Source organism: Rhamphochromis sp. 'chilingali', assembly GCF_963969265.1.
Source record: "Rhamphochromis sp. 'chilingali' genome assembly, chromosome: 1".
NCBI lineage: Eukaryota > Metazoa > Chordata > Actinopteri > Cichliformes > Cichlidae > Rhamphochromis > Rhamphochromis sp. 'chilingali'.
Window position 1 is genome coordinate 66,368,251 of NC_137929.1, and position 60,948 is coordinate 66,429,198.

Sequence of the window (60,948 nt, forward strand, 5' to 3'; positions counted from 1 at the left end):
AACAAAAGAACTTTGTGAAGGCAGACTGCAGCCCCATGTGTGGAGAGCATCAGAGGCAGCAAAGCTGATGGACTTTGGTGATCCAGAGCCAAGCCATCTACCAAATTTGACAACTCTGCGCAAAGCCAAACACGAACAAAATCAACTAGAAGTTGCTCATAAAAACCCAATACTGTCTCTCCACTCATTAAAATACAGTTCCCCTCACAGTGGAAGCATTTGGGACATTGGATTAGACAAGTTCTTCTGTCACTACTGGAGTCACACTCAAATGCTGATGTACAAGACTGAAAAGCACCCCATAGTCGCCCTTGATGCGACTGGCTCAGTTGTAAAAAAGCTTCTCAGGCCTAATGTTTTGTCTGGAAATATCTTCCTGTATCAAGGTGTGTTAACAGGAAGGGACAACTTTCACGTTCCAGTGGTGCAAATGTTGTCAGAGAGACATGATGTCCAGGCAATCACAAGATGGTTATCGGAATGGATTCGTGCTGGAGCACCAATCCCAAAGGAGGCCATCTGTGATTTCTCCTTAGCTTTACTTGGTGCTTTAGTTAAGGCTTTAACACATCATTCAGATTTGAAGAGTTACATTAATGAATGCTTTGGTGTCTTGCTTCGGAAAAAATCCTACAAACTACCACCATGTTTCATCAGAGTGGATGTGGCACACTTAATCAAAATGATTTGCCAGTGGGACTGTTTGAGAAAAAAGCCTCATCGGGTGAGGGATTTCTACGTGCGATCAATGGCACAACTTGTCAAGTCCCAATCCTTGGAAGAAGCAAAGGTCCTAATACACAGCATTGCTATTGTGGCATTAAGTGAGACAGAAGGCTGTGACAGTTTTGGAAACCCCATTATGTCAGAAGTGTCCAAATCAAATCTGAAAAGAAAGATTGCAGATGAGACTATGTCTGTTTCTGATGACAAGGAAGAAGAAGACATTAGATTGGATCCATGCACAGAAATAAACACTGACTTAAGGCAGTGGGTGGCAGATATTTGTGAGGGGAGCAGGTGCCATGCTGAAGATCATGGTGATCAAGACAATATGCACTATCTACCTGAGCTCGTCCCACACCTAATTAGATTGGGAGGATACCTACCACTCTGGACTGGAGTAATGGTTCCCCTATTTCAGAGCGAAAAGCTCACTGCAACTTCAGCTAATGTTGAAGCAGAGTTCAAGAACATTAAACATGGTCTGTTCAAGCATGAAAATCTCCCTATAAGGATAGATAAATTCATTGCACGTCATCTTGGTTTTATTGAAGGGAACATGCGGATCTGTTCTGCAAAACAAATACGAAAAGAAGCAGAGGTTGCCAGACAGGATGGTACAGTGAAGCGTCAGGATCCACACAAAGCCTTTGTGGAGCAGGAAGTGGATGATAACCCCTCTCAGGAGCCCGAAATTGACACAGACATGGACATTGAAGAAACAGCAGCTTTGGGAAACTGGAGAGGCCTTGCAGTTCCACCAAAGAAGAGGAAATTGACCTCATACCGCTCCCCTTGTCCTGAATGGCTCCACTCAGATCCAGCTGTGAAAAAGAAAAAAGTAAAGCTAGGGCTGTTAAAAAATGGAAATAATCAACAACCAGTAAAACTTGGCAAAGGACAATACTGTGTCATGAACACCTGTGCCTTTGATGCCTTCTGTCAAAGTCTGTGCTGCGCTTACTGTGACAGTCGTACTGCTCAAAAAATGTTGAATAGTTCAGAGGAGAACAAAGTATTCCAGCTTGTGAAATCCCTTGCTTCAAAGGGTGTCACTCAACATGCCTATTCATTGAGGGCAGAGGTGCTGAGCTCAATATTCTGCCCTGTTCAGTTGAAGACTGGTGTTCATCGTGTTGATGCACAGTGCCATGTGTCCACAGTAATTCAAAAAACAATGATGGAAAATCCAAGTGTTCACTTCACAAGACAGTGTTCCTCCCAGTACTGCAAACTTTACACAACGAACACAAGGCAAATACCTTTTGTTTCCATTGATCTGTCAGTCCTCTCAGCTTCTGGCATAGCTCACCTTCAGTCTGCTGTTGAACAAGGGCTCAACCTTCCAGCATCGCCATGCCTAAGACCAATCGAAAGTCCTGATGCATCTCCAACAGCATTTAAAACAGATTCATCAGGAAAGCAACTTTGCATAGGGACTGTTTGTCACAGTTTCACCCTGAGAGAGCTTGTATGACACAGACCTTGGAAAATGCTCTACAGAAACTCTGGAGCACAGTTTTCACAGTCCAAAAAGGTTTTTGCTTACTGAATTCCCATCCACTCTGCTACTTCAAGGAGAGAAATTCACACTGAAAGCAGTCATTACATTTCAGGAGGGCCCAACACCAGAAACACTCGGGCATTATATGACATTCTGTAACAGGAACCCGTACATCTGGGAGATGTATGATGACCTAAGAAAGGATGTAACCATAGCATCTGAAAACACCAGCGTATGTCCGCACGCTGTGCTCTACACAAAGGAATGATGGCAATTGTGTATTTGCTTTTTGGAACCCCGTTGACTCGGTCACGGAGTTGTGTGTTGTGTCATTGTAGTGCAGGCTGGAGTATTCACGTGTACCTCTAGCCTTGCCATGTAAATAATTGTAAATAAGTTAACAAGTGGCGGTCACTTTTTGTTCCTTTGCTGTATAACTTTCACTGTCGCAGCCTAGTAGGCGTGAGAAGCCGTTTTCTTTTGTTGAACAAGTTTTCTCCTGTTTTTCGTTAGATAGTTAGGTAAGTGACTTGTCTTTTGTTTTGGCTTCTTTTTATTTTGGTGTAGGGAGGAGTAGGGATTGCTTTATAGGGAGTTTTGTTTATTGTTTTGGCATTGCTCACTGCCGATGAAAATAAATGGCTGCTTAAATACTTGAAAAAGGTGTCGTTGTTGGGGTTTGTGCGTGGGTGGGAAGTGAGTGGGGCAAACTATTTGTTACGTATTTACTTGCCGGGACCAGAACGTAACATATTGTGTATTTGCTGGTAACAAAAAGCATTTTGTTACCAGCAAATAAAGTTTTTTCTCCAACCGAATGCATTAATTATTTTAAATGCTATATTTAACATAGTTTATAAATAAGTTATAGCAGTTTGATTACTAGGTTTAAGAGTGTGATCATAAGAAAAAAATATCCAATGCTGGTTAATATCTCTCAATTTCTTTACAGTAAAGAAAGTGGCTGGTTGAGCTTTAGAAACTTTTGGTAATATCTTTAAAATGAAAGCGGCACAAACGACAATTTCAAACCAGCACAAACGTAGCACAAACGTTTGACACCAGTTTTGTTTGATTCCATTAATGTAGGGGGGCTGGTTGACCTCTGATGACCTCTAGAAATTTTCTTGAATATCTTTAAAATGATAGCAGTACAAACGAAAGTTTTTGCAGCACAAACCAGCACAAACGTAGCACAAACGTTTGACATCAATTTTGTTTGATTTGGGTAATGTGGGGGGGCTGGTTGACCTCTGATGACCTATGGAAATTTTTATTAATATCTTTAAAATGATAGCAGCACAAACGAAATTTTTTGCAGCACAAACGTTTGATACCACTTTTGTTGGATTTGAAGAAGGTGGGGGGGCCAACTTCACTCACATGATAGAAACTACAGACAAAGACAAAGTACTGAGCACAGAGGACAAAGACATAAAGGAACAGGGACCACAGATGGAGACCACGGTTAAAGAAAAAAAATGATTTGAGAGAAGAAGGAACAACTGAAAACAAAGACACAGTTAGAGTAAAAGAAGATGGCCCTGGGACTAGCTATGAGTCTCCAGTGGCACACCCAAAAAAGAGGAAAAGGTCTCTAATGACGAAAAGCTCTTTGGCGAAGTGTGATGAAAGCAAAGAAACAAGGCAAAAGGGCAACAAGCAAGAAAGAAAAAGACCAAAGAGCCTGACTGCAAGACAGCTGTTAAGTCCAAAGATGCTCAGAAGTCACAAGACTAAAGAGGCACCTAAAGATACCAGCAAAAGACAAAAAGCCATACAAAGAGTCAGAGGAAAAGATAAGAAAAACATTTTTGTTTGTTGTTGATTTTACTCTGATCTTCTGACAGTTTGTCTTACTACATTTTGAAAACTTTGTTATCATGTGAGGTTTTGGTTACTTATTTTACACAGTTGCTCTGAGGGTTTTTTTTTTCTAGATTTTACTCACTTTTGCATATGAGAGTCTTCTTTTTTGTTAAGGTAAGTTATTGTTTTTATTTCTTACTTTTAAAATAAAACTTGTTAAAAACGGACAAATGCTGATATATATAAGTTGTTGAAAACAAATGCCAAATGCAATAATAAAAATCTTTCAGATATTAAAAAAAAAAAAAAAAGCATTTACATTTGTAGGAGGGGCTCCCCCTCTAGAAATGACTCGTGTGAGAAGGCTGTGAAGACGGTTCAAGAAGGCAGATGGGTTTTCTCCGCTGTTTTGATTCGAGCCAAGAAAGGCAGTGTAAAGCTCTTCACCGTCCTCAACAACTCCAAAGGCTGAATCAAGCTGAGTGACATAAGTGCTTGGTGTCGCAGTGACCCCCAGAGGCTTTACAATTTCAGATGCAGGGCTAAGTAAGCTCTCAAGTATCTTCCTCACTTTGAGGGCATCAGTCAGAAAAGGGTCACCGAGTAGAAGATCGACTTGGGTACGCCATATCTCATAGTCGACTTCACTGTTGGGCCGTGGGAGTCGGCCTGAGAAGGTACGTATCTTAGCATGAGCAAGGGGTGCGTGACTTGGCTCATTACGAATAACATGTTCAACCACTACTTTCTGAATATGCGAAGGGTTGTAGATGCTCTCGTCCACATGTACTGGACCAGCAAAAGTGTCAGTATGTGGGCTGAAAGCACTTGTGGGTTCTACGGGTTCACTTGAATCAGTATTGGGAATGATGTCAGCTGTCGTATTAACGTTATGGTCAACGGGTGACTGTGTCTCAGTCTGGGGGGTAGAGCTGGCCTGCAACTCGCCTTGGAAAATACTGAGGAAGCCTGCCCTCCCACTGCCCCCCATAAACTCAAGTTCCTTCAGGTATCTATGGGCCACTTCTTTGCCCATTTCTTCTTGGGTGGTATCTCTGACGGTTTTGGAAACCCATTTCACTGTAGGGTCTACAGGGCTGACAACTTCCCCTAAGGTGGAAGGGTCTATCTTTAAGATAGACTGTTCAGACTCATACACTATAAGTGTTCTGCCTTCGGGCTGATGTGGCTCATCGGGGACCCTGACAATGTTAGAGATCTTACCATTGACTTCAAAAACATTAGTTATATCATGTTCACTACGATGTCTTTCAATACCTGTAATAAGCAGGGTTTTCTGGCTATCAACTCTAAAGCATTCACAAAGGTCAAGTGCCAATTTTCGAAAATAAACGTATCACTCAGTGTGTCATATGAGTTGGAGGTAAAACCACTATGCCAATCTCCTGGCTGGCTCGCCACTAGTTGTCACCCTTTTTAACTGAGTAGTCCAAAATCAGTCAAATCCACAGTAATCTGTCATACAAAGTCAAGGAAAAAAAACAATATTTGAGGATCTACTCTTGTTGGGTTCAGTTAGGATCGTAAGGAGACTGGCAGTGGTAACTCAACTTAAAGAAGGAATATCCCTCCACTCAGAATGAGACACTGACAACAACTTAAAGGGAGAAAAGTGATTTGAGTGTATTCAACATTTAAATGGTCCAAATCATAGACATGAACAAAACATTTAAATCATTTCAAACATGTAAATCTCAACAATGTACAACATATCATTTAAAGTGTAAATAAATGTATCAGGTAGGCTGTCCATTTCAGTTCAGTGCACTTAGTATTCAGTGTTCTTAGTAAGTGTTAATTGTCTTTAGTCACTGGTTTGCTTTTTTGTGCATCAGTTTTTTGTGTTAAGTGGAATCAGATCTGACCCAAAAAAAAAGAAAAAAGTAACAACATAAAGTGTCCTGAGATCTCAGAAAAAAACGTTAATCCAAAAAAATTGCAAATCGTTATATCCTACTACCCTCAAAGGAAACAGGTGGCCTTCAGATTGAGAACGTCCTTTCTAGGGACCTCCAGTGGCATCCAGTCCTTAGATGGTACCGCTCGGTCCTTGCAGCAGATTTCTACCACATAAAAAAAAAACCAGCCTGCACACAACGTGCAGTGCAATCACTCACTTGTAAAATAAAACATGTGTTTCTCTAGTGTTATCCCTTTTTGTTCCTCACACATCACACATCTATACAGTTCTTATTGGCCAATAACAATTTATCAACAACAAAATACATTTCACTGCAAATCATGAAGCATGAAAAGTGTCTCCGTGGTGCGTTAAGCTAAAACTTCACATGTACGCGCATTAGCCCAGGGAGCACATGTGGGTACGCTAGCATACTTTCCACGGCTAACACAGCTAAGCAATCGTTAGCAAGTTCTAAGACAAACATCACATTTCCGACAAGCACAGTATCCTGACTGGTTTTATGCTCAGAAACTGGACTATGAATCACAACTGAAACTGCAACTGTGAGACTCACCAGGATATTCTTCATAGAAAACATTAATTCCTTAGCGCAACACGTTACAGGACTGAATATCCACACAGCTTTGCGCATCTAGCTCCGTGCAGGCGGATGCAGTGAAAGAAAGTCACCACGCACGCGCTATGGTGCATTCACGGTACATGGGAAAACTCAGCATTTAACAAAACAGTAACACTTCAATTTAGAATAAAAACAGAATACAATTGAATACAATAAAATAACCATGGGTTACAGATACATATAGTCATCTTTTCTCTTTTACCATGTCTCTCTAATATTTGTATCTGTACCATGCTGCTGAGTGACTGCTGCTCGTCAAACACATTTCATTGCAATGTTGACCCTGTGCTAACTTGCATATGACAAATAAAACTGAAAACTGTGTGCTGAACTGCAGCATTCAATATTTAATATTTACTGTTATTTACACTTAACTAGATTAATGCGATGGTGTTGTGTTTATTATGTTGCTCTCTTTTTTTGCTTGTTTTCTTTGTTTTTTTTTCTTTTTTTCTCTCAACAGGCGATCCGGGAGATTTTTTCTTTTTAAGTGTCCTTTCTTACTGCCCCTCTTCCCCTCTGTTTTTCTTTTCTTTCATCTTTCTCTCTCCCTTTTCTTATCCTCCAGCCATGTCTTTCCCATCTGTAACAACTGAAAATAAAATAAAATGCTGGAAAGGATACTCCATCTGTTAGTCGAACCTCGGATACAGGAGGAACAATGCAGTTTGGCATGGAGGAGATTGGGTCTTTGCAGTTGCATCACTTGGACACTGGAATAACTTACCAATTGATAGGAGGTAAACGGATTCCGCACAAAGACGTAAACACAAAGCGCGATTTGACGCATCAAAATCGGAGATATCGGCATTCTGTAAACTTTCAGCCCCGACAGCGTGTCTGTGTACATGCTGTCGGGGCTGAAAGTTGACAGCTCACAGATCCTGAGCTGCAGGTTTTTTCACTCTAACCAAAATTTAGAAGATCAAAGCTACGCTTCACATTTGATAAACATCGTCATTAATTCCTTCTTGCCTTTGCTGTCCAGAAGGGGAGAGGCGAGTAAGGATTACTGGGTATAAAAGTTTTATGTAGAAGAAATCAGCTGTTATTCTATTTGTCTTCTGAGAGTTGAACAGTTCAGAAGATTGGCTTAAAGAAGTTCACATTTGGGAATTCCAGCAGAGATGGGATCAACACAGAGAGTGATAAACTGCTGCCTAAACCGTGGACTTTGTGGACTGTGGACAAATTGATTACTTATTTTTTTGCTTTTTCCTCTGCTCCATTTTTGTCTTATTTTATTATAAAGTTAAAGAGCATTTGGATCACTATTGTTGTCCTGCTCGAGTATAACTCTCAGGAATTTTCAATGTTTTGTGGGTTATAACTTTGAGAAGATTTCCACTGTAATCCACTGGGGACTTAATTTCCAAGGGATGCTGCTTTTCTATTGGATCTTTTTTTATTATACGAAACAACCTGGATGTGCTCCTTCTCTTCTCCAGTCTCTCTCCTCTCAAGGATCATAAAAAAAATCAGCGTTAGTTTAGAGTAGTTTAATTAGATAGCGTAATAAAAGAAAAATCTAGATGAACTACTATTTCATAACCATTTTATTAGCCCATGTTATTAGTTAATAAACTACAATGACTCATCCAGCCTGAAAAGGTTTATTTTATTTTGTTTTCCTCTAACACACGAGCAAATTTTACAGCAAGTGCAGCAGTAAATGTACTGATGGTACATTTACTGCACTTGTACACCTAGGAATTCCCATTCACTACAAAATGCGGTAAAGTCGCTTTTTTTTTCTTGTTTTAATTTTTTAACCTTTGTACATGTTCATGAAATGATGATAATCTACAGATAAGTGTGTAAAGCTTAGTCATTTGAGCTCACTGATTCAAAAATGTTTGTCCTAGAGTCCTACTGTCAAATCATCAAGTGTATAAAGGCTTTCTTAAACATCATCAACCTTTTATGGAGACTTTTTGTACATCTTCATTTATGCTGTTTTTGTTCACCGTGTTCTGATCTTAAACCGGTTTATCCAGCGGATAAAAATAGTGTCATGTTCTGGATGAATCACAGCAATTTTCCACAGTCCCTGCTCTCATCCTCTAGGCAGAGTCATCATCAATCCTAGGACTAATGAAGCCGGTTGTATTTAAGACCAGCCTTCGCCAGAATGTCTGCTAACCTACTGGTTCTCAATTGACTCTGTCTAAGACTTCATAGTTCATGTTCAGTCATCCTAGGCTCATTCTTAGCTTTTGAACCTGTAAATATTACTATCACAACATGACTGTAAATAACACTGTTGTTCACTTCATTCTTAGCAGAGACATGAAAATTAAAAGAAAGCTGTTTTCTTGTTACACAATGGTGTAGTGGCGGCACTCCGTCTCTATTTCACTCTTCTGTACCGCCGTTAGGAGTCAGTCCGGCAACATGCATTGAAACGCGAGCTAGTCCAAGCATCCTTCTTGCAAACAATATGTTTATTGACACTTTTAGTTTACATGGCAAGACTCGGTCAAAAAACTGTGTTGCTTCCAGCTTATCCGACTCCCCAACTACGCAATAACAGTGTGCCGGAAGCCCAAAATACTAAAAAGCACATTAGAATGTTGCACTTCTATATTCTATACATTTAACAAACAGTATTTTAAAATCAACTAGAATTATATTCTTAACATCAAACATATATATTTCTCCTCTAATCATTTTACCAGTACCAATAAAATTAACCTTTAATTGGCTCTTACATCATCCGGCCCCTAATTGGTTAGGTGAGAGAACTAAACAATTACTAACTTACACATTAATCATTAAGAGCCAACCTAATTGTAATGTCCATGAACAAACATTCTTTCTCTTCATCGCTCGGATGAAGCCTCCTCCAGAAGACACAACTTGTTAACAGGTCTTTCCAGGATGTTGCTTTTAGTTTTTACTTTCAATCTTCGGACTGTTCCACTTGAGTCTGGCAACGTCTCAACCACTCTCCCCATGAGCCAGGAGTTGCGTGGAGAAGAACTGTCCACCAGCAGCACAAGATCTCCGACCACGAAGTTTCTTCTTGGTTTCAGCCACTTCTGGCGCTCTTGCAGAAGTGGAAGATATTCACGAGTCCATCTGGTCCAAAACAAATCTGCTAGATACTGAACCTGTCTCCATCTTCTTCTGGCGTATGCATCATTTTTGTTGAAGACACCTGGAGGCATGAGGGGCTGTGACTTAAGCAGCAACAGATGGCTCGGCGTTAAAGCTTCAACGTCATTTATGTCATCTGAGACGCTTGTGAGAGGTCTGCCATTAATGATGCTTTCAATCTCACACAGTATCGTATGAAGACAATCTTCATTTGGCACTTGTTCCTTCAAGAGAGAGCTGAGAATTCGACACACTGTTCGAATTTGTCTCTCCCAAACTCCACCTTGATGTGAAGCAGCCGGGCTGTTAAAAATCCACTTTATACCTTTTGGTTGTAGGACTCTTTCTATTTTGTCGTTATCCAGTCTTTGAATGGCTTCCCTCAACTCCCTTTCCGCTGCCACAAAGTTTGTGCCATTATCTGACCTCATGATAGTAAATTGACCTCTTCTGCAGATGAAACGTCGAATCGCGTTGATACAGGAGTCTGTGTCAAGACTGTCTGCAACTTCAATATGCACAGCTCTGAGAGTGAGGCAGGTAAACATGACACCATATCTTTTGACAGTACCCCGGCCCCGCTTGACATCAAATGGGCCAAAGTAGTCGACACCAGTGTTTGTAAACGGAGGTTTGTCTGGTAGAAGACTGTCTTCAGGTAAGTCTGCCATCTTCTGCTCACCAACCCTTCCAGAAATCCTACGGCAAGTTTGACATTTGTTGATTATCTTTCTAATTGCCGAATTGGCTTGAGGAATCCAATATCTGCATCGCAATTGCGCCAGCACATAATTGCGACCGCAGTGACCAGTTCGTTGATGGATGTCTCTCAAAATGATTTCAGAGATTTTGCTGTGTTTAGAAAGAATTGCTGGTTGTTTAGCATTTTCTGGCAAGAGTGATTTATTGAGTCTGCCGCCAACTCTCAGCATCCCATCTCGAAGAACTGGGTCTAATTTGAACAGCTGGCTGCTACAACTGAGCTGTCCTCCCTCCTGTAGGATTTTGATCTCCTCTCCATGATGTTGTTTCTGGCTGAAACGAACAATTATTGATTTGGCAGCTTCAAGATCCTCCAAAGCAAGCGCTTTCTTTCCCATTGCAGATTTAAATGTCCTCATGTGCACTTGCAACTTTAACCTTTGCTTTTCGGGATCATTTTCATTTTTCTGGACTATTTTTGAGTACTGTTTTCTTTCTTCTTTTAACATCCGCAGCACCTTCCTTAGCTTCATTATCCAGGCTACTGCTCTTTTCAGTTTATTCCAGTCTGAATAGTAGTCTATCACACGTTTCATTGGTTCCATGCCTTCCTCAACTGTCAGTATATTAACCGTTGCTGAAGTCTTGACTTCTGGATCATTTTGAAGGTTTTCCTTCTTTCTCACTGGCTGTTCTGGCCATTCGTTTTCGTCTAGAAGATAGTTCGGCCCGTGAATCCATGAACCTCCTTCCAACAGATCTTTTGCCTTTAAGCCTCTGCTTGCTTGATCTGCAGGATTGTCTGCCGATGTCACATACTTCCATTGTGATGGCCTGGTTGCTTCTCGAATCAGTGAAACTCTATTTGCAACAAATGTTTTGAAGCGAGATGTTTCGCTATCAATGTATCTAAGCACAGTTGTGCTGTCCGTCCAGAAGACTGATTGTTGCAGAGGAACTTGAAGTTCTTGTCGCAGTAATCTGTCCATCCTCACTGAAATCACTGCTGCAGTCAGCTCAAGCCTAGGAATTGTGACTTGCTTGAGCGGAGAAACTCTGGATTTCCCAATGAGAAAGGCACAATGTCTCTTGCCTCGTCTATTTTCCATCAACAGGTAAGAGACAGTTCCATATGCATAATCTGAAGCATCGGAAAAATGGTGCAACTGCGCAACAACAGTGCATCCGAAACCTGTAGGCTTTAGGCATCTACTCACATGGAAGTTGGAGAGGAGTACAATGTCTTCTTTCCATTTTTTCCAAATTTTTGCATGCTTTTCATTGATCTCCTTGTCCCAACCATGCTGCTCTTTACAGAGATCTTTCAACAAAAGCTTTGCAGGTAAGATGACTGGTGCTAGAAAGCCAAGAGGGTCATAAATTGAATTAATGACTGACAAAATGCCTCTTCTGGTCATTGGCTTGTCTTGCAACCTTATAGTGTAAGTGAAGGTATCTGTTTCTGTGTTCCACTGTACACCTAGAGTTCTCTCAACTGGCAAAGTGTCATGCCTAAGATCCAGATCTTTCACCTCGTTGGCTCTGTGTTCTTCAGGAATTGACATCAACACTTTCCTACTGTTACTTGTCCGTTTTGTTAATGTAAACCCTCCACTGGTACACAGAGCACGGAGATCACTGACTAACTTCACTGCAGCCTTTTCAGTAGCTACACTTTTAAGACAGTCATCTACGTAGAAGTTGCACAGGACTGTCTGAACAGCTTCTGGAGATGCTTCTTCCTTGTGATCTTCTGCCGTTCTTCTTAGCGCATATGAGGCGACACTTGGTGAGGAAGTTGCTCCAAAGAGGTGCACCATCATCCTATATTCCTTCATGGGCTCATCCAGCTTGCCATCTGGCCACCAGAGAAAACGAAGAAGATCAGCATCTCTTTCTGGTACATTGACTTGGTAAAACATTGATTCAATGTCTGCTATCAGCGCTACTAGCTCTTCGCGGAATCTTAAAAGAACACCCACCAGTGTGTTAGTCAGATCCGGTCCCTGCAGTAACTCCTTGTTTAGAGACATATCCTGGTATGAAGCCGTACAGTCGAACACGACCCGCAACTTTCTCTTCTTCGGGTGATACACCCCATGGTGTGGTATATAGAACACTCTGTTGTCGTCACGGCTCAACTGGTGGTCTGGCACTGGAACTGCATAGCCCTTGGTGATGATGTTTTCCATGAAGCACTTATAATCTTCAAAAAACTGAGGATTCTTCTTAAACTTCCTGAACAAATATGCTATCCGCTGCTCCGCAACACAATGGTTGTTTGGCATTTGAAGATTCTCATTCTTAAGTGGCAATCCAATGTTATAGTGTCCATTTTCGAAGGTCGTTGTCTTTTCTACTGCTCGTAGAAACTGTTTGTCTTCTTGTGACATTTCCTCTTTGTCATCATAATTACGTTCTGAAAAATCAATGTTATACTGTTGGACCAGTAGCTTCTCAACTTCCACTAAGGAGATTCGGCTCACTGAGAAATGTGGTTCTTTGTTTTCTGAGTCATTTAGTTCTTTTCTTATAGGTCCATTCACAACCCAACCAATGGTGGTCTTCACTGCATAAGGACCTCCATTATGTCCATTAATGACACGCCATGGCTCCATTGCTTTTGCACAGTTGGCTCCTATAAGCAGGTCTACATTAGCCTCTATCTCTGGTAGCCTCACTTCATGTAGATAAGGCCACTTCTGGATGTCTGACTGCTTGGGTATGTTTCCACTACTCACAGGTATACTAGTGTGAGTGAACACTTTGGATAAGTCAACGAACTTGGAATCTTCCAACCCACACACTTCCAGGTCTGATATAACAAAACTGTTCATGAGTTTCTGTTCTCCTGGTTTTTCTTGACTCATGGTACTTAGAAGTATCCGTGTAGGCTTTCCTTTAACATTCAGTTTCCTTTGTAGATCTTCCGTGCAGAATGTTGCCGTGCTTCCCGGGTCCAAAAAGGCATATGTCTCTATATATTTATCACTCATTTTAGATTTGATCCTGACTGGTACACTCCTCTTCTCCGGCCCCTGTAAGCCTACAAGTCTCTTGACTGACAGGAACTTGAGCACAAGGTGCCTCATTACCATCAGTAACATCCTTCCTTTCTGTTTCCACAGAACTTTCTTTTTTCCCCATGTGCAGAATGTCTGGGTGCTTTAGTGAACACTCTTTACACTCCATTCTGCGCTTGCAGAACTTGCTGAGATGCCCATAAACTAAACATCCAAAACAGAGTCCCTTTGACTTCAAGAAATCCACACGTTCTTTGTGTGGTTGATTCTTAATCTTTCCACAAGAAGCAAGAGTGTGAGGCTGCTGACAATACAAACATGGCTTCTCAAAGGCACTCACTGTCTTGATTGAATTTTCGGTTTTAACGTTTGTTTCTTGTAGTCTTTTGTTCTCGGCGGAAATGTTGGTGGCAAAACTGCTTCCTCGAAACTCCTTCTTTGTTGGATATTTTTCCCTTTGGTCAGTCTTTTCACTTGTCGCTGCACGGTTGTCTGGGATATTACTAAAGCCATAGCTATTTTAGCCTGGCGGTCTATAAAGTTCACCAAATCTGCAAATCTTGCTCTTTTGCCCCTCTTTTCTTGGAGTTCAAATGCTTCTACGCGCCAACGTTCTCTGGTTTTGTAGGGCAGCTTGGATATCACTGTGCGTAGATTGGTTGGATTATCCATCTCTTCCAAAAATTCAACATCCTCCATGGTGTTGCGACATCCAGTCAGGAACATAGCATAGGCATTTAATGCCTTTGCATCGTCATTTTTCACTTACGGCCATTTGAGTGCTTTCTCAATGAATGCGCTTGCGATCCTTAGCTCATCTCCATAGTGCTTATGTAGCAACCGTCTGGCCTCACGGTAACCTTTGCTAGGAGTCATGTGTACACAACTGCGAATTAGCTCCTGTGGTTCGCCAGCAGTGAACTGTTCCAAAAAATACAGCTTATCTTGCTCGTTATCAGTCTTTTGCTCTACTGCATGTTCGAAGGCTCTTATGAAGGCCTTATACTGTAGTGCATCACCTTTAAAAACAGGAATGTCCTTTGATGGCAACTGAGCCAACTGCTGCTGTTTCACAAGTAACTCAGTGATTACATTCTGTTTCTGCATGACCGACAATAGATCATCACTTCTGTCAACGTGAGCATTAAGCCCATGAGTGGAGACTGGATGAGACAGTTGTGGTACCTGTGAGTTTTGCACTTGTGAATTAGCGTGACTACTCACATCAGCTTGTTGTGGGAGCATTATGCCAACTCTTTCCTTTTTAACTTCTCGACCTTGCGATCTTTGTATTGACACATAACTGCTCAGACCATCTTCAGATCTTTCATATTCTTTGAGCACCTTTAATTTTGCTTGACTTTCCGCTAATGCAGTCTCCAACTCTAACTCCTCCTTTTCCGCTTTGACTCTTGCTGTTTCCAGCTCAAGATGTTGCCTAATCCTGGCCAACTCCAACTCAAGTTCTTGCCTTTTCTTCAATGCTGCGGCTCGTTCCAGCAAGGCTGCGTGTTCTGCCTCCTGTTTAGCACGAGTGGAGGAAACTCTGGATGTTGTAGATGCTCGGCTGACTTGAGACCCATGCGAGCTATGAACTGCATCCTTTCTAGCTCCAACCTGTGATGCGCTGTCATCTGGGTTAACAGCTTCTTCCAAGCCATCTTTGTTAACTTGCATGTTCTTCCCACCTCTCTTTCATCTGCCATCTTATAAGTTGCAGGGGTTTATTGGCTCAAGTTGCATGCACTATTTGTCTTCTGCTTAGAAACTTTAATAGACATAGTGTAAACCAGCTTCATAACATGCCAAAAACTCCGCATTGACTGCATCAAATCCTGTTTTACAACATGCAGTCCCACGGGCAGAGAGAGAAAAAGGAGTGCGGGGTTGACGACGGCACGCAGTGAAGTTTCACTTTCGTTTTCCACCAAACTTAACAAGCCTCTAAAAGACGTCTTTTTCCTCTTATGGCACGAAGTAATAAGAGAGTTTGTTACCTTCTTCTAAAGAATAATCCAAAGAAATGTCCGGTTCTGTGCCAGCATCCTTAAGCAGCGCTTCTTATCTTACATTCCGCTTAGCTGCGCCCTTCCATCGCTGTGCAGCCGATCCTCCACATATCGGTGAAGCTAGTTTTTTGACTTATGTAGTGGCGGCACTCCGTCTCTATTTCACTCTTCTGTACCGCCGTTAGGAGTCAGTCCGGCAACATGCATTGAAACGCGAGCTAGTCCAAGCATCCTTCTTGCAAACAATATGTTTATTGACACTTTTAGTTTACATGGCAAGACTCGGTCAAAAAACTGTGTTGCTTCCAGCTTATCCGACTCCCCAACTACGCAATAACAGTGTGCCGGAAACCCAAAATACTAAAAAGCGCATTAGACTGTTGCACTTCTATATTCTATACATTTAACAAACAGTATTTTAAAATCAACTAGAATTTTATTCTTAACATCAAACATATATATTTCTCCTCTAATCATTTTACCAGTACCAATAAAATTAACCTTTAATTGTCTCTTACAAATGGGTTTATTAAATAATTGTTATACCTGAATATGATTACATTTTTCTTTCACATTACCTGATTCTTTACTTCCACAATGGAATTATCATTTTTTATTGGATTTAAATAAAGTAAATGAAACAGACAAAAGAACAGAATTCAAAGATCAGAAACATTTCATATATGGAGTTAAACATGAATCATTGTTTCAACAATATATTGTTGTCATAAACAGACAAGAAGACAACAACAAACTGCTCCTCCCATTCAACACATGTCAGTCCATATCCCAGCAAACTAAATCAGAAAGAAAGAAACAGTGAGAACTAAAAGAGAAACAAAGAGCTTTGGAACAACGAGGCAGCAGGAGGACAGCTGCAGTTTAACAGCTTCAACTCACTGACAGGAAACAACATTAGAAACATCATCATCCTCAACTCATCTGCTGCACTGACACTGACACCTTCAACGGACACACCTTCACTTTACCATCAGTGCTAATATACGGAAACATCCTGTGAGTGAAAGTGTGTGTGAAGGTGTGTATGTGTGTGTTAGTATCAGGATCAGAGAACGACAGCTTTCCTCTGTTCCAGTCCAGATTCACTCTGATCCTCTGGAGCTTCTTCTCTACTGAGAGAACAGTTGATGGAGCTGATGGCGAGTGTGCTGAGTATTTATCTTGATAGAACAATATTCCCCACAATCCAGACAGTATGCTTCCCTTTCTCTCCATAGACTCTGCAAATACACCCAGTACCCACCGTGTACTGTCTCCAACCTCAACATCCCAGCTGTGAGTCCCTGAGTTAAAGCCCTCAGAGCCCAGGACAGAGCAGGAATAATCAAACCTCTCTGGATTATCAGGAAGCTGCTGCCTCTCTCCTCCTCTCACACTGGTCAGATCTTCAGACAGGATGAGTTCTGGATTTGCAGTGTTTGGGTCCAGAATGAGAGGAGTGTAGGAGACCATGTCCTTCATCTTCTTCCAGATGTTGAAGGTCAGGTTGCCCAGGTGTTTGGCCTGGTCTATCAGAGCTCCTGAGGGCAGCTGTGGATCATCCAGCAGGGGGCAGCGCTGGACTCTTTCCACTGCAGCCTTGTAGTTGTGCAGGAATGAGACGTCTTCAGCTCTCAGCTCCTCCTCTGTGGCTCTGACTGTGTCTGAAAGAGCTGCTATCTCTCTGCTCAGAGCCTCCATCTTCTCCTCCATCATCCCACTCTTCTGCTCCTCTTCCTCCCTCAGTGCAGCCAGCCTGGCCTCCTCTTCCTCTGCTAGAAACTGGTGAAGCTTCTTAAACTGCTCCTTAATCTGCCTCTCTGTGTGTCGGGCCTGGACCTTAATGTGTTCTGCTGTTTGATCAAACTTCACTTTAACTTCTTCACAAACCTTTAACTTCTTCTTTAAGGGCTCCAAATTTTCCTGAATTATCTTCTTGTGTTGTCGTGCAACATCATCAATGAGTCCAAATCTGTGTGTGGCGTGTCTTTCTGAGGTACAGCAGACGACACACACTGGCTGCTGATGGTCCAGACAGTAGAGTCTGAGTATCTCCTGGGGGTGCAGAAAGCAGAGATCCTCCTCTGATCTGGAAGCCATTGAGTCTGTGAGTGAAGCTGAAAACAGCAGACAGGAAGTACAGTCAGTCCTGGCTCCCCTCCCTCCTCTACCACCTTCACTGAAACTTCCTTTGAGTCGTGTTTTTGCTCAAACTCACATTCAGTGTGTGGAGCGTCAGCAGCTTGAAGCAGCAGTGTTGGAGTTTTCCACTTTCTTTCTCCTGTGGCTGGATTTACTCAGAGGAAGCTGCAAGTTTGGACTGAACTCAGTCTGATAGCCTGTGCATCTCTCTTAGATGAGAAAGAACAACAGCCTGTTTCCTGGTTTGCTGCATTTGATAACCATGAGGGGAGGAGAAAAATGTTGCTTCACCTGTAACTCAGGTGTGTTTCATTCCAGAGCTAAACTGTAATCCTGTCACAAGCTAACAAGCTACAAAATAGATTTTGCTCCATTTTAGCTGCACAGGTCACAGAATGAAACCTTTTCTGAAGCTGAGAAAATACAATGTTACTCAGTTGTGCAGCTGTTTAGCAGCTTTTATTTTAGACTTTCACTAGCTGGGCCCATATCCTCATTTTAGGTTGGCAGCATGTTTTTAGTAGACAAAGGCGAGTGGCTTAAACAAGAACTGAGCTACGGTTTGGGGAAGGCCTCGAAGGGAACTGGCGGCAGCTCCCTTGATTTGCCAGATCCCCATGAATGCATCCCCTACAAGCTGTAAGAACTGTGCGTTACGATGGTCAAAGACCTCTGCAGTAATGTAAGTGGTAGGCAGGCTGGTGAAGATAAGTAGCCCCTTGCCTCAATAAGATGGTCTAGGATTGTGGATGACTACACAAAATTAGGCAGAATTGGCAGGAGAAGAGATCAAAGGCAATTCTGGACAATTAAAGACCTCTATAGATAAATGAAGGGAACCCTCAATTAGGTAGCAACATGGCTTAACTCTGAATTGAAACAGTGACGTATGCTGGAAATTTGAGACTTGTGGTAATGGCTTGATTGTTCATAAATAATTTACGTGAGCTTGTCTTAGAGTAGAAGACAGAGAGGGGGTACCTGGCTCTTTAATTTACTTTTGGTAAGGTAGCGATAACTACTGTGCCGATTTCTGAAACAAACAAAGGTAATGGTGAGCAGTTTTGGAAGGGTTGGCTGACTTGAAAGAATGATTAGAGGAGAACTGCCTTCTATAATGATAACCCCCAAAACCGGCAGAGAGCCGAGTACAATAACACCAATCCGAACAACTGAACCTCATAGAAAATGATAATGCATTTGGGGTATTGTCAGAACCAAATGCAACAGAAGGCAAAGTTCAGATGTATTAAAAGGAGTCTTAGAGGACAGAACCTGGCCCTGGAGGGGTGGTAGGACGATAACCGGCAACCCAGTGCCGATAAATTGTTGTTGTTTTTTTTTTTGGGGGGGGGGGGGGGTTCGGCAAATGATAGATTTCAGAAGCTGCCAGTCCAGTGCCGGAAAAGTGAGTTGTTGTGTTATGTGAAGGAAGGTTAGGGAAGAGAGAACCTGTGTGCTCTCTGCTCCGATTCCACTTTATTTTCTTTTTCCATTTTTTCCGGTGCTTCTTGCTAGCCGGTAACATACATACTCTGCAGCAACACAGTGCCATCTAGTGGCTGATACAAACATAGGTCAACAAGTTACACCTCCCTTCTTTAAAAAAAAAAAAAGAACAAAACAGCAAAGCAACTCAGGCTTGTAAAATTTGTCAGGCAACTGAAATTACGGGAATAAACATCCTGAGCAACATCCATTAATGTCATAGCATTCGGCTCAATACTGGCTACATCATTAACATAATAAATAGATGCATTTAGTGACATCATTGGAACAACAAACATGTGAACAGCCTTTCTTTTTTTTTTCCACCTGCAGCCTTTACAATATTACAGGTCCAAGACCTGTCTTGGTTTAGTTTTTTTTTTTTTTTTTTTTTTTTTTTTAAGTTAACATGTTCTTTATTTCTTTTTTTTTTTTTTTTTTTTTTTTTTTTTTTGTCTTGGTTTAGTAACGCGCCCATATCGAGTTGTGTATCTGGGTGTTGTCTTTATCAGGGGATCCACAGGCGGGGGCTGAGAAACCACAGCGCTGTCATTGCTGTTGACTGTCGGTTGAATGAACTCCTCACCTCCTACGCTGTTTCTGCCTTCGCCGAGGTGTCGGCGGTTACGGCGATAAACTTGTCCTGTATCTGTGGTTATGTTGTAGCTTCTGGACGCGTCTGCACAACTCGTGACCACAGCTGGTTTCCAGGAACCATCTTGTTGACGGAACTGGACCGGTGTGCCAGGATATAGTCGAGGCAGATTTCGGGCTGCTCTGTTGAAATAAGTCTGCTGGCGCTGCTGGCAGACTTCTCTCCTCACACGCACTGTTTGCTGGCAAACTACTTGTGGTTCCAGCTGTTTTGGTGTGGCAGGGAGGATGGAGCGGAGTCTCCGGCTCATGAGTAGTTATGCAGGCGACTTTAAGTTGTCCACGGGGGTGTTCCGGTATTCTAATAGGCTCAAGTAGGGATCCTTATGTTCAGCTTTGGCCTTGTCCAGTAGTTTTTTTGCTGTCTGGAAGTCTTTTTGGCTAGGCCGTTGCTCTGTGGGTAATGGGGGCTAGTAGTGTTGTGGGTGAAACTCCATGACTTTGAGAACTGTTGGAAATTACTTGAAGCATAGCACGGGCCGTTATCACTAATCACTGACTCTGGAATATCATGCCTGGCCATGGCTGACTTTAGTTTGCGGATCACTGCTTCTGCAGTGCAGCTGTACAGTCTTTCCAACTCGAAGAACCTACTATAGTAATCTACGATGATGATGTAGTCTTCCGAGTTCCAAGTAAACAGATTAGTTGCTATAACCTGCCACAGTCTTTCTGGTATTGCATTTGACAGCAGGGGTTCCTTGGGGTTAGCAGTTTGTCTTTCCTGGCATGTGCTGCAGGCTCCAACTGCTTCCTCAATCTGCTTTCCCATGCTTGGCCAAAACAGAAGGTCTCTGGCTCTGTTTTTACTCTTTTCTATGCCCATATGGCTGGAGTGAATCCGATCTATCATGTCCTTTCTGAACCTTTTTGGGATCATTTTCTCTCCTTTAAACATGATCCCATATATCAGTGAGATCTCATCCCTGTGGTTCCAAAACTCCTGGATGTCAGGCGGACATTGAGACCTTTTATCCGGCCATCCACCCAATGTGGTCCTTCTCAGAGTGTTAAGCTGAGGGTCCTGGCCTGTTTTGTTTCTTATCTGATCAGTGACAGGCATGTTGCTGAGGACTGAGTGGATCTGCGCATCCATCCCGTCACATAGTGATTTATCGTAGAACTCTATGGATTTCCGGGAGAGCGAGTCGGCTACCGGGATGTCTTTCCCTGGCTTGTGGATGATGCTGATGTTATACTTTTGCAGCTGTAGTATCATCCTCTGTAGCCGTGGTGGTGCTGATACTAGTGGCTTTTTGAGTACTCTAGTGGCTTTTGGTCCGATTCAATGGTCACATGTTGACCGTACATTTACTCGTGGAACCGCTTGCAGCCAAAGAGAACAGCATACAGTTCCTTTTCTATTTGGGCATAGTTCTGCTCAGTGCTGTTAAGTGACTTGGATGTGTAGGCGACTGGCTTGCCGTCTTGCAGCATCACAGCATCGAGGCCACTTTTGGGTGCATTGACCTGGAGTCGTAGCGCGTTCTTGGGGTTGAAGAAGGAGAGAACTGAGCCTGGTTCTCTAGTGATCAGCTCCTTCATTTGTTGAAAGGATCTGTCATGGTTCTTGTCCCATACAAACTCACTGTCCTGGTTTAACAGCTGGCGGAGCGGCACGTTTATCTCTGACAGGTGTGGGGCAAATCTTGCTAAATAATTAACCATCCCCAGCACTGTTTCCAGTTCTCCCCTGTTCTGCGGGGGCGCCATGTCTTGGACTGCTTTTACTTTTTGTGGCTCTGGTTTTAGTCCTTCGTGTGACAATGTGTGACCGAAGTAACTGACCTCTTTGACGCAGATGGTGCACTTGTCAGGGTTCAGTTTTACACTTCTCTCCCTGCTGCATGGTCCTCATGTTGTCATCATGCTCCTGTTTGGCTCCTCCGAAGACCAACACGTCGTCCACAATGGCTGCCACGCCCCTCAGGCCTTTGTAGGGCTCATCCACGCGTCACTGGAACTCTTCCTGGGCTGAGAGTATCCCGAATGGCAGCCTGGTGAAGCGGTACCTGCCAAACACAGTATTAAATGTGGTTAACAGAGATGATTCGTGGCTTAGTTTAATGGCCCAGTAGCCTGATCTGGCATCCAAAACACTAAAATACTTGGCCCCAGGAAGTTTTATGGTGACATCCTCCAAGGTGGGTAGAGGGTAATGGGGTCTTTGTATGGCCTTGTTGAGGGGTCTGGGGTCCAGCCACTAGATGGCAACACCATCTAGTGGCTGATGCAAACATAGATCAACATGTTATATTTCCTGGTTTGTTGTATTTGAGTGAAGATGGCCATGTTTCTGGAAGGCATGGATAGCCTGGAAGCCTAGGTGCAGCTGTCCTTGAAACTCCATCTTGGCAAAGTCTGTCATCAAGAACTCGGGCTCGGCCATCGATGAGGAGAGAGATTTAAAACTGATCTTCTTGGGCATTTTAACCTGGGAAACTATTCCTCTTCTTATGTAATGTGTGGCGATCTCTGACCATTTCATCTGTATTTGGGTACCCACAGTCAAGCAGTTTCAGTTCTGTAATAAACTGTTCAAATGCCTCATTTTCACCCTGCATCTTTTCATGGAACCTATATCTGGCGTAGATTGGGTTAGCTTTCAGTGTGATGTAATCGTAGTACATTTGAAGCTTTCGGGAGTCGTCTGCGGTGAGCATCCACGTGTTGTAGACATCCCGTCCCTTCTCACTGACCCATAGAAGAAGGTAGCTGCATTTGTCTGCCTCCTCCTTCCCCCGAAGAGGACCAGCGAACATCAGCTCGGCGAGCTGCTTGAAGCGCCGCCATGCCTCAGGCAGGTTGCTAGAGTCCCAATCCATGCGCGGTGTGGGAACGCCGTAAGCCTCAATGTCTGCACTGTCCAACGGCGAGGGATTGCGTAGAAAACCGCTACTCTGACACTACTCTGCAGCAACACAGTGCCATCTAGTGGCTGATGCAAAACATAGATCAACATGTTATATTTCCTGGTTTGTTGCATTTGAGTGACATAAAGGCCAGAAATTCATTCAACTTCCTCTTATAAATTTGCAAGCTGTACAGCTATGGAAGCCCGTTTTCACCACACACAAAAAAGTATCCATATCTTGAAATTTCGAGATATTTTTCTCAAAATTTTGAATAGTAACTCGAAATTTTGAGAAAATAACTCGACAGTTCGAGTTATGGATACTTTTTTTTGTGTGGCGGAAACGGGCTTCCATAGCCAGCACAGTGCATATGTTTGTTGCAGGTCAGAAATGAAACCTTTTCTGATGCTGAGAAAATAAAGCGTGACTCAGTGGTGCAGATATTTGGCAGTTTTTATTTTAGACTTTGTTCTGGTTATTGTTCAGTTTCCCCTGCAGTGTAAGTGTAATTCAGGCAGACAAACACAGGTGGATTCACTTGTACAAAAGACAAACTGAAATGGATTGTAACCAGAGCATTCTGACCAGTCTACCTGGTGATAGGTTTACCGCAACTGATGACTTGTTCACTTAAGGTAAATACAACCACGTCACTTATGAAGAAGACACACAGCTTCTCATGTTATAGTTTTAAAACATCTAAAATCACTCTTGTTAATTCATTTGCTAGATTAGCTGCTAGCATACCCACTTTGTTTGAGGCTTTTTGCTAGCTAGTTAGCAACACTACACACCTGTTACTCTAATAGTCTGTATTTTTTAATGACGCAGCACTCCTTAGCTTTTGTTATCCATATTTATAAAGAGATGGCATTAGCTGTACACTCCAGAGGCCCAGAGTTACTGTTAATATCAGAAATGTAATGCTGTCCTTTATGATTTTAAGTTTAGGCTGAGGATGATCTAAAACTGAAGATTTTAACACTTTTAGATCCATTACAGTTATAGAGCACTTTGCAGCCTGCTAACATGGAAACTACATAAAAATAGCAGGTGGTTTCATAAAAGTGTAATTTATTCCTTTCATTTAATTTAATAATAGAGTCTACATTATTAACAGCTAAACTCACCCTGGCAGAAAAATGGTGAGGAAAACCATCAGGACCAAGCTGGGTTTCCTGGGGCCAGAGATTTGGACAAACTTTCTCCCTTACTTTCATAACAGCTGTCCTGTGCCAGATGTTATATTGAGCCATTGAGAGGCATCAACATCAGTATCGACTACAATAAAGTTTAGCCGACGTATTGATGTAATTAATAACAGGAGTCCAAGTAGGAAGTGATGGAAATGACAACAAAGCAAGGTCAAAAAGTCTTTATTCAACCACGAGTCTCTGCTCAGCCATGGTTGTTACCATGGTTACCTATCAATCCCATCATGATGCTGCGTGTTGTCAGGGAGACAGTGGGGCAGGGTTTCTACAAATAAGACTTAATTACTCAAAACATCTGTGAATGATGTCTGAACTACATTTAATTTACATTTTTCTCTTTACAGAAAGAATTCAAACACTGTGTGTGCATGGGCTAAACGTCGAGGACGTAGGTCTTGTAGAGGCGGTTCATCTGCTCCAGGAAGATGAAGGTGAGGACGGTGTGCGGGCCGAGGCGGGCATAGTACGGGGTGAAACCTTTCCACAGAGAGAAGAAGCCCTCCTTCCCCACCACTCGAACCAGCACCTCCTGATCATGACACAGATAATTCAGTCGGTGCCCAGAATATAAACACTTATTACCGGAACAAGTCTATTAATACAGTATTAATATAACTTAATATAACTTGTATATCAGTCCTCTCACTGGCCACTTCATTAGGAACACCTGTTAAACTTCTTTGACTTGTGTTTTATCAGCCAATCACATGGCAGTGACTCAGTGCATTTAGACATGATGCCCGTGCCCATCCTGTCATGACCACATTTCCTGATATCTGCAGGATAACACATGTCAAAAAGCTCCATTCATCTCTAACATAAGAAAATAAGTTCACTGTACTCAAATGGCCTGACTCCAATGGAGCATCTTCCTCATCAAGGAGCAACTGACAAACCTGCAGCAGCTGTGTGATGATATGATGTTAATATGAAGCAAAATCCTTGTTAAATTTATTAAGATTTAAAGAGTTCTGAAGATAAAACTTGTTACTAGCGATGTGTACCTAATAAAGAGGCCTGTCAATGTGTATTGCAGATTGTCAGAAAATGATTCTCTAAATCTAAATGTTACACAAAGAACAAAGATACAGAAGTAACCTGTACAAATACTTCAAAATCACAGTATTACCAGGAACAATATTGCCTTTATTCATCAGCTCATCTGCTTTCAGAGCATTATTTAACTTTCATGCTAAAAAAAGATTTTAATGACCAAAATGTAATAACAAAAACAAGTAAAAACCAAATAAAATTGGCGACTCACCAAACCATTTTTATACTCTGGCTTCCCGTCGATCATCTTCATGTTCTGGATCCTGCCAAGAAAAAGGAGAAGGTGGTCAGACTCGGCTGGACCACAGAAGAAGAGTTCATCAAACGCCTTCAGTCTCACCTGGTCTTTACGATGTCGACAGGCATCGAGGCTGCCGTGGTAACCAGACCACTGATCATACTGGCACAGAAGTGACACAGAATATCGTCTCTAAAATAACCTGAGAACACACAAACATATTGATGAAGAGTGTGCGTCACTGCAAGACCGTGTGCTTGCGTGAGTGCGTGCGTGTGTTGGGCACCTGAATCGAGCAGCGCCTGTTTGGACTGAGAGTACGAGGCCAGCTGAGCAGCGTTCACGACCACCGCTCGAGCCATGGTGGGAATGCAACCCTGCAACAACAGAGTCGTCATCAGCTCAGTTATTAAAAACACCCAAAGAGACTCGATAAAGCTGCTGAACCAACAAACAGACGTGAACGCTCCACAGACGACGTCTGGAGTCTTTTCTGCAGGAAATGAACCAGCGAGGGTAGAGGTGGAGGGATGTCAGCGACCCTCAGAGCATGCTGTAGCTCCGATTTACAGTTTCAGCTTTTTATCGTCTTTGATTCAGCAGAATAGCTGAGATCCGTCCCAGTTTAGGTTTCAGCACTTAAATCCTCATTTTATTACTAACACTCATCAGGAAATTTGATTTAAAAATCATCTAACTTTTGTTATTGATATTACAGAGAATGAAAGGACAAGTGTCAAATTTTGTTAATCATGTAGTGAGAATTTCATGGATGAAGCTTTTAGATTCCTGCAAGCAGAATCATTTTTTTTTTTTTTTTAAGTGAAAAGTTTAAGATGTTACTACCAAGTGTTTATAACTGAACAAAAACTGAGGCACTGTAATGACTCAGTTTATCTGACCTATGTTTGCACCATCTTTGGTGGGAAAACTGTTGCAAAATCAGAAAAAAAGATGCAGAGATCAGAAAAGAAGAAGATCCCTGTCCTTCCCGTCTTGGAGCAACTGTGACCACGTAATGTCGTCTGGGAATAATAAAGTGTTCTGATTCATTGAAAAAGACTGCGACACTGCCCTCTGCTGCCCCATGGAAGTACTGCAGATGGTCAGTAAAATCCTTTGCAAATTAAAAAAATTCAATTAATATTTTTAATAAAAATAAAAAGATCATTTAAATGTTTTAATTCAGTTTAAAATTATTTAAAATATTGTAGACACATTTTTAACAAGGGCTGTAAAAACTAACAAAACAAAGCCACTAAATCCATGAGCGTTTATTCAATCGTCACCTGAGGAGCTAAAATTATTCTAAAAAGCAGCGAATACTGCACCACAGTCTCGCGCAACGATTAGATTAGACATTTATGTTTGATAAAGAGAGACCCAGATTTAGAACATGTGACATTCTTCAGTTTGGAAATTCTTTAGAAGAAAAACTGAGAATTTTGGGAATATAAATGTTTTGGAAACATGAGGATAAGCAGAGAAAAAGCCAAATTCAAAAATATCAGAATCAAAACTGAGGTCATTTTTCTTGTTTTTGCTCAGGATTCGCAGAGTTTTTTTTCCCCTTCAATAAAAGCTGCAGCAGTAGCTCACAGTTCCCATTAACTACTTTCACACATATTAATAACAGTACAACGGCTTGAAAAACAAAATAGTTAAATAAGAAAAAAAAAAAAAAAGAGCTAATGTAATGTTTGTGTGATGTTAAATCGGGCAGCATCTACTCTGGGTGAAGGACCACTTCAGGACACAAACCTTTTTATCAATTAAAATTTCCACATTAAATTACTGCATCTGGACTAATGGCTACTCATTCAGGCCCAAGTGAAGAAAATGATGATGATGATGGTAGCCTCACCCTCCACAGCGTAGTGACGCCTTCCTCTTTGGTTATTCGAACGAGGGCATTAAAAACATTCTTGTATCCTCTCCGCTGGTCTGCAGGTAACCTGGAGACACAAACGGTGAGGAAAACGCCTGCGAGTCATTTTGTGTCCATGCCGAGCAGAGAAAGCTGCTCGAAGGTAAACAGAGTCTCACCGTCCATCGGCCGTCATCCTGATCAGCGCCACCTCTGCTGGCGTCCCCACAAATGCTCCAATGGCTCCAGCTGTCATACCAATCAGAGCCTGTAGGGGGAGCACACTGTTACTCAGCAGCATGGAGGGTGCTGTGGCATCTACACCTTTACCACTGCTTAAAAGCTTTCTACAGGCTTAGATGATTTCAGAGCTCATAAGCCTTTCACTCTTTCAGCTCACCTTGAGGAAGAAGTTCGGCGGCCGGCCGTCACTGCTGGTCATTTTCTCGAACAGGATGGTGTAGATTCCCAGACGGGTCGTCGTGTAGGTCGCCTGACGCAAAAGACCTGCTGACAGACTGACAAACACACAAAGAAACCCACAATGAAGCAGGGAGATGAAACGTGAGTTAAAATGATAAAAATCAGGATGGGGCGAAGCGCTGGTACCCGGTGTAGATGCCCCCCACGCCCTCGTTTCTCAGGATGGAGAACAAGGCGTGGAAGCTGGTTTTATACTCTCGAGCCTTCGTCCCCTGACCACTCAGCTGCATCCTGTTCTTCACCAGGTCCAACGGCTGCACGAAGACTGTCGCGCCCATCCTGCAGAGAGGGAACAGCACAAGTACGTTTATTAAAGCTGAAGCATTACTGAGAAAACATGAAACCAAAAACTTTTTGGCACAGTCAAAGACACAACAAAACCTGGGAGCGCAGACTTGTTATCATATATCTGACATTTCAGATGTTTGAACAGATTTAAATCGTAACTTATAAAATGAGACCTTTGGACTGACTGTTCCAACGACTTCCACTGAAATCCAAACAATGTGATCAAAATAAATCAAAGTTCACTTGAAAAGTTCTTTTTATTTGAAAAGAACATCAGGGAGGAGTTTTACAGTTAAGGGAGACAGTAAAAACTAAAACATGGCAGGTTGTTTAAGCGCAGTTGGAGAACAGAGGTGTTTGCTCTAATGAATTTACACTTCTGTTAGCAGTGAAGCTGCAGCGATGTGGTAACTCTGCAGTGATAAGTTATCAGGGACTGGAAGAGCTGGTACTGTGAGTTTATCAGGAGGTGAGAGTTTAGCCTCCCTTAGAAAACACCGACGGCAGCAGGTGAGAGCACAGATTAACTCACGATGATGAAAACCTGCCTGGGGCAGCGATTCTTGTCTTTTAAATCAGAACACGTCCATTTATTTATCTCAAATGAAGCTTCACAGAAGAGCGTGCTGGGATCCTGACGAATTACAAACTGTAAAATTAGAGATGGTGCAGAGATACCTCTAAATTATCTCTGATTCACACCAAATATGGATTAAAATATAAATGAAGGCCTAATCTGCAAACCTACAGCTCTAACATTTAGTCATGTCATTATTTTTAACTTTTATAGTTTCTGAGAGATATATCGATAGATATCCATCTATGAAAAAAGGTGTGCAGGTTTGAAATAAAGTCAACTGTTGACACCACCTCACGGAGTTTGTAAGAAGCAGCCATACTGTCAACATTTGGTGACCTTCAACTGTTTATTATGAGGCTGTTTAACCTGCTACGCCTGCTAAGGTAACCTGACACACACACACACACACACACACACACACACACACACACACACACTCGTCTTAAAGTGTGTGTGTGAGTAATGTTCTCCATGTTTCCTCTCATACACTCATGTTAACCTTCATGTCAGCATACGTTCACTAATCCCTGTGAGCCAAAAGGTCAAATTGTTCAGTTTATCATTTTTTTCTATTTTTGGATCAGTATGATGTCAGAGACAGTCACGCACCCTGTTGAGTGAGGGGCATCCAATCACTGAGGCGCAGTGTGAGATAATTATTGAGATTATAATTTTAATTCATTCATCAAATTATTAATTGGCTTAATGAACTTTTATGATACATGATTACATTTGTAAATGTTTTGTGATAAACATGGATCAGAGTTTAACTGAACCTGATTTCAGAGTTTAGAGGCTAAACCAGGTTACATCATCATCATCATCATCATCATAAAGCTGTCATCCATCCCGGCTAACAGTTAGCATGCTAACGGCAGACCGGGGAGCCGACGTCAGGTCCCCCTGACGGGTGCCACCTCCCCTTATCTGCTGTCAGAGTTTACTTTAGGGAAGCTTCGCTGCCAATCCAGCGTTAGCGTTAGCTCCTCGTTGTAAAGCCCAGGCGGGAGGTTTTAACAAATAATTTCCCGGGGATACAAGCGGAACATTTGCAGGACTTCTACGAGTTTGCATGTTTAAATGTGTTCTGGTGAGAAAAAAAAAGGGGCAGGAAGCTCTACTCGAACATGGCTAACTAACACATGCAGAGAGGTGCCCAGATTTCGTCATGACACCGGTGTGCTGATGAAAAACGTCCCCTCGGAGTTCTCGGGGTGCAGCCCGTCCTGTGACAGCCAGCATCAGCTGCTAACAGCTAACCATCAGCGTGTCGCTCCGCCGCAGTAACGGCCTCCGTGCTGTCCTTTAAACCACACAGAGCGGGTTAAACTGACCAGAGCTCTCCTCTGACCCCTGACATTAGCGCGATAGCATGGCAGCTAGCCGCATCACTTACCCAGCCAGCCCCCCGAACAGGAACTTGATGGCCTTCGGGGAGGTCTTGGGCTTCGCATCCGCCATGTTTCCCCCGATCGGTCAGTGGCCGCAGAGTCTGCGTTCAGATTTCTGCCGCCCGCCTGCCTGCGTGCGTGCCTTTGAGCCGAGCTTTCCGCCTGCTTTCTCCCCGTCGCAGCGGCGGCAGCAAGGTGACTCTATAAAGCGGACGCGTCCCGAGACACGAAGAGCAACGGACCAATCAGGAGGCGAGGAACGATTAACGTGCTCCGTTCATGGTCTCCTTTTAAACTCCTCCATCCGAACTCTACTAATCAACTAATACAGCGAAGTTAATGACGTACAGCGTATATCAGATATTTAGAAGGCTGTAGTCTTTGACTTACTGATGTTATATTAAAAAGAAAAATGTTATTTTAAACATTTTGGCATGCAATAAATTACACACGTGAAGTTGATTATGAATTCATCATCATTTGACCAAAAACATGTTTATACAGACTGATACTTGAAACGATGACGAGCCTTTTGATAAAGAGGCCCTACTCAACTAAAAATTCGTGCATGGCATTCTTATGTCTTTCATTTCCGAGAGAACTTGAATGCCGCAGATGCTACAACGCTAGTTATTTAAATTAAGTATATCTATAAATATGTAGAAAACATAAATTTAAAAGTGTATAACTGGTAGGACGTTATATAAATGTTTAGTTTCTTTAAAATAAGGAAACTAAAAGCCACAATTATTTGTTAAATAATTTATTGCTTATAATGTTGTACCATTGTAATGAGATGAGATGATAGCCTTTATTTGTCAGTTGCAGTTGCCCACCGAGAAGACAGACCTTGCCGACCGTACAGGTCAGGGAGGTAGCAAAGGAAAAAAACAGTGAAATGTGTAACACAAAAGGATAACCCAGAAAGATAAGGGAAGGAGACGGTGAAAGATGCGTCCGCCTCCTCCGAGAGCCAAAGAAAGAAAGCATTTTCTTGTAGCATGGTTGAAACATTGTAGCAACCATTGTTGTACCATTTTCTTGAATATTATGGCTTTTATACATCCAAAACGATTTCTTGTTTAGTTTCAGAATTAAAAATGAATTACAACTGTTGCCACCATCATTTCAGCTTAAACACAGCGTCAAACTAAGGAGTCTGATGTGACACACAAAACAACAGAAGGCTGGGACTCTTTCCGAACGCTCATTGGTTTAGAGCTAGAGAGGGGGAGGGATTTATTATAAGCAACAGCTTGCTGAGGAAGTAGATCCGGGGCAGCGGTGAGTAGAAACACTGAGCAGTTTTATTTCTGGTTTTTTTTTTCTTTTTTTTACCGGATTAAACTCCCATAAAACGCCTCGGTGTGACCGTCCGGCTGCCGGAGATCATATCGCGGAGCTGGCGACAGTTTCTGCTGCGTCACGTTACCGGTGTTTTGGCGAGTGATTGGGCAGCTAGCGTTAGCAAACAGCAGGAAGCTCACTAACAGAAAGTCTGTTAGTGAAGTTTTTCGGAGTTTTTTTACACAGAGATCCAGAAATAAACAATTTATACTACAGGCTGGCAGCGGAGGGATACACAGGAGCTGAGGTACTTATTTATGAGGCGTTACCTGTGTTTGTTCTCCACTGTTTACATGTTGGGTCCTGTTTGTTTAGGGAAGGAAACGAGGAGCTAGAGAAGTAAACACGGAAACAGAGAAGGAAGGGAAGAAGCACAGAAGGATAAGAGGAGGTAGAGAAGTAAACAAAGAAACAGAAGGAAGGAAAGACGTACAGAAGGCAGCAAGGTATCGGGTAAGAATCATGGTGGCAGAGAAAAGGCAGGAAGGAGGGATATGAGGAAGGAAAAAAGGAGTTGGTAAATAAAGGGGGCAGGGTGGAAATGAGGACACAGAAAGGACGAGGAGGAGGGGAAAAAGTAGGGAGAGGTAACAAGGAGGCATTGTACAAAATAAGGAGACAGAGGAGGAACCAAGGAGCCACAACCTAGGAAAGAGAAACTTTTTTTCTCCTCGTTAAATGATTTTTTTTTGTCTCGCTGTGGTGGTAGGCGGTGTTACCTCTAGGTATCCAATGACAGCTCTCCGATCATGTCCGCGGGCGGGGCTCCACACAGAGCGGACTAATGAGGAGGAGGCAGCGCCATGACGGGCGAGGAGACGAGGGGGGGTCGGCGGTGGCAGGGGAGCAGAGCGTGGCGGTGGGGGGCGTGCCGCGTCTTGCTGTCTTCCTGTTCCCCTCAGAGATGGTGTTCTACGCCGAGCAGAGGAGCTCCCATAGGAGGGTGCTGACCCTCTACAACCCCTACAACTTCAGCCTCAGCTTCAAGAGTGAGTGCAGCCTTGTTTAGGCCCTGGTCACGCCGCCACTGGCTCTAACAGCCTCTAACAGCCTCTCTCTCTGTCCTCACAGTGTGGTGCACGGCGCCCTCGTTCTACAGGGTGGTGGAGGCAGAGGGCAGCATCCGGGCCAAGTCCTGCGTCGACCTGTGAGTGTTTCAAACTTTGTTTAAAACTTAATCCATAACGACGCTCACATGCAATCAAGTATTTTGTTTTCCTGTCAGGGTCGTGCGTCACCTGGACGTCTCCCCCAGACACTGGGGCCGCAGGGACCGGTTCCGCATGGAGGTGAGGGGTGGAGGCCAGGTGGGACGACGGGAGATTTGGGCGGAGCTTAGAGGAGGACAAGAGGAAGAGGAGCAAAGAGGAGGTCAACAAAGGGCGCTGCCCCATCCTACTTCTCAGCTCCTGCCCACACAGGGACACCTGCCTGCCTGCACAGGTAAGGCACCATGGAGTGCTCTGATTGGTTCCTGCAGCAGTGCATTCACGGGTGCAGAGTTGATCTTACTAATGATGTTTCTGTGTGTGTGTCTGCGTCTGCAGCTGTGCGCAGCGCGTCTCAGTGGGCGGTGTGTGTGGCTGTGGCGGTGCTGTGTGTCACAGTGTTGATGCTCCCCCTGCACACTGACAGCAACTCGCTGGTTCCACGCTGGCTGCACGTCTCCACCAATCAGAAACTGGTCTGCGCCTACACACTGGGTAACACCACACACACACACACACACACACACACACACACACACACACACACACACACACACACACACACACACACACACACACATCTGTATGACCTGAGAGGGGAGGCAGGGAGCAAATGAGACAGTGGGAAAGTAAGCAAAAAGAAAGTAAAGAATTGAAGGAGATGGAGAAGGAAACAAGGAAGTAGAGAAGAACAGTTATAGGTGAAGAAAGGAGGAATCTAGGGACAGTTAAGGAAATGAGAAGTCAGAGCAGAAAGGAAGGAGTCTCAGAAGGAAATGTGGAGATAAAGAAGCAAACAAGAAAATAGAAAAGGAAATAAGGAAGCGGAAAAGAAACTAGATATAGAGAAGGAATTAGGAGAGAAGGGCAGGAACGAAAAGGAAACAAGAATGTAGTTGGAGGGAAAACGAAGGAGATAAGGAGGTAGAAAAGGAAATGAGATGGTGGATAAGGGAACGAGAAGTTGAAGATTCAGAAGTACATAAAAACATACAAAGAAGGAGGCAGAAAAGGAAATGAGGAGGTAGAGAATGAAGCAGTGATGCTGTGGTTGTCTCGCAGGTCTTGTTACCATGGTGTTTCTACGGTGACGTCATGCTGCAGCGACCTGTGGCCTCACCGTCGTCCACACAGGAGGAGCCCTCAAACGACTGTCATGGGACAGCGAGTAGCGTGTTCAAAAAAGCTTTATTTAAACGTGTCGACGGAGCGGACGGAGTCATCGACCACTGATGAACAGTTGGATACGAGCGCCGTGAGAAGAAATGGACGTTAAACCGACGAACATGTGACAAAGCTGTGATGCTGCGTAAATAAAATGATTGTGAATAAAAACAGAAAGTGATGATTTTAAGAGGATTCAAGTCTTTATTTAACTGTAAACAGAACAACACAACACCATCTTTGACCAGAGTGTACTCACACGTTTAAATAAAGTTTTTACAGAAGCTCAGTGCAGCTCATCGTATCCAGGATAAATAAATAAAACAAAGCAGGTAAACTGTGTAATCAGATGTGTGTGTCTGAAGTTTTACTGCTGATGGTAAAATGTTCACAGAGGTTCAGCTTTTCTGCATGATGCGTCGTTATCCATCAGAACTACAGAGCTGGCCTTCCAGTCTCTGAGAAAAACCTCATCAAGTAATGCATGAACTAGTAATTGATGGAAAAGTTCCAGTTTCTTCTTCACTGCCATGAATAAAAACCTGTTCTTTAAAAGAATCCCCTGCATCTTTCTGCATGATCATCAGTGCTGATCGTTCTCGATGTTCCTCTGGGATCGCTGATCGGTTTCAGACCTGAAGCAAAGTGAGCCGCAGATTTCCCATCCATGAACCTGAACCCTGAATGCAGTGATAAACACACAATGGCTCTGAAGGACAAGTTTCGCCTGAAGTCTGACATTTCATATTAAACAAGGAGCCGTTCTGACAGGTTAAAAACATTTAAAAGAATAAACGTAGAAAAGAAAAACAATGAATTAATAAAAAAGATTATAACCTGTGTCACAGATGAGGCTCACTCCAGATTAATGTAAAGAAACAAACTCAGATTTATTTTCACCTCATTTAGAAGGTGATTTACACCCGCTGAGTGAAGCACACGAGGAGGAAGAAGGAAGGAAATAAGTCCAGAATGAGATTCCAACACTTTACCATCGGAGATGTTTGTCAATAAAGAAATACACAAGGGGCCTGTTTCAATATGCGTACTTGTGCGTGCTTGCATTCTCGTGTACTCGTGATACGTCATCAGTCCAGAACCCAAACGCGGCAATGGCGGAGGAGCGCGGCTAAAACTTTTAAATATTACTCTTTCTGGGTCGCAAAATAAAATTGTAAGTTATTTTGAAGTGAGAATGTAGCTGTGTAAGCTTCAAATATCTGCTCGATTTATCAACATATCACATATTTCCAAACGTGCTCCGACGTTTTCCGAGACATCGGTTACCCACCAGCTCCATATACATTTTGGGGCATGTATTCTGTATTCTGTAATCTGTAATGGAATACATTTTAAAAGTAACCTTCCCAACACTGCCCACCAGCTCCATAGCAGACCGAGAGGTCGGCACATCGTTTTCAACCCTCCCATGCTCTTTCACTACTCAGGTTAAACATGATATATGAGTCTCTTAGGTAACTTCGAAATGTTAATGTTTGGTTTATTTGTTCCTGAGTAAATCGTTTTGGCTGAGATATATTTCAATTCAGGAGGAAACATTTTCACCGGGAACAAAAACAGCATGTTAATACGTGGAGATTCTGAAGGCTGCTTCAAAATGATCAGATTATATTTTAAATATGTGTTCAGTTCTCTTCCAAACCCCAGCAGCTGTCTGTTGTAATTTTTGAGTGTCCACTAAAATAAAAATAAAGTGTCCTAACATCTCACCTGTTTGTTTTTTATTAAGGCATACATGTACATTATTTTTATTAATAGAGATTTCGCTGCTGAAGTCAAACATGATACATAAGTCATTTCGATCACTTCTAAATGTTAATGTTTGGTTTATTTCAGTGTTTTCTTTGTTCCTGAGTCAGTCGGTTTGGCTGAGATTAAAGTTAAGCTTCATAACATGTTAGTCACAGTTGAATTAAGAGAGTAAAAACTCCGGACCTGTGACATCATCAAGTACGCTGTACAAATCGCTAGTCTGTGCGTGCCGGACTCTTGGGACTCGCGTACTTGAGGAAAGGCCATGGGAGTGTTTTTGTTCTTCTCGCGTTATTTTTTAGTCACCGCGAGAGTTGGAGAGAGTACTGAGACGAGCTGCTGAGTTTTGGCGGAACAGGAGCAGAGCAGGAATAATGGAGGAGGAAAGCCGGGACACGGAGAACAGCAACGGAGAGGAGTCCTCCTCAGCTCGCGCTGAGCTACAGGTGAGAGGTTATCACAGCTGAAAGAGGACGTGAAGGGGCACGAGGGACTTCCTGTTCAGGCTTTAACTTTGACAGAAGAAAGGAGACAAAACAACCATCGGGACACAGCCGCGCAGTTTAAGAAAACGATGTGCGCGTCTGCATCAGAACTTACGGTCCAAGCTGTAGACTCCGTCAGGAATGCATGGGGCGTTTAGGTGCATCTCGTAAACTCAGCAATCGTCCTCCCAGAAGCCGTGGTGGTTATTTAAACGGCTTTAAAAGTGGTATTATTATTATCAGGTAACAATTTGAGTTTTTTAATGTTTTAATGCGGAATTGAATGGATAATATTGGAGTTCTAGATTCAAATGTGTTCATGGCCATAAAAACAGGGGAAAGGCTGATGAAGAAACTGCATCTGCTCTATAACTACAGGTTAGTGCATCTGTACGGAGAAAGAGTCAGGTTGTTCTTATAGCTCTCTTGCACTACATCTATTTCACACTTACATTTTGTCTTCATTTATTTATTTATACTATTTGTATTTTGTCTGTTCTATTTATAAATATTAACCAGGCATCTGTGTGTGGATAGCAAAGAAAGAATTTCAATACACAGAGAAATTCTTTGTGCATATGACAATAAACGCTTGAATCCTGAATCACTAAAGACAGTTTTTAATGGCACCAACAGCTATGCGCTTAATATGCAAGATGATCGTCTCTGCAGTTGTCATCACGCTCTGCAGGCGTTTGCAGTCCATAGCAGTAGTGCTGCTGTACCATGCAGTGATGCAGCTGGTCAGTGTGCTCTCCACAATGCAGTCTCTAAGAGCATCCACAGAGTTTTGTTGTGTCAAAAAACTGGCAGCGAGGACTGAGTTTATGATCTCTGAGCTAAACTTGCAAAACTCTTAATAATGTAGCGAGAACACATGGTTCAATACAAAAATGCTGGAGATGCAGCTTGAAAATTGCACAAAATAGTGTGGAATGAAGTAATGGAAACGACAAAGCTAATGATAATTATTCTTTTTAAATTGAATAAAGTAATTCTGTTGATTCCATGCTGTATTAATTGTGTTTCAGGTTGCTTTAGTTTCAGGCCTGCTTCTGTGTAGTCAAAGAATGTGAGCAGCTTGCATAGAAAGGGGAGTAGACCAAGGTGAGCGAGATAAGATGGGGAGACAGTGGTGTCACCATAGAGATAGAGAGAGAAAGTACTAGCAGTTGTGTCACAGAGAGCAGCTTCCACGAGTACATCCCTTTGTTTAGCCAGACCTCGCCCATAGAGAGCTCTAGCTGCTTGGTCTCCAAATCAAAATCAAATCACTTTTATTGTCACATCACATGTGCAGGCACACTGGCACAGCGCATGCGAGTGAAATTCTTGTGTGTGAGCTTCACAAGCAACAGAGATGTGCAAAACACAACAACACAAACGAGCAAAATACAAGAATGGCCAACCTGAAACTAATAAATATATGTACAATATATAATAGTGTATGCATTTCTGGATGTGTATACTAAATGTTTTTCTACGTGTGTGTGTGTGTGTGTGTGTGTGTGTGTGTGTGTGTGTGTGTGTGTGTGTGTGTGTGTGTGTGTACACATTTTTACAAATTAAATAGTAAAAAAATAATAAAATAAATATATAAAAATATACAGAGTTGAATATGTGCAAAACAAGTGGCATTTATATACAGTGTGGAGTGCATAATGTTAAAGTTCCAGTAGTGAAGCTGAGGTGTCTATGACGTGTTCAGCAGTCTGATGGCCTGATGGAAAAAGCTGTCTCTCAGTCTGCTGGTACGGGACCGGATGCTGCAGAACCTCCTTCCTGATGGAAGCAGTCTGAACAGTTTATGGCTGGGGTGACTGGAGTCCTTGATGATCCTCCCCGCTTTCCTCAGGCAGCGCTTCCTGTAGATGTCTTGGAGGGAGGGAAGCTCACCTCCAATTATCCGTTCAGAGCACCGCACTACTCGCTGGAGAGCTTTGCAGTGGTAGGCGGTGCTGTTGCCATACCAGGTGGTGATGCATCCAGTGAGGATGCTCTCAATGGCACAGTGATAGAAGGTCCTGAGGATGCGGGGGCTCATGCCGAATCTTTTCAGTCTCCTGAGAAAGAAGAGGCGCTGCTGCGCCTTCTTCACTGTTTTGTTTATGTGTACTGACCACGTAAGATCCTCAGCCAGATGTACTCCAAGGAACCGGAAGCTGCTCACTCTCTCCACAGCAGCGCCGTTGATGGTGATGGGGGTGTGTACTTCTCTGCACCTCCGGAAGTCCACTATCAACTCCTTTGTCTTTGCGACGTTGAGGGTGAGATGGTTGTCTTGACACCAGTGGGTCAGGGCGCTGACCTCCTCCCTGTAAGCCGTCTCATCACCGTTGGTGATAAGACCCACCACTGTAGTGTCGTCCGCAAACTTCACAATGATGTTGTCATCCGCGGTGCGCACACTGTCCGGTCTCATGGTGTTCGCTGTGTCGAATCTAGCGTAGAATACGTTTAGATCCTCACACAGAGAGGCCGTGGTCTGCGGTGTGCTGGTTTTCCCTCCAAAGTCTGTGATCGTGTTTAGTCCCTGCCACATACTCCGAGGGTTGTCAAACTGTTGCTCCACCCTGTCCCTGTACTCACGTTTGGCTGCTTTGATCGTCTTCCGGAGTTGGTAATGTGCGTGTTTGTAGTCCGATGTGTTCGCCGAGGCAAAAGCGGTGCTCTGTGCCGCGCGAACATCTCCGTTAATCCAGGGTTTTTGATTTGGGAAGGATTTAACTGTTCTGGATGGGACGACATCTTCCACGCATTTCCTGATAAATCCACAGACTGAGTCTGTGTACTCACCAATGTCCCTAGCAGCCACGTGAAACATTTCCCAGTCCGCGTGATCAAAACAGTCCCGCAGATATGTGTTCACTGAATGCTTGGAAAATAAAGAGTGTCAAATGAAGTTCTTGTCTCTGTTTGATCTCTACCATCAAAACAATCTGTGAAGTTGGCGAACTTCAACAATAGTTTATTAGAAAACAGCTTAGAGAAAGTGGAGAAGCTCAGACAAACCTAAACAAATAAATAATAAATATAATAATAGAGCGGGGGGTGATGTCCACACATAATGTACTCGCACTAGTTTCTCCCTGCAGAGGAAACACAAGACAGTCAGACACACACACATCACTCCACTAGTGCACAAACACAAAAAGTAGATTAGATTAGAACAGGATGTTCTGAACACAACACCCTGTTTGTTATCAGATGGATACTCAGTAGGTGAGGCCATAAATAAATGTCCCGTAGAGCTACTCTGTTGTAATCTTACAGTATTTATTAACTTTAAATACTCCAGTGTGAATTACTTTGTGGTCGGCTGTTCCAAAGTTTGTGAGTGGAGGATCTCTGAGTTTGGACTCGAGAGAAAGTCAGAAACAAAAACATTGTTTCAGCCTGGGAGCCAAACCGGAGTGAGCTGCTCTTGTGTTCAGTTTTATGTAGAGCTGGGCGATATAAGATTTTTTCATATCACGTTTAAGTTTCAAAATAGAACAAACGAAACAGACTAAATTGTCAATTTCACTTAAAAACAAAATATTAATTCTAAAAATAAATCTTAGTTTGTTTTACAGAAGAACAGACAAAACTGACTAACTTTTGTCAATATCAAATAAACTGAGAACTAAAAGGAAATTCTCAATCTCTCCTTGTTGCATAGCTGAGCTTTTCAAACAGTTTTAACAGTTACTTTAGTCTGACAAAAGCCGAATGACGAATTACCACTTCCAGTCAGAGACTGAGCTGCACCGCTTTATTGTATTTCCAGACTTGCTTTCGGCACATTTACAGTGCACGCTACTCTGTTTTTGTCAGACTTGAAATAGCTGAAATACCTTCACACTACGGAACTTCTATGGCTCTTCCGTTCGACAATCTCTCCGGCATTGGAACCATCATCTGTTTTCCCTTCGGTCACGCTTTCGGTTGATGTTTCTCTAGTCGGCACACTCATTTCCTCCATTACCCGGGCGGCACGGCGGCTGGCTGCTTCCCAAACAAACACACGTGCGGCTTGGCACTTGTGCTGTACGTAACAAGTCACGTGACGTGATGCTGTGGCTGTGATTGGTTCGGGTCTGCGCTACTTAATTTGGATTGGCTGTTGTTCCCTTTTTTTTAAGAGGACAAGAGAGATGTGGCCTATCGCAATAGTTTAACTTTTCTATCGAGAAAAAGTTATTTCACAATACATATCGTTATCGTTCTATCGCCCAGCTCTAGTTTTATTAATTTCATGTGCAGAGCTCACAATGAGCTGCAGTCTGCTGAAGCATGAATCTGAGGATAGCACGAGGCACTCAGAGGTCAGCGTGATAACACTGGTTATCCTCCCTCAGCTAAACATGCTCTACAATGAAGGAGAGAGGAAGAAAGTAGGCAGGGAGGGAACAGGGAAGGAAAGGAGGAGGTGAGATGGGAGAGAAGTAAACATGGAGAGAGAGAGAAAGAAATGAGGAGGTAGAGATGGAAAGCAGTTTGAAAGAAGAGTGGATAGAAAGATAGAGAACCAAACAAAGAGGAAGAGAAGGAAATAACTAAGAGAGAAATGAACAAGGAGGGTGAGAAGAAATTAAGGAGAGGTTGAAGCCAATGAGGAAGGAGAGAAGAAGAAAGGAAGTAGAAGATAATGAAATGACGTGTTAATAAGGAAAGAAAGAAAACATTTCCTCCTTGTTTCAGTATCTGCGTTTTCTTCTTCTCCTTTTCTTCCCTTCCTACTTGTCTCTCTGTCCACCTCTTCTACAGGTGAAACTCGAAAAATTTGAATATCATGTTCAATTATTTCATTAATTCAACTTAAAAGGTGAAACTAATGTACTATATAGACTCATTACATGCAATGCTAGATATTTCCAGCCTTTATTTGTTAGTATTTTGGTGATTATGGCTTATAGTTTATGAAAACTCCAAATTCAAAAGCTCAAAAAATTAGAATATTGTTCAATATTTTAGGCTCAAAGTGTCACACTCTAATCAGCTTATTAAACCAAAACACCTGCAAAGGGTTCCTGAGCTTTGAAATGGTCTCTTAGTCTGGTTTAGTAGGAATCACAATCATGGGGGAGACCGCTGACCTGACAGTTGTGCAGAAAACCATCATTAACACATTCCATAAGAAGGGAAAGCCTCAAAAAGCAATTGCATAAGAAGTTGGGTGTTTCTGAAGTGGTATTTCAAAGCACATTAATAGAAAGTTATGTGGAAGGGAAAAGTGTGGAAGATAAAGGTGCACTGTGCTTTGTTAAGTCCAGAGTAAATGCAGCCGTCTACCAGGACATTTTGGAGCATGTTATGCTTTCTTCTGCCGACAAGCTTTATGGAGATGCTGACTTCATTTTGCAGCAGGAATTGGCACCTGCCCACACTGCCAAAAGATCCAAAACCTGGTCCAATGAACATGGGAATGCTGTGCTTGATTGGTCAGCAAACTCACCTGACCTGAAACCCATAGAGAATCTATGGGGCATTGCCAAGAGAAAGATGAGAGACATGAGACTGAACAATGCATCCTGGTCTTCACAGCACCTCAGCAGTGCCACAGGCTGATTGCATCCATGCCACGCTGCATTGAATCAGTAATTCATGCAAAAGGGGCCCAAACCAAGTACTGAGTACATAAGCATGATTATACTTTTCAGAGCTCTGACATTTCTGTATTTAAAATCCTTGTTTTATTGATTTCATGTAATATTCTAATTTTCTGAGATTTTGGGGTTCTCATAAGCTGTAACCCATAATCATTAAAATTATAACAAATAAAGGGTTTTAAATATCTTGCTTTGCAATGTCTATCCTATTATTAGGTTGAGCTTTTAAACTAAATGATTGAAATAAATGAAATTTTGCACGATATTCTAATTTTTCAAGTTTCGCATGTATTTCTCCTCCCTTTTTCCATCCGCCCTCCTCCACCAGGTTTCAAAGCTCAGTCCCAGCATTTTATGAACCCGTGTGTTGTCTCTGTAATTACATTCACCTTGTTGTACCAAATTGTCCTTCTTTTTCCTCTTTTGCCATAGAAACGTGGTGGCCACAAGAGACCCAGACATCATGGCTCCCAGCACCATGACAACGCCTCAAACAAGAATCGGAAGATTCACATGGATGACAAACAGTACAGCTGTGATCAATGCCCATCCACTTTCGCTCGACTGCAGACTTTCTTAACGCACCAGCGTGTTCACACAGGAGAGAGACCGTACAGCTGTGACACATGTGGCTCAGCTTTCACTCAGTTGTCTCATCTGAGGAGGCACGAGCGAAGTCACATCGGGAAGAAACCATACAGGTGTGATCAGTGCCCTTCCATTTTCACTCAACTAAGTGGTTTCTTGATCCACCAGCGTGTTCACACAGGAGAGAGACCGTACAGCTGTGACACATGTGGCTCAGCTTTCACTCAGTCATCCCATCTGAGGAAGCACAAACGAAGTCACACCGGGGAGAGGCCATACAGCTGTGATCAGTGTGGTCAGACTTTTACTCTAAAATGTAGTCTGAACACTCACTGCATACGTTTGCACACAGCAGAGAAACCATACAGCTGCGACCAGTGTGGTAAAAGTTTTGCATTGAAATTTTCCCTGAAAGTCCACCAGCAAATCCACACCGGAGAGAGTCCGCCCTGGTGTGAGGAGTGTGGAAAACCTTTTTCTCACACGTGCTCCCTTAAAAGTCATCAAAGAGTTATCATTGGAGAAAGGCCGTACAGCTGCGACAAGTGTGGGAAAAGTTTCAAGCAGAAATGTATTTTACAAAAACACAGCAAAACTCACACTGGAGAGAAGCCATACAACTGTGAGGAGTGCGGGCAGAGTTTCACCCGCCCGTGCTCTCTGAGGAAACATCAGCGTATCCATACCGGAGAAAGACCGTACAGCTGTGATGAGTGTGGGAAAGCCTTCAGTCGGCAGTTCAGCCTGACATGTCACATGCGAATCCATACAGGAGAAAAACCATACTGGTGTGAGGACTGCGGGCAAACGTTCCGTCACAAGGGCACCTTCAAACAACACCGAGAACAACATCAGAACAGGACAGAGAACTTGGAGACAGGATCAGCAGAAGTCTCTTTATAAAATAACCATTTCATGTTTCATGTAGAAGATTTTCAGATCTTCTTCCTTTTTACTGTCTGCAGTGGAATTCCATCTGAGTTTGTTCTATTGTTCAGAACATCATAAACACATTTGTGTGGTCTGCTTGTTGCAGTGTGCTGCTGTGAGGGGGAAAAAACGCTGAACAACAGAAATGAAAAACTTTCTGTTGCACTCTTAAATTAATACTGTGAATAATACCTATGGGAGATTTAAAAACAAACAAACAAACACCCAATTAAAGACGACAAACATTTATTTAATGTAGGCACAGAAAATGAGACTGACCAGAACCCACCTCCACAAACTTGCTGTAAAACCAGAGGAGAAGATGTCCTCAGGGATCCACAGACCACCAGGAGCTGCTCACAGTTCTGCATATCGGGCATTTCAGAGCCCCCAATCAAAACCCTTTGCTCCTGTTAGGACGATAAATGGCACACTTCTTCCTTAAGGACCACAAACTTGTGCTTCCTGTAGAAGCTGCCCTGATCCTGCCTTTTTCTGAAGCTATGTTGTTACAATGCTGAACCACTACCTGGAGAAAAAAAAAACCTAAAACGAAGTAAAACTGCATTTATTTTACTTTGTTTTTTCTGCTGCAAAGTAAAGTTTGTTTCCTTTTCAGGGACTGTAAAATGAAATCATTAACCTCATTAATGTTTATTATAATGTTTGTTGACAAAAAAATAAAGGGATGCGAACCAGTCTGGTCCTTTCTGTAAGTTTCAAAGAAAATAACCTAAATATCTAAACATGTCACAGCTCTCTTTATCATCTGAGTTTTATTGTGTAAAAAATCTGAAAAAAAATATCTAAAACTAATAAAAACTGACCTGAAATCAGCAAAATGACTAAAAATAAACCAAAAAGATGAATGAGTCTAAATCACAGTGCAGTCAAACATGCAGCTGCTTGAGACTCCACAATTTTATTAACAATTTCAATAATTACAGTGGATCGAGCATGGTGATATTTAAATGGAAAAGCAACAGGACTGGAGTTCATGAAAAATTTAAACTTTTTATTACCAAACAGAGACAAGGCACAGATGCGAAGTTTAGTTTAATAAATGTTCAGGCTCAAACAGAAAAAACAAAACATGGGAACACGTTTATTTACAGAAACTCAGCTCATTGTTTCAGCTTAAACTGCTGGGATGCAAACAGAGGCTGATACTCACTGTGCTATGATCTGCTTTCATGCTCAGTGCTCATTAAAACTTCAGAGCTTGATTGATCGGGACAGTTAAACATTTAACACGTGGAGCTACATGTTCTGTGACGCTTCAGTAGTTAATAATAATAATAATAATCGCATCAGTTACTGGTTAATAAGTGATCATAACAATGGGGGGATAGTCTCTACAGCCCCAGCTCAAGCCCCGCCTCATTTTCATGGAGGCCTTGGTCAGGCACGTCAAAGGTCAGCCCGGCCTCTCTCTCATTGCTGTCACCCCACAGTCGCAGGAACTCAGAGTTTTCCTCTCTGGCACCGCCCACGTCGCCAACTTCAGACACGCCTCCCTCTGCAGCCACTTCTGAGATCAGACCGGGTTCTCTGTGCCGAGGTCGTGTCAGGAGGTGGTGGAAGGTCATCAGCAAAGGCTGGTAGGGGGCGGGGTCAGAAAAGACAGGGGGGAGTCACACTAGAGTTGATTTATTTTGTAGAACCTAAAGGAGCCAAGAAGACGACGAGCTGACTTGAGGGGGAGGCTGGGTTAGTTCCATAGACCCAACCAGGAGACGGGACAAGCCCACCTAATGCGTCATCATTACACTTTCATCAATCAGAGATCAGTTTGAACCAGCTGTGCTTTCAGTCTCGTCTCAGCTCGTTTTTTAGTTTTATTGCTGTAAGTCACGTGACCTGCACAGGACTGCAGACAGAAATAACCTAAAACCTGACAGGTGCATATTTTTATATTAGCATCCATCAACATCAATGTAACATAATATAATAGATATAATATGTAATAGAATATAATATAATTTAAGCTGTCTGCACCCCAGAGTCTCACTCATCTGATCTTCCAGACGATCAGATCAAACATTCTTGTTTAAAGTATTGCCCAGGTGTGTGTGATGTCACTGTGATGTCACCCTGTGTTGGCTCTCCACGCTGTCCTCTTCATCTCTGGTGTCTCTCTCTCCGTCGCCTTCTTGCTCGCCCGCTCTCTCTCCCAGTAAAACTAGCTCATTGATCCACAGGTTGGTGCTGGTGGTGCTGTTGGTGTCACTGGGAGGCTGGAGGAGCTCCTCACTCTGACACACACAGACACACATTTAACATTTAATCTCATTAAAATACGCTTTATTTACATCAAAGTGACGGCTCACCTCCTGAGAGGAGACCACCTGCTCCACAGCCTGCAGGATACGACATCACACACACGTCATGACATCACACATTGTAGCACAGTAAGAGTGACGATATTTGTTTACGGAGCTGAGTGTGTGTGTGTTACCGTGTTCTCCAGGTTCTGCCGTTCTCGCACCATTTGTGGACCCTGTAAACATCGACCAAACGGACTGATTCAGTCACTCTGTCCTTAATAACCACAGCTGATTGGTCACATGGCACAGTGACGCTCATTTTAACGCTGCAGTTTCTCTTTCTTTTAATCTACAAGGTAAAAAACTACAAATAAGAAAAAACTCAGCACGTGTCAGGACGTAATGACTGCAGATGGAGGACATATTATAAAATTATTTCTGATGGCTATTATAAAACTCCGTTCAGTTTTTACCAAATTAAAGATTTTACCAGACTCTAACCTCAAAGCTGCAAATAGACTCAGAGTATACAGTGAGATTGTGTTGTAACTCAGGTCACCTCTGACCTCTGAACTCTGGCTTGACTCCGAGGAAACTGATGAAGAGGAGGAGGAGGAGGAGGAAGTGATCTTCTGAGCGGGGTCAGGAGGGGCCGAAGGCTGCAGACACACAGTGATGTTAGAAACTGAAGACTTAAGATGAAGATGCTTTAATGTAAGGAAGGCAGTAGGGTTTCATCTGGATACACATGTTACAGCGTGTGTGGGAAACACAAGGCTCAGGCTGATGAAATAGCTGCATCAATATCTGCCTGAAGAAAACACCTCAAAATACAAGTTTACTACAACTCTGATGGAGTCTGCTGCTCTAGCTGTAGCCACATAGAACTGAGAGTACTCTGTGTACTTGTACTGCACTGACTCACTGCTGTTTGGTCCACTTGGCTCTGCAGGAGGAGCTGAAGGCTGTGGAGTTCTCCTGGAAGCTGCAGACAAAAACAAACACGTCTCAGAGTCACAGATGAGCCTCATGTCTCATGAACTGACCAGTATGATCCAGCCTTACTGGCACAGCCTGGTTCTGATCCAGCAGGCTGATGATCATCAGAAGCAGCCACATCGTAACAAGCTCTCGGGGCGGTCCTGGAGGTCCGGGGTAATCCTGGTCCTGTGGGGGGTCCTGCAGGTTCTGACCAAGTCTTGCTCTGCTCCGTCTGTTTTATTGCGTGTTTGGCAGGAAGTGTCATGTCATCATGTCGCCCTCAGTCCCTGCCCCCCTCCCACGGATGTTACGCCCATCAAGGGAAACATCAACAACAACAACAGGCTGATTTATACTGGCAGGGAGTGTCTCTGTGTGTGAGAGCAAGTGTTCACTGCAGTAAGGGTGTGATGTGAAAGCAGTCGTCATGCAGATGTTTTATTGTTTCTTCTGATGGAAGCAGCTGTTTAACATGGCGAAGCTCAAAGTGCTTCCATCCTGCTTTAATGGGGAGAAATCAAACCTCAGGACACATTTGGATGTTTGTGGTTCCTCAGGTGTGTCCAGGCCCTTCATTAGTCCAGAGCTCCGCCCTCTGATCCAGGACTTTGGGTTTATTTTGTATAGTTTAACTTTTATTTAACTGATGATGTCAGAGGAAGCGAAATAAGATAAAGAAAAAGTATCAGGATTAAAAGTACTTCCAGATGAGGTGTGTGTCAGATTCATGGAGCTGCGGTGAACCAACACAACAACACATCCAGCTGGCAGTAAACACATTTCACAACCAGCAGGACTTCCTGCCACACAACCACACGACACCAGAGAGAGAGGAAGCCAAGTGTTACAGAAGAGGCTCAACAATAAACCAGCTTAGACACAACCATCAGTTTCATAATAAATTCTGCTTTAATATTCATCGTCCTATCACAGTTCACCTTTTTTGTAATCATCTCAGGTCTGACTTCTTAGTAGGGATGATGGGAATTTTCAGATCCTGCAGTTCAAATAATTTATTTAAATGAATGAAGGTGCGGCTGTTTTTAATGTTTTTAGAATTGTTTTAAATTGTTTTAAAATCCCATTGAAAGTAGAAGACTTTGTGAGTCCAGTCCTTCCCATTTCAGGGTATCTGGTCATGTGACTTGTGAGTTTGGCCTGCTGGAATAATTTATCCACCAACATGTGGTCTTTATTATGAAAAGCATGAGTTTACACACCAAAGAACCCAAACCTTTCTAATAGCAACTGGCTTGCTTTTATACTCCACCTGATTCAGGTGAGCCTCTTGTATGACCCATATCTGGGAAACCAAGCAAACCAAATGCTACACTGATCATCCACGTAAGCAACCATCAAAGCACAACACAACACATGGAAGACTTATTTATATACGCACAAAGTCCCACAAATAATTAAATTACACATACACTTCAGTCAGTTATATATAAATTAGAAACACCTTAACCAAACTCCCCTAAGCTGGCACACTGGTTTATTCTAAGAGCTCATAAGCAGCTGATTGAGCTGCTCTTACTCGTTTGCTCCTGTAAAAGAAGTGACCAGGAAAAGATGAGTACAGCAAACACACTTCTCTTAAATACATGTTTGAGGAATTTAGGTTTACAAGACAAATGATGAACTGCAATCAGCTGCCACTCAGGTTCTTCTTCCTGACACAGGATGGATGTCGGGTCCCTCCAGATGTTTCTTCACCTTCCATAAAAATGTCAAATTCGATAAACCTACTACAGAATCACCAAACCATAAATGTTTCTTTTTCGTGTAACCTTTTAAATACCAATCCCTCAAACTTATAAAAATACATTCATTTATTTATTTACAATTAAAATGAAGGCAAGCGTAGTGGAACACCTGGGTCTCCATTACATGGCTCTATGAAAATGGACTCTCAGGATGGATGCTGGATGGAAAGGATGGAAGTTTTTGGGTGTCAGATTTGGAGGATTGGAGAAAACAAAGTACATGGTGTACTCTCATTCCTGCTGGGATCTGAGACATCTGTGTGGTTTTTGGCATCACTGCTTCTGAACCACCCTCAGAATAAAAGCAGGAACTGGAGCGAGGTGGCGGCCAGTGTCCCATCACTGCCCCGTTACAGATTTGACAGCGCAGAGGCGAAGGCTCAAACACCCGGACATTGAAAGTTCCCTCTGCGGTCAGATTTCACCATCAGCTATCTGAAAACATCTGTGTGTGTGTGTGTGTGTGTGTGTGTGTGTTTCTGATCTATTTCTAAGTCAGTGCGTTGGATGCAAAGCAGTGTTTATCTGCCTGCCACAAACCACATACACATAAACTCACACACTGAAGTGTCTGTCAGCGGCTCGCATCATACAGCATCACAGCAGACATTTCATCATCCTGTTCTTCTTCTTCTGTGAAGGAGACAGATGTGTGTGTGTGAGTGTGTGTGTGTGTGAGTGTGAGTGTGTGTGTGTGTGTGAGTGTGAGTGTGTGTGTGTGAGTGTGAGTGTGTGTGTGTGTGTGAGTGTGAGTGTGTGTGTGTGAGTGTGAGTGTGTGTGTGTGTGTGTGTGTGTGTGTGAGTACTGTAACTCCTTTATTCCACACAGACAGCTTCAGCATTTGTTCTGCTTTCTCTGCTTTTATTTGAATGTGACAGAAAAACACGACTAGAATTTACACAAACGTGTTTACAGGCTGACTTTAATGTGTTTCTGCAAATGCTTGTCCTCTGGTCATGTGATCATGTGGTTTGCAGGAACGCTCCTCTTCCTCAGAGGATCCACCTGTGCTTCCTGTCCTCTCTCCTCCACCTGTTACAGTGAGGGAACGTCCTCCATGATGGAGGAGCTGCTGGAAAGTGCTGAGAGTTTCCTCCAGAGTGAGACCTCTGTCACAGTTCAGAGGATCTACGGCAGCAGAGACCTTCATGGACACTAAAAGTCTCAAACACACAACAACAACATCACACTGACTCCACTCTGACATCACTGATCAATAATCAAAGAACACACAGATCAAACTGATTGATCAGCCATCAGAGGAGTCGGATCAATGGAGCTGCTTCTGTTCCTGATGTCCCCTGTTTGATCCTGGACCTGAACTCTCCCTGCAGAGGAGACACAAGACAGTCAGAGACACACACACACACACACACACACACACACACACACACACACACACACACAAGTGACGGGTTTTCAAGGTGATAATTGCTCCACTAACAGTGAGACATGGATTCTTTTTTATTCATTGTTGTTGGATTTTTATTGTGCCGGCTTGTTTCCCCTGATGCGTGTGAGGCTGTGAGTCAGCTGAAGATTGTTTACTCCCGTGAGGAGCTGCTACAACTTAACGTCTCGTATGGTGGTAAAGACCTTACTTCATGTATGCCGGATTTTATACGGAGAGATTTTAACAGAACAAGTGACAAAAGGAAAAGAAAAAGAGGGAGACTCAGAGGTGTCAAACTGCGTCTGAGGAGACAACAGGTTGGACTCCCCTGGCCTCTGTAGCTTCTTTCCTCTAGACGAAGGTTTCTAGTTCCAAAGAAAACAGTTTTGTCTCTGCTGCCGTCACTAAACACAATAAGAACTGTTTTATTTGATTCATCTTGATCTCATTTATATTGTTTTTTATTGCTTGTGTAATAATCAAATGTGTTTGTCAGGGTTTAATGGGTGGGTGTGTGTTTTGTGAGGGGATGCCAAATGTTATAATTATTTTCATAAAGCCAATTTATCTATAGGTATAAATAAAGTAAACTTGAACCCTTAGGTCATGGTAAAATTTAGGCTAACTGTAACCCTGACAGTAAAACCACATTTGACTTAAAACTTGTTGGGCCAGACATTTTGTCCCCACAAGTATAGTGCCAATGTTCTGTCCTCACAAAGATGTGTAAACATGTACACACAAACCTTTGACTTTGAGCTGCACTCTCTTCCTTCTAACCACAGCTCGATTCCTCACAACGTAGCATGCATATTCTCCACTGTCTCTCTCTGTGGGCTGTTTCAGGGTCAGACTGAGGTCTCCAGTTTTCAGTAGGTCTTCATTCATCTTCGTTCGGTCTCTGTAAACCTGGTGCTGTTCTTCAGGTTTGTCAGAGCCGTTCTCATACACATGGACCAACATTACTGGTTCAGGCTCTTTGCATTCCCAAACCACTCTAACATCTCCAGGCAGGTTTTGTGTGGTTTTGAAGGGCAGTTGGACAGACTCCGCCCCCTCCTCCACCTCCACCTGACAGACTGAGAGAACAACAAACACAACATGAGCTGTACAAAGTGTGATTGGTGTTCAGAGCAGCATCATGTGACTCTTGTTCTGCACTAAATGAAGCGATGGAGTGGCGCCTCCTTCAGGCAGAGAAACAGCTCATGGAGAGAAATAATTATTAGAGCAAAAACAAGAGTGGAGCTGCAAATAAGGCCGAGAGGAACGCTGCAGAAAACTGTTCATGTGTGAATTCATCACTTCATAGATTTCTTTGAGCACTAAAATCAGAGCTGCTTCTATTTCTAATATGACAGCTGTACATTAGAGCTGGAACACTTTAAATGTGAGCCATAAAAACATGATACTCTACAAGTGCATTCAGCTCTGACACTGTCACATCATGAAGGAGAGGTGGAAATCACTTTGTTACATATATACATATATATATGTATATATGTATATATGTGTGTGTGTATATATATATATATATATATATATATATATATATATATACACAAGGATCCCAAGAAGGAACCGGTCCCCTCCAACTACCGACCAATAACCTGCCTCAGTACTACATGGAAGCTCCTGTCAGGCATCATATCGGCTAAGATGAACAGGCACATGGGTCAATACATGAGCGGGACACAGAAAGGAATTGGCAAGAATACCAGAGGCGCAAAACACCAGCTACTGGTAGACAGAACAGTCAGCCGAGACTGCAAGACCAGACTGACCAACCTGTGCACTGCCTGGATTGATTACAAGAAGGCCTATGACTCAATGCCCCACAGCTGGATACTGGAATGCCTAGAATTGTACAAGATCAATGGGACCCTGAGAGCCTTCATCAGGAACTCAATGGGGATGTGGCGTACAACACTAGAGGGCAACTCCAAGCCCATAGCACAAGTCACCATCAAGTGCGGGATCTACCAAGGAGATGCTCTGTCCCCACCGCTGTTCTGCATAGGCCTGAACCCCCTCAGTGAGATCATTAACAAGACTGGCTACGGATACCTGAGCAGTTGTCAGCCACCTCCTGTACATGGATGACATCAAGCTGTATGCCAAGAGTGAACGAGACATCGATTCACTGATCCACACTACCAGGCTATACAGCAATGACATTGGAATGTCGTTCGGACTGGAGAAGTGTAGTCGGATGGTAACAAAGAGAGGGAAGGTAGTCAGAACTGAGGGGATTGAACTACCAGAAGGCAACATTGCAGACATAGAGGACAGTTACAAGTACCTGGGGATCCCGCAGGCGAATGGGAACCATGAAGAGGCCGCTAGAAAAGCTGCAACCACCAAGTACCTGCAGAGGGTCAGGCAAGTCCTCAGGAGTCAGCTGAATGGTAAGAACAAGATCCGGGCCATCAACACGTACGCCCTGCCCGTGATCAGGTACCCTGCTGGGGTAATAGGCTGGCCAAAGGAGGAGATAGAAGCCACTGACATAAAGACAAGAAAGCTCCTTACCATGCATGGAGGGTTTCACCCCAAGTCAAGCACCCTGAGGCTGTACGCTAAGCGGAAGGAAGGGGGCCGGGGACTGGTGAGTGTCAGCACCACAGTCCAGGATGAGACAACGAACATCCAAGAATACATTGGGAAGATGGCCCCAACTGACCGAGTGCTCAGTGAATACCTCAGGCAGCAGAAACCCAAGAAAGAGGAGGGAGACGAGGAACCATCATGGAAGGACAGGCCCCTGCACGGTATGTACCACCGGCAGATAGAGGAGGTGGCTGATATCCAGAAATCCTACCAGTGGCTGGACAAAGCTGGACTGAAAGACAGCACAGAGGCACTAATCATGGCAGCACAAGAACAAGCTCTGAGTACAAGATCCATAGAGGCTGGGGTCTATCACACCAGGCAAGACCCCAGGTGCAGGCTGTGTAAAGATGCCCCAGAGACAATCCAGCACATTACAGCAGGGTGCAAGATGCTAGCAGGCAAGGCATACATGGAACGCCATAACCAAGTGGCCGGCATAGTGTACAGGAACATCTGTGCCGAGTATAACCTGGAAGTCCCGAGGTCAAAATGGGAGATGCCCCCAAGGGTGGTGGAGAATGACCGAGCTAAGATCCTGTGGGACTTCCAGATACAGACGAACAAAATGGTGGTGGCTAACCAACCGGACATAGTGGTGGTAGGCAAACAGAAGAAGACGGCCGTAGTGATCGATGTAGCGGTTCCGAATGACAGCAATATCAGGAAGAAGGAACACGAGAAGCTGGAGAAATACCAAGGGCTCAGAGAAGAGCTCGAGAGGATGTGGAGGGTGAAGGTAAAGGTGGTCCTCGTGGTAATCGGAGCACTAGGTGCGGTGACTCCCAAGCTAGGCGAGTGGCTCCAGCAGATCCCGGGAACAACATCGGAGATCTCTGTCCAGAAGAGCCCAGTCCTGGGAACAGCTAAGATACTGCGCAGGACCCTCAAGCTCCCAGGCCTCTGGTAGAGGACCCGAGCTTGAAGGATAAACCGCCCGCAGGGGCGTGCTGGGTGTATCTATATATATCTATATATATATATAGATATATATAGATATGTCTGCAATTGCTCATGTCTGCAATCATGTGAGCTGAGGATGAAACATGAGAAGAAGAAATGATGTGTGAGTCAGAGTCCAGAAAGTCTGTCCTCAGTGGCAGCCAGGAAAACAAGACAAACAAAGGACCAAACCTCTGACTTTGAGCAGCAGTGATTTTGTTCTAAGGATGTTTCCACTCCTCCAAACTTCACATATGAAATCATCGCTGTCCCAGTCTGTGGGGTGTTTCAGGGTGAGACTGAGGTCTCCAGTTCTCAGCAGGTCTTTGTTCATCTTCGTTCGGTCTCTGTAAACCTGGTGCTGTTCTTCAGGCTGATCAGAGCCGTTCTTATACACATGGACCGTTCTGGATCTCCCATCCTTCCACTCCACTTTAGCGTCTTCAGGCAGGTTTTCTGTGGATTTGAAGGGCAGTTGGACAGACTCCACCCCTGAATCCACCTCCACTTGACAGACTGAGAGGACAACAAACACAACATTAGAAATGCTGATTAGATGAGAGATGATCCACTGTTATTCACTTTTATGAATACAGATGTGGAATAAAGCAGTTATTAGCACAGAGCTGAGCTGCTCAAGAACATTCATTCAGACAAAGAGAGAGGAGACATCTTACAGACATCACATTTACAAGGATCTACAGGAAGCTCTTTTCTTTCTTTGGACGCTAAACAGAATAAACTTCATACTGACTCTGCAGATCATGAAATGAAGCTCATGTGTAAGTTCAACAAGGAACATCTGTATTCACTCATCTGTCTGCTTTCCAGGTGTTTGGCTGCTTGTTACTTAACTTCCACTTTCCCATACCACCAAACTCAAAACTGGCATCATTATTCTAGTCCAATTATCTCACTGCCCACACTCTTCAGGCCAATCAGCCTCCTCTGTGTGACATAAATCTCACAGCTCATCTTTTGTTCTCCTTTGCAGACTCCTTTATGCAACCCACCTCCTCCCCATCCCAACCTCGGCTCAGTGCTCCATCCATGCCTTATCTTCACCACCATCAGTGTCTAGACTGCAGAGGTCCTGTTTCTATTCTATTATATTCTGTTATTCTATACTGATGTAACAGGCAATTGGTGTCTAACCACTGAATAGCATAACCAAATTTTATATATCAATACATCTGGAAATTGTCTGGACCACAGACCTCTGGATGAAAACTTCTTCTTTTTTACATTTACTCTTGTCTCAGGCTGATGTGCTGACTTATTCTGACTATGAAGAAATGCACATGTACTGTAAGGAAGTTAGTTAAACTCTGAAATGTGACACAGTTGCTGACAGATTTACATCTTCTGAAATTAACTTCTCTCAGTAACTGTTGTGTAAAGTGGGATAAATGTATGGAATAAATCAGTGATTAGAAACAGGCATTTACGGATTAATGGACATGACTGAACAGCCATCAAGCAGTAGCTGTTTAAGAGAGGCAGGTGGGTCATTACTCCACCTAAACCTGAACCTCTGTCTCCACCATCATTTTCCCACTTTGGAAATTTGCCCTTAAAGTGTTCATTGCTTTACAACATCACTGCCTGCATTAAGTAACATGCAAGAAAACAGTGGACCTTAAAAGCTGCTGCTAGCTGCTGCTTTCACACGTTAATGAGTGAAAATAACAGGCAGCAGGTCAAAGGTCATCACAATGAGGAAGGCCTTTACTTCATTTCCATGAACTGTGTGTTTTCTCTCCTTTAACCTTTGACCTCCCCTGCTGAAGAGAACTTTTCTTCTTCTTCTATTTGATAGAAGAATCAAACAGTGATGTCACAATAATCCATCAGTCTGCTTTGGCCCTGCTCTTTTAAACTTACTGCACTACACTCTTTATGGAAAGACATCATTTCCTGTGTGCATTTCAAAGTACAAGCACTCTAACATGTCAGTGGACACAAACACTTGATTTCTGAGGGTCCGCGTGGTCACAGTGACATAAATTAAGTATTTTTGTATTTTTGTATTTCCTTCATATATCTGTACCTGAGCTGAGGTGACGCAAAAATTTCCCCATTGTGGGATCAATAAAGTCTTATCTTATCTTATCTTAAATGTCATCAGACGGGGAGTGTGAGGGGCTGTGCGGACATCCACTTTTCCCTTTTTTGTTACCGGGCAGATTTCAAGCGGATTTCAAAGAGGTCTAACAGGAAGGACTCCTCAGCCGTGGGTCTCTAGCTGTCTGTGTCCACAGCAGAGTAGAATCAATGCTTTAAAGAGGCTTTTATTGTGAAACACTGAACTTGTTTCAATGAGATTTACATTTCAGGGAGTTTTCCTAGAAAAAGACCGATTGATTCTGTTTATGTGGATGTAGCATTTTTTGGTGGGAGAAACATTTCGTCACTCATCCAAGTGACTTCTTCAGTCTCAGCTGACTGTAGGTTTCCCCAACCTTATAAACAGGACATTTGCATAATGACTAAAACCAGCCCACTGAAGGAACAATGGGCTGGGAGGTCAATTCCTTGATCATTAATATTCAAATTCTCATGACCATTGATCAAAGACCACTGATCAATGGCCATGAGTACCATTTGCAGAAAGTTGGTGAATGGCTGCAATCACAGTAAGATGGCAAAGAATGTACCCTTAGTCCTCAATTCAGAGATGGTCTTTCACTGAGATAGTCAGCCTGTTAGTTTCCTGCTGCCTCCATCACTCACACTGATTCACTCTCAATCACACTACATGACCTTTGACCTGTATCTATAGCACTAACCTCTGACTTTTAGCTCCACATTTTTCTTCAGCAGGATGTTTCCCTCCCTGCTGTAGACGGTGCAGGTGTAGGTCCTGTTGTCTCCATCTGTGGGGTGTTTCAGGGTCAGACTGAGGTCTCCAGTTTTAAGCAGGTCTTCATTCATCTTCGTTCGGTTTTTGTAAGCCTGGTGTTGTTCTTCAGGCTGCTCAGAGCCGTTCTGATGGACATAGATCATCCTGCTGCCTTTGTCCTTCCACTCCACTTTAGCATCTTCAGGCAAGTGAAGTGTGGTTTTGAAGGGCAGCTGGACAGACTCCACCCCTGAATCCACCTCCACCTGGGGGACTGAGAGGACAACAAAGCACAACATGAGCTTGGATGGAGACATTTGTGTTGACTCTAACAGGCTGAATGCAGAGCAACAAACTGTTTGAACTGATCCAACTTTATTAACACAGACAAAGATTTGTGCATCAGCTGCTGTTTGCAGCTATAGATATAATCCAGCTGATGTGGAGAACTACATGTGACACTGTGATGCAGCCATGAATCTGACTGATTTCTTTCCATTTTCAAAGGTTGATGCATCAGTTAAAGTCTTAAAAAGCTCAGAAATAAAGAGAAAGGTTGGTTACAGCAAAGAGAGGCACTGGCAGCATTTAAGACACAATTTGAATAATTTTTTTATACAGCGCCAAACCACAACAACAGTCGCCTCAAGACGCTTTATATTGTAAGCTGGACCCTACAATAATACACACAGTGTGAGCTCCAACAATCATATGACCCCCTATGAGCAAGCACTTTGGTGACAGCGGGAAGGAAAAACTTGCTTTTAACAGGAAGAAACCTCCAGCAGAACCAGGCTCAGGGAGGGGCGGGGCCATCTGCTGCGACCGGTTGGGGCGAGAGATGGGAGACAGTATTAAAAGACATGCTGTGGAAGAGAGATGATTCACTGCAGAGAGGTCTATTAACAAATAGTGAGTTGCCCCTCTGTTGGTCTTCCTTGGTCTCTTGTGTTCTGGGGGCCTCTGGATGTCTGGAGTCTTGATCTCCTCCATACCTGCTTCATGCCCTGGAGGACGGGGCAGTGGTCCCCCCACACCCTCTAGCACAGGGGTGTCGCACTCCAGGCCTCGAGAGTCGTGTCCTGCAGGGTTTAGATCTCACCCTTGGTCAACACACCTGAATCAAATGATTAGTTCATTACCAGGCTTCTGGAGAACTTCAAGACATGCTGAGGAGGTCATTTAGCCATTTGAATTAGCTGTGTTGGATCAAGGACACATCTAAAACCTGCAGGACACCGGCCCTCAAGGCCTGGAGTTCGACACCTGTGCTCTAGCAGATCATTACATGAAGGAACCTTTTAAAAACAAACACGCTCATGCTCACAGGTGTACACACGGGTGATCACACCCACAAACTACACCCTTTTTGGCTCCTACCTTAAAGCACACTGTGCGCTGTTGATATTACGTGCTGCACAATAATGTTTAATATTTAGTATTTACTGTTATATTCATATAGATCATCACGATGTTGTTGTTTATTACATTGCTCTCTTTTTTTGCTTGTTTTCTCTTTTTTCTTTCTCAACATCCAGGTGATCGATATATGTATTTTTTGTCTGTTTGTTTTGTTGTTTTTTGTTTTGCCTTTCATCACGTTCATGTCTGTCCCGTGTAGCAAGTGAAAATAAAATAAAATAAAAAATAAAAGCAAAGGTGAATCAAATAGACCAATACGGCAAGGCCGGTTGGTCCATTTGGTAAAGTAAATCCGTTGGGCATCTTTCTTTGCCTTTAGACAATAATTCTGATGGCAAAAGCACCAAATGGGACAGGCTGAAGAAAAGCAAAACACAATAAAAAAACAAAAAAAGCAAATAGTGAGTGAGAAAGGTGACTGGAGAAGAAAAACTCAATGCATCATGGGAATCCCCCGGCTGCATACGTCTATTGCAGCATAACTAAGGGAGGATTCAGGGTCACCTGGTCCAGCCCTAACTATATGCTTTAGCAAAAAGGAAAGTTTTAAGCCTAATCTTGAAAGTAGAGATAGTGTCTGTCTCCTGAATCCAAACTGGACATATGAGACATATCTGGTTCCACAGAAGAGGGGCCTGAAAACTGAAGGCTCTCCCTCCCATTCTACTTTTAAATACTCTAGGAACAACAAGTAGGCCTGCAGAGCGAGAGCGAAGATAAAGATAAGATAAAGAAGAACTTTATTGTCATTGTAGTTATACAACGAAATTTGTTTGGTAGCTCACAAAGGCCAGCAGCAATAAAACAAGAAGCAGCATGGTAATAAATAACGGTAGTAAAAGTATATGATATAAAGTAAAAGGAAGGCACTTAGCACAGTAAATAACAAAGAAAATATAATAGTATTTACAATATGATAGTTTGAGTGCAAACAGTATAAGATAATATAACAGTATTTACAGTGTGGTAATTTAGTGCAAACATTAATGCCCAGTAAATGACTTTGTACATATGCAGCAGACATGATATGGGGTAAAGGAGAGAGAGGGAGAGTTAGCTAATGGGGTGATATGGTACTATAAGGTCATTAACCCTTTCACACACAGTGGTCACTTCAGTGGACAGCTATTCACAGGCTGTTTTCTTGTATTTGTGTCAATGTTGATGTTATACTTGCACATAAACCACTACATTGGACACTGATGTGTCACTCCATATTCAATTCATAAGTCAAAACATATGTTGTCCACCAAAGTGGACATGTAAATTGTGCCTAAAGAAGAATAAAAATACTTAAGAAAAAAAATCCTGATTGAGGTTGTCATAATTCATATATGAAGGGTTAAATACCTTTGTTACCCTTTTGTTAAAACATAGAAAAATGCACCACACAAAAATACTGCAAAAGGAAAAGTTTGCCTTATATGCATATAGTGTATTATTGTTGAAGACAATAATACACTGCCTATTATACACAATAATACACAGTAAGACAGGCGTGGATAACAGCACTGACTGGGAGGGGCTGTGAACAGATGACATACTTCAGTTCAACATATAAGACTTTAAGAATGCACAAGCATCTATCTAAAATCTATTTATTTAATCGATCATCTGTGATATTATTATGCGCAATTATAATGTAATGTTCATCTCCCTTAAAAAAAACAGGGAGCCTTAAAGTATGAAATATTCACATACAAACATATTTGTCTATTGTGTCAGTGGCTGATAGTGCCTCAGTGTGAGCTTGAAGCTATTTATAATGTTTAAGTTGTTTAACGTGTAGGTGCTCACAATAAACAGATTTGGAATGAAAGTCTGGGAACTTCAGTAGCACAAAATTCTATTCTTTGTGCACATATGCATCAGGCATTTACCATTATTTCCCCCAAAGGTGTTGTCAAAGGTTCCAAGTTAATAGTTGAAAAAGCCGCAGCAATACACAAAAATATAAAGGTCAAGGTCAAGGTCAAATTTATTTATATAGCACATTTCAAACAGCCGATGCTGCACAAAGTGCTTAACAATATAAAAATGGTATTAAAAAGCAACAATGTAATACAATAATAACAATAAAAAACAATAATAGGACAGTAAAAGAATTAAAACAATAACTAAACTAATTCAAATAAGACCAAAATGTTTGGGTCATAGTGTGTTAAAGGCCAGGGCATAGAAATGTGTCTTTAGTAATGATTTAAATTGCTCAAGTATTTGTGCAGATCTAATATTTAAGGGGAGACTATTCCAAAGTCTGGGACCTGCCACAGAGAAGGATCTATCACCACGGGATTTGAGGTTAGTCGGTGGGATGGACAACATTAGTTTTGAGCTAGACCTCGTGGTTTTTCCTGGAGCATAGGCAGAGAGGAGCTCAGACAGGTAAGGAGGGGCTCGGGTATTGAGTGACTTAAAAACAAAAAGTAGAAGTTTAAATTGGATCCTGTAGGAGACAGGAAGCCAGTGTAAAGAAGCTAAAACTGGGGTTATATGCTCTCTCCATTTGGTACCAGTTAGTTATAAACCAGTTCTAGACCATATTCTACTTGGTGACAACTTCACTTTGAGCCTGTAATCAGAATGCCTTAAGTTGGCTAGTTAAGTACCTGGCTAACATTGCTGTTATGCCATAACTAACTGCTATAATAGCGCTGTATTGCATCACACTCAGTGCATTTCAAAAATTTATCCCGTGAGTTTGCTAGCTAGCAAAATAATAATTTTAAAATTAGAATATGTAAAGTACATATACTCTAAAACTATTTACTAGGGCTTACTCAAAGTCCCCCACTGTGAAAAGGTGAAAATTCTTTTTGCAGACTTTTCAGGTGGATTTGGTCGTTGTCTTATCCATAAGTCTGATCTCTGACTTTTGACCTGTATCTACAGCACTGACCTCTGACAATGAGCAGCACTCCTTTTTTCATCAGAATCTCCCCCCTGTTGTTGTAGACGGTGCACGTGTAGGTGTCTGTGTCTGTGGGGGGTTTCAGGATCAGACTGAGGTCTCCAGGTTCCAGTAAGTTTCTCTTCATCTTTGTTCGCCCTCTGTAAAAATGATGCTGTTCTTCAAGCTGGTCAGAGCCGTTCTGATACACGTGGACCTTCCTGTTGTTTTTGTTCTTCCACTCCACTTTAGCGTCTTTAGGCAGGTTAACTGTGGTTTTGCAGGGCAGCTGGACAGACTCCACCCCTGAATCCACCTCCACCTTATAATCTGAGAGGGCAACAAAGCACAACATGAGCTGTAGTGAACGTTACTAATCATCATCTTCTGACACAGAAATTATTTCTGTCCTCAACCTCAATACGGCATTTGAAAAAAATGATCACAGTATTTTCTAACTAGAACACACTTTGGGTATTATGGTAATTCCACTGCTGTGGGTTTAATCATGTGTGTTTGATAGGCTCTAATTTTTTTTAACGTAAATGAACTGTCTTCTGCAACTTAATCACACAGTTACACAGGGTTCTATGCTGGGACTTTTTACTGTATAGATACTTTCCTGAGGAAACATTATTTGAAAACACTGCACCTCCACCTTATAATCTGAGAGGGTTAGTGGACATGGACTGTGCTAATATAATATTAGCGAGTGATTTTAACTGTGTTTTATGCCCAAAAATGGATAAACTTCCCCCACAATCTACTTTGACAAAAAATTCCAAAGCCCTTTGGCAAATTGTAAATGAGCTCGACCTTGTGGACGTCTGGCGACACTATAATCCACTACCTAAGGAGTACACTTTCTACTCTAACCCTCACTTGTCAGCATCTCGTATAGATTATATTTTTATGTCCAAGTGTATCAGTCAGTTAGTTCAGCAGGTAAATATTGGTCATATAGGTCTCTCTGACGAGGCTCCTGTGGTCCTAACCATTCAACCCATGAGACATATTGAGCCTCCATGTCTTGGAAGATGAGCACACTGTCTCTTTTGGATG

The 60,948-nt window shown here is 42.8% G+C and overlaps 5 protein-coding genes across 6 annotated transcripts; 2 read left to right on the forward strand and 3 right to left on the reverse strand.

Annotated features, from left to right (window-relative positions):
* Positions 1-15,788: 15,788 nt before the first annotated feature.
* On the reverse strand, positions 15,789-17,533 carry LOC308393746 (nuclear factor 7, brain-like; the record flags this gene model as incomplete). The annotated part of the gene is made up of 1 exon (XM_080877701.1): positions 15,789-17,533. One exon carries the CDS (start codon positions 17,531-17,533, stop codon positions 16,367-16,369), a length of 1,167 nt encoding a protein of 388 aa, XP_080733827.1. The 3' UTR covers positions 15,789-16,366.
* A 6,399-nt stretch (positions 17,534-23,932) lies between these two features.
* Positions 23,933-29,875, reverse strand: slc25a11 (solute carrier family 25 member 11). Its single transcript, XM_080890627.1, has 9 exons — positions 29,692-29,875; positions 27,554-27,706; positions 27,345-27,462; positions 27,124-27,212; positions 26,942-27,032; positions 25,364-25,454; positions 25,180-25,279; positions 25,051-25,102; positions 23,933-24,315 (listed from the first exon to the last, which is right to left on the reverse strand). The coding sequence occupies exons 1-9, from the start codon at positions 29,754-29,756 to the stop codon at positions 24,160-24,162; spliced, it is 915 nt and encodes a 304-aa protein (XP_080746753.1). The 5' UTR covers positions 29,757-29,875; the 3' UTR covers positions 23,933-24,159.
* A 1,026-nt stretch (positions 29,876-30,901) lies between these two features.
* Positions 30,902-33,595, forward strand: mospd1 (motile sperm domain containing 1). Of its 2 annotated transcripts, none has more exons than XM_080890750.1 (6): positions 30,902-30,970; positions 31,743-32,022; positions 32,105-32,180; positions 32,259-32,476; positions 32,581-32,736; positions 33,304-33,595. In XM_080890750.1, the coding sequence occupies exons 2-6, from the start codon at positions 31,818-31,820 to the stop codon at positions 33,330-33,332; spliced, it is 684 nt and encodes a 227-aa protein (XP_080746876.1). In that variant the 5' UTR covers positions 30,902-30,970; positions 31,743-31,817; the 3' UTR covers positions 33,333-33,595. The 2 variants fall into 2 exon arrangements, with proteins under 2 accessions (XP_080746876.1, XP_080746875.1); XM_080890749.1 differs by lacking the exon at positions 30,902-30,970 and adding an exon at positions 30,977-31,280.
* A 1,905-nt stretch (positions 33,596-35,500) lies between these two features.
* Positions 35,501-43,304, forward strand: LOC308392640 (uncharacterized protein). Its single transcript, XM_080875771.1, has 2 exons — positions 35,501-35,624; positions 41,687-43,304. Exons 1-2 carry the CDS (start codon positions 35,553-35,555, stop codon positions 42,743-42,745), a joined length of 1,131 nt encoding a protein of 376 aa, XP_080731897.1. The 5' UTR covers positions 35,501-35,552; the 3' UTR covers positions 42,746-43,304.
* A 137-nt stretch (positions 43,305-43,441) lies between these two features.
* On the reverse strand, positions 43,442-45,130 carry LOC308392648 (uncharacterized protein). The gene is made up of 2 exons (XM_080875779.1): positions 44,866-45,130; positions 43,442-44,370 (listed from the first exon to the last, which is right to left on the reverse strand). The coding sequence occupies exons 1-2, from the start codon at positions 45,046-45,048 to the stop codon at positions 44,128-44,130; spliced, it is 426 nt and encodes a 141-aa protein (XP_080731905.1). The 5' UTR covers positions 45,049-45,130; the 3' UTR covers positions 43,442-44,127.
* Between the last annotated feature and the right edge of the window lie 15,818 nt (positions 45,131-60,948).

Excerpts from the sequence above, each read along its gene's own strand:
- mospd1 (XM_080890750.1), top strand. The coding sequence starts at position 31,818 with ATGAGGAGGAGGCAGCGCCATGACGGGCGAGGAGACGAGGGGGGGTCG. Across the intron at positions 32,181-32,258 it reads GCCAAGTCCTGCGTCGACCT|GGTCGTGCGTCACCTGGACG; the intron begins GTGAGTGTTTCA and ends TTTTCCTGTCAG. Across the intron at positions 32,737-33,303 it reads GGTCTGCGCCTACACACTGG|GTCTTGTTACCATGGTGTTT; the intron begins GTAACACCACAC and ends GTTGTCTCGCAG.
- LOC308392640 (XM_080875771.1), top strand. The coding sequence starts at position 35,553 with ATGGAGGAGGAAAGCCGGGACACGGAGAACAGCAACGGAGAGGAGTCC. Across the intron at positions 35,625-41,686 it reads CAGCTCGCGCTGAGCTACAG|AAACGTGGTGGCCACAAGAG; the intron begins GTGAGAGGTTAT and ends CTTTTGCCATAG.
- LOC308392648 (XM_080875779.1), bottom strand. The coding sequence starts at position 45,048 with ATGTGTGTCTGTGTGTGTCAGAGTGAGGAGCTCCTCCAGCCTCCCAGT. Across the intron at positions 44,371-44,865 it reads GCGTGGAGAGCCAACACAGG|CCTTTGCTGATGACCTTCCA; the intron begins GTGACATCACAG and ends GCCCCCTACCAG.
- slc25a11 (XM_080890627.1), bottom strand. The coding sequence starts at position 29,756 with ATGGCGGATGCGAAGCCCAAGACCTCCCCGAAGGCCATCAAGTTCCTG. Across the intron at positions 27,463-27,553 it reads GTGGGGGGCATCTACACCGG|TCTGTCAGCAGGTCTTTTGC; the intron begins GTACCAGCGCTT and ends TGTGTTTGTCAG. Across the intron at positions 27,213-27,344 it reads CGCCGAACTTCTTCCTCAAG|GCTCTGATTGGTATGACAGC; the intron begins GTGAGCTGAAAG and ends CTCCCCCTACAG.